This window comes from Protopterus annectens, chromosome 5.part0, assembly GCF_019279795.1.
Source record: "Protopterus annectens isolate FY-2018-M chromosome 5.part0, PAN1.0, whole genome shotgun sequence".
NCBI classification, from domain to species: Eukaryota; Metazoa; Chordata; order Ceratodontiformes; family Protopteridae; genus Protopterus; species Protopterus annectens.
The window spans coordinates 1,549,453,793-1,549,525,881 of NC_056735.1; positions in this window are offsets into that span (position 1 = coordinate 1,549,453,793).

Consider the following 72,089-nt stretch of genomic DNA (forward strand, 5'->3'; position numbering starts at 1 on the left):
TAAACGTGAGTACGCGTGTTTAAGCCGGAGTAAGCATGTATAAGGCAGTTTAAAGTGTTGTAAACATGTTTGCGCCGGTATGCGTGCTTTTTAACCTGAGTAAGCAAGTTGTAGTCCATGTAAGCATGCGTGCGCACGTGTGAGCTGCTGTGAGCGTGTTTGCACTTGTGTGTGCAGCGCTGCCCCCCCCCCCAAGGAAACTGAAAGGAAATAGGAAGCACGACAAATAGTAGGAAGCTAACAGGGAGTACTAGCAGAGCTAGCAGGTGTAAACAATCAGAATCAGGCAATTACACAGGCAGTACACTAGCCCAGCCCAGCCTAGCACTTAAAACTCTGCAAACAACAGTCCATAATGTTTCTCACAAGAGACACTGCAGTAAGCTAATAGAAGTGAAAACTGAAAAAGCTTTACTGAGACAAAGAAATGTTAGGGGCTGCCATTGCTGTTATAAGGCGACATATGCAACATGCTGAGGGTGGTGACAATGGAAATGCTGCTGGACAACCCACAGTGAGGAGACGGAGAAGAGTGTACAGGCCCAGGGTAACCTACCAGGGGCTACACGAGCTGGAGATAGTGAAGTGCTATAGAGTGGACAGAGACCTCCTGCAGCAAATTGTTGAGCTGTGCAGGCCACGCCTCACACACAGAACCAACAGAGGGGTACCCATCCCAGTGGAAACCAAGGTATGTGTTGGCCTCAGAATATTAGCAACAGGTACCTTCCAGAGACCAACTGGTGATATGATGGGGATATCACAGGCATCAGCATCCAGGGTACTGCACCAGTTCCTGGATGCCAAGTCAGCACATGTCGGTGATCATGTATATTTCCCCAATTCCCGTGAGATATTGGCCAGCAATATGCATCTCTTCCAACATATAGCGGAATACCCTGAGGTAGTGGGTGCAATAGACTGCACGCACATACACATCAAAGCACCAGCCGGTGAGTGGGGTCGGGTCTAATTCAACCGCAAGGGCTTCCCCTCCATCAACTGCCAGGTCGTGTGTGATGCCCAGGGCATAATACCGAATGTGTGTGCTGGCTGCCCTGGAAGCTACCATGATTCCCATATCTGGCATCTGACGCAGCTGTACCAGACATTTGCAAATGGGGACATCCCACATGGTCACCTAGTGGGGGATGCTGGCTATGCACTGGAGCCGTGGCTGATGACACCCATCAGAAGTGAACATACACCTGAACAGGAATGCCATAATGAGGCACACAGACAAACACGAAATGTAATTGAGCGTGTGTTTGGGCTGCTCAAGTCACGGTTCCGGTGCCTGGGCACATCTGGTGGAGCCTTGCAGTACTCACCAACTACATGTACCCAAATTGCGATGGTATGTGCTATGCTACATAATATGATCCTGCAAAAACAGATGCAGCAGGACCAGCATGGGGCATGGCCAAACAGCCCCCCACCATTGCCTAGGCCTGCACAGGCCCAGGGTGACTCGGAGGAGGAACAACCTGAGCCTGCCCCAGTAGACAGAAGGAGGCGTGCCCAGTATGCTTTGGCCTTGGCAAAGAGGCAATGCATAGCACATACACTGTCTCAGTAGGAACTCTGGAAATGATACCTCTCTCTGACTCACACATATAGTAAAAGGGATGTCTAAGTTGACACGACCTGCTTTCAAACATGTACAGGGAGTGTAGAATGTGCATCTGACATAGGCAGCCCTGCAGCACCACCTGAGGCATGATTGCCATGTGTTAAGCAATGTAAAGCAGTGCTAAACAGCATTTACCACCATGTAGTTTCTGCAAACAGAATCGCACACACCAACTAGTGCAACTGTGGTCAATGTTGAGTAATATTGGGCAACGTGCAGCAAAGTTGGTGAATATTCAGCAATGTTAGACAAGCCTGGTCTAAGTAGGGCATAGCTGAACAAAAGCCAACATGCTCATATTTGCTTAACTGGCCCTTAAGCAGTCTGGTCTGCTCAGTATGAAAATATAAAGCAGTGATGGGCCTTGAACCCAGGATACTGTGCACTATAGTTAAAGCACTGAACCACTAAACCATGACACTATTGCAGTGGTCAGCCAGTATAAAGGAATGTTGATAGGGCTATGCAAGGTATCTCATGGAAACCCTGCAGGCACAGCATAATACCTGTTGAGTTATGACACAAAGTTGAGTCCTGCAGTAAGAACAGAACTTGACTTCCAACACACGCACACACAGTATAAATGTTAATATTGGTCATGTTCACACACATCCACAAATGTAGTGGACCTCAGATCGCAACATACTGAAAGGTCACACTGGGCATGCTCACACACTTGAATAAATGAGACAAATGTCAGGCAACAAAACATGGAAAGCCTGAACTGGGCATGTTCACACACTTAGGCCATGTCTGAGTACAGCAGTGGGCCACACATATCTGGCAGTTGCATGTGTAAACCCAGGAACCTCTCACTATCCAGCAATCCACCCTGTGCACACAGTTACATGACAACAGACACATATATAATATAGTGGAACCCTGTCATAATCAAATATGTTCTGCAGATACCTAAGTTGTTCATAGAAACTGGGAAAGCAAAGTCAATAAAGACCTGTAAACAGTATCAGCAATAAATATTGTGCATTCCGAACAAAAGTATAGGTTCAGAGGTCGATACTAGGCTATCTGCCCTAGGGCATGTACAAGCCTAGCCAGAGTGTGTTTGGCTTTTGCAACCCTGTCAGATTACTACACTGTGCCAGTGAATAGTAGGTCACACAAGATAGCCCATGTACGTCTAGGCTAGTGTGCCTCTGTCTAGCAGGGACACACAAGCTATCCCAGGGGTAAACATACGATCACCCATACAGCCATCAAGATGGCCCCTGTAGGTGGTCAGTGGGTGGCTCTGCCTATGTGAAACTGTGATCACAATCTGGAGTGAGTGGAGGCCCTGGGATAAGCATCTGTCCCTCCAGCATGTCCAATTAGCATCTGTGCTGAGGTATATGTCCCTGGAGTGTGTAGCTCCAACGGAGTCAAATATCCTGAGGTGGAGCATGTCCAGTAATTCTGGGTTGGGTATTTCCATAAACAACAGGCACACATCATATCCGAGTAGGTGGTAAGCGACTGAGTATAGCTGGAGTTACTGCATCCGAACTGAGCAGGTCATCCGTGTGAGTCCCTACATCTGCCTGGTGAGGAACTTCTGTGGCCAATACAGTTGCTGCAGGTGTTGGGTAAGGTACACCCCAAACGTGGCACTGTAACCAAGCATGGTTGTGATGAGTATAGGGGCACAATGACCTCACTCGATCTACATGTGAAACCATATGGGATAAGGTGGCTTATATAGAAGGTCTGTCCAACCACTTTGGCAACGTGAATGTCAAAGGCGACAGTACAAACAAGTCATGTCCCCAATCACCTAACAACTCCTACCATATGTAATGGAGTACTACCAATGTGGTAATGTGTGGTCATGTTGCTATTCCCAAAGGGGGTGACTATGCAACCAATGGCATTTAGCTGTAGGCCATGGCTCAGGCACCAGTCATCCATCTCTGTGAGACCCTGTTTGAGTATGCATGTAGCAGCCGGAGTGTTAATTATGGCACCCAGTTTGCAGCCAAGTGCGAACAAGGTCAGCCATATTCCTCCTGTGGCAGTCTGTACGTCAGACAAATATATACTGAACAAGAGAGGTCCCAAGACTGAGCCGTGTGGAATGCCACGTGTAACTGGTGTATAGTCAGACATGGCACCTGCAATTCTGACCATGTGGGGGCTAACCCTGATCCAGGTAGCAATCCACCATGTGAGATATGTGTCCATATCGACGCTGGGGCTAACCCTGATCCAGGTAGCAATCCACCATGTGAGATATGTGTCCATATCGACGCTGGTGAGCCTATGCATAATGGCCCAGTGGGTTATTGTGTGGAAGGGGTTTGCAAGGTTCAGGTAGGCTGTGTGGACAACTGTCCCTATGTCGATGGACCTGTTAACCGTGTAAAGAATACAAACATGTTCAAGAGGCAAGATCTGCCCACAACAATGCTGAAATGTGTAGGACACAGTGTCTGTAGGTTCCCAATGTGTATATGTAAGAGACCCATGACAATATGCTCCATAGTGTTGCAGAACAGGCTAGTTAGGCTTATAGGACAATATTGTCTGTGGTCCATTGTGGCACCAACTCTGTGTAGTGGGACCATTGTCGCTGTATGCCATTCCGTGGGTACATATCCTGTAGTAACTTTGATATTGCACAGTGATGTAATGTGAGGGTTACGTCTGTCATGAAGCTCGTGTAAGATGCATGCCGGGACACCATCTGATCACATTGATGCTGTGATGTATGCTTTGGGGAGGGCAGCACTCACCTGTTACTGTGTGATGTCATGGAGGTTACACTCTGTTGGGATGGATAGTTGCTCACTAGGGGGGATAGGGGGAGACATCTGCACTGAACCTGTTTGCCAGGATGTTGGCAATGCCAGTGGGTTCAGGGTAAGTTTAGTCAGTATGCAGTAACAAACAGCATATCAGTAAGTGTCCACCCAGGTTCCTGACATAACTGAAGAAGGCCTTGTGACAGTCCTACGTGTCTGGTGCAATTGTCCATGAGATGCAGCCCTTAGATACGTTCATGAGTGATTGTAGCTGTCTGCTAGTACAGATCACAGATGCTTTCCCTGTCTGGGATTGTGCTCTATCATGTAGTAGCTTTCTCCTGATGATGAACAGCTTATTAATGGCTGGGGTCTACCAGACAGGCCCCCTGCCATTGGAGGAGTGAGTCCTGTTGTTATTTTGGATAGCACAATCCATGCAGTCCACTAGGTGTCCATAGAATGTGTATGTAAAGGATTCAGCAGTCGGAGCCGTAATTGCCACTGTCTCAGGGTCTCTAAAGGATACCACCTTGCTTTGGTGAAGTGAGATGTTGGCTCATGAGAAGTTCACCAAGAATACCCAGGATGGGTGTGTGGAGGGTTTATGTATGTCCAGTGAGATATATGTATGTTCTGACCTTATCAATGAGGGGTATATCGCTGGTGTGGAACATAGAGTCCCCATGTTGGTGATGATCAGGTCCAATATGTATTCCCCCTTGTGGCTGTGGTGACTAGTTGTGCGCACCTGTAAACCCGAGTAAGACAGTGTGCATGCGTGTAAGCGTGAGTATGCGCGTTTAAGCCGGAGTAAGCATGTATAAGGCAGTTTAAAGTGTTGTAAACACGTTTGCGCCGGTGTGCGCACTTTTTAACCTGAATAAGCAAGTTGTAGTCCGTGTAAGCATGTGTGGACACGTGTGAGCTGCTGTGAGCATTTTTGCACTTTTGTGTGCAGCGCTGCCCCCCCCCCCCCGAGGAAACCGAAAGGAAATAGGAAGCACAACAAATAGTAGGAAGCTAACAGGGAGTACTAGCAGAGCTAGCAGGTGTAGACAATCAGAATCAGGCAATTACACAGGCAGTACACTAGCCCAGCCCAGCCTAGCACTTAAAACTCTGCAAACAACAGTCCATAATGTTTCTCACAAGAGACACTGCAGTAAGCTAATAGAAGTGAAAACTGAAAAAGCTTTACTGAGACAAAGAAATGTTAGGGGCTGCCATTGCTGTTATAAGGTGACATATGCAACATGCTGAGGGTGGTGACAATCGAAATGCTGCTGGACAACCCACAGTGAGGAGACGGAGAAGAGTGTACAGGCCCAGGGTAACCTACCAGGGGCTACACGAGCTGGAGATAGTGAAGCGCTATAGAGTGGACAGAGACCTCCTGCAGCAAATTGTTGAGCTGTGCAGGCCACGCCTCACACACAGAACCAACAGAGGGGTACCCATCCCAGTGGAAACCAAGGTATGTGTTGGCCTAAGAATATTAGCAACAGGTACCTTCCAGAGACCAACTGGTGATATGATGGGGATATCACAGGCATCAGCATCCAGGGTACTGCACCAGTTCCTGGATGCCAAGTCAGCACATGTCGGTGATCATGTATATTTCCCCAATTCCTGTGAGATATTGGCCAGCAATATGCATCTCTTCCAGCATATAGTGGAATACCCTGAGGTAGTGGGTGCAATAGACTGCACGCACATACACATCAAAGCACCAGCCGGTGAGCGGGGTCGGGTCTAATTCAACCGCAAGGGCTTCCCCTCCATCAACTTCCAGGTCGGGTGTGATGTCCAGGGCATAATACTGAATGCGTGTGCTGGCTGCCCTAGAAGCTACCATGATTCCCATATCTAGCATCTGACGCAGCTGTACAAGACATTTGCCAATGGGGATATCCCACATGGTCACCTAGTGGGGGATGCTGGCTATGCACTGAAGCCGTGGCTGATGACACCCATCAGAAACACACATACAACTGAACAGGAACACCATAATGAGGCACACGCACAAACATGAAATGTAATTGAGCGTGTGGTTGGGCTGCTCAAGTCACGGTTCCGGTGCCTGGGCACATCTGGTGGAGCCTTGCAGTACTCACCAACTACATGTACCCAAATTGCCATGGTATGTGCTATGCTACATAATATGATCCTGCAAAAACAGCTGCAGCAAGATCAGCATGGGGCATGGTCAAACAGCCCCCCACCATTGCCTAGGCCTGCACAGGCCCAGGGTGACTCAGAGGAGGAACAACCTGCGCCTGCCCCAGTAAGCAGAAGGAGGTGTGCCCAGTATGCTTTGGCCTTGGCAAAGAGGCAACGCATAGCACATACACTGGCTCAGTAGGAACTCTGGAAATGATACCTCTCTCTGACTCACACATATAGTAAAAGGGATGTCTAAGTTGACACAACCTGCTTTCAAACATGTACAGGGAGAGTAGAATGTGCATCTGACATAGGAAGCCCTGCAGCACCACCTGAGGCATGATTGCCATGTGTTAAGCAATGTAAAGCAGTGCTAAACAGCATTTACCACCATGTAGTTTCTGCAAACAGAATCGCACACACCAACTAGTGCAACTGTGGTCAATGTTGAGTAATATTGGGCAACGTCCAGCAAAGTTGGTGAATATTCAGCAATGTTAGACAAGCCTGGTCTAAGTAGGGCATAGCTGAACAAAAGCCAACATGCTCATATTTGCTTAACTGGCCCTTAAGCAGTCTGGTCTGCTCAGTATGAACATATAAAGCAGTGATGGGCCTCAAACCCAGGATACTGTGCACTATAGTTAAAGCACTGAACCACTAAACCATGACACTATTGTAGTGGTCAGCCAGTATGAAGGAATGTTGATAGGGCTATGCAAGGTATCTCATGGAAACCCTGCAGGCACAGCATAATCCCTGTTGAGTTATGACACAAAGTTGAGTCCTGCAGTAAGAACAGAACTTGACTTCCAACACACGCACACACAGTATAAATGTTAATATTGGTCATGTTCACACACATCCACAAATGTAGTGGACCTCAGATCACAACATACTGAAAGGTCACAATGGGCATGCTCACACACTTGAATAAATGAGACAAATGTCAGGCAACAAAACATGGAAAGCCTGAACTGGGCATGTTCACACACTTAGGCCATGTCTGAGTACAGCAGTGGGCCACACATATCTGGCAGTTGCATGTGTAAACCCAGGAACCTCTCACTATCCAGCAATCCACCCTGTGCACACAGTTACATGACAACAGACACATATATAATATAGTGGAACCCTGTCATAATCAAATATGTTCTGCAGATACCCAAGTTATTCATAGAAACTGGGAAAGCAAAGTCGATAAAGACCTGTAAACAGTATCAGCAATAAATATTGTGCATTCCGAACAAAAGTATAGGTTCAGAGGTCGATACTAGGCTATCTGCCCTAGGGCATGTACAAGCCTAGCCAGAGTGTGTTTGGCTTTTGCAACCCTGTCAGATTACTACACTGTGCCAGTGAATAGTAGGTCACACAAGATAGCCCATGTATGTCTAGGCTAGTGTGCCTCTGTCTAGCAGGGACACACAAGATATCCCAGGGGTAAACATACGATCACCCATACAGCCATCAAGATGGCCCCTGTAGGTGGTCAGTGGGTGGCTCTGCCTATGTGAAACTGTGATCACAATCCGGAGTGAGTGGAGGCCCTGGGATAAGCATCTGTCCCTCCAGCATGTCCAATTAGCATCTTTGCTGAGGTATATGTCCCTGGAGTGTGTAGCTCCAAGGGAGTCAAATATCCTGAGGTGGAGCATGTCCAGTAATTCTTGGTTGGGTATTTCCATAAACAACAGGCACACATCATATCCGAGTAGGTGGTAAGCGACTGAGTATAGCTGGAGTTACTGCATCCGAACTGAGCAGGTCATCCGTGTGAGTCCCTACATCTGCCTGGTGAGGAACTTCTGTGGCCAGTACAGTTGCTGCAGGTGTTGGGTAAGGTACACCCCAAACGTGGCATTGTAACCAAGTGTGGTTGTGATGAGTATAGGGGCACAATGACCTCACTCGATCTACATGTGAAACCATATGGGATAAGGTGGCTTATATAGAAGGTCTGTCCAACCACTTTGGCAACATGATTGTCAAAGGCGACAGTACAAACAAGTCATGTCCCAATCACCTAACAACTCCTACCGTATGTAATGGAGTACTACCAATGTGGTAATGTGTGGTCATGTTGCTATACCCAAAGGGGGTGACTATGCAACCAATGGCATTTAGCTGTAGGCCATGGCTCAGGCACCAGTCATCCATCTCTGTGAGACCCTGTTTGAGTATGCATGTAGCAGCCGGAGAGTTAATTATGGCACCCAGTTTGCAGCCAAGTGCGAACAAGGTCAGCCATATTCCTCCTGTGTTAGCCTGTACGTCAGACAAATATATACTGAACAAGAGAGGTCCCAGGACCGAGCCGTGTGGAATGCCACATGTAACTGGTGTATAGTCAGACATGGCACCTGCAATTCTGACCATGTGGGTGCTAACCCTGATCCAGGTAGCAATCCACCATGTGAGATATGTGTCCATATCGACGCTGGTGAGCCTATGCATAATGGCCCAGTGGGTTATTGTGTGGAAGGGGTTTGCAAGGTTCAGGTAGGCTGTGGGGACAACTGTCCCTATGTCGATGGACCTGCTAATCGTGTAAAGAATGCAAACATGTTCAAGAGGCAAGATCTGCCCACAACAATGCTGAAATGTGTAGGACACAGTGTCTGTAGGTTCCCAGTGTGTATATGTAAGAGACCCATGACAATACACTCCATAGTGTTGCAGAACAGGCTAGTTAGGCTTATAGGGCAATATTGTCTGTGGTCCGTTGTGGGACCATTGTCGCTGTACACCATTCCGTGGGTACATATCCTGTAGTAACTTTGATATTGCACAGTGATGTAATGTGAGGGTTACGTCTGTCATGAAGCTCGTGTAAGATGCATGCCGGGACATCATCTGGTCACATTGATGCTGTGTTGTATGCTTTGGGGAGGGCAGCACTCACCTGTTACTGTGTGATGTCAGGAAGGTTACCCTCTTTTGGGATGGATAGTTGCTCCCTAGGGGGGATGGGGGGGAGACATCTGCACTGAACCTGTTTGCCAGGATGTTGGCAATGCCAGTGGGTTCAGGGTAAGTTTAGTCAGTATGCAGTAACAAACAGCATATCAGTGAGTGTCCACCCAGGTTCCTGACATAACTGAAGAAGGCCTTGTGACAGTCCTACGTGTCTGGTGCAATTGTCCATGAGAAGCAGCCCTTAGATAAGTTCATGAGTGATTGTAGCTGTCTGCTAGTACAGATCACAGATGCTTTCCCTGTCTGGGATTGTGCTCTATCATGTAGTAGCTTCCTCCTGATGATGAATAGCTTATTAATGGCTGTGGTCTACCAGACAGGCCCCTGCCATTGGAGGAGTGAGTCCTGTTGTTATTTTGGATAGCACAATCCATGCAGTCCACTAGGTGTCCATAGAATGTGTATGTAAAGGATTCAGCAGTTGGAGCCGTAATTGCCACTGTCTCAGGGTCTCTGAAGGATACCACCTTGCTTTGGTGAAGTGAGACATTGGCTCATGAGAAGTTCACCAAGAATACCCAGGATGGGTGTGTGGAGGGTATATGTATGTCCAGTGAGATATATGTATGTTCTGACCTTAGCAATGAGGGGTATATCGCTGGTGTGGAACATAGAGTCCCCATGTTGGTGATGATCAGGTCCAATATGTATTCCTCCTTGTAGCTCTGGTGACTGGTTGTGCCATAGCATATGAATTAACAAATTGTAGCGACTGTAAGGCGAGGGTGTTGGGGCTTGAGTAGTATCCCCAGTCAATATTAGTGTATTTGAAGTCACCCAATATAATGTTGTTTGTGGAGACCTCCATATTCCCCACTGTTCCCAGGAATGCTGAGTATCTTTCCTGAGTATGGGAGGGTGGTCAGTAGCAGGCAACAAACTGAAAGGCAGTTCTGCACAATGGTAGTTGTATATGTATGGTCTGTGATGCTTTGTGCAGTGCTACTAACCCGGAGGTGTGTGTATCTGTGATGTATATGGATACTCCCCCTAGTTGTGTTGTCCGTTCCAAGTCCTGTGGCCAGAAAGCATGGTATGAAACATAACCTGGTAGTGCTGGTGTGCATATGTGAGCCTGAACTAGGCATCTGTTAGTGCACAGATATCGCTATCCTCCATACTGAGGAGAGTCCTGAGTGGCCGCAATAGGAGAGTAACACATCTGGTGTTGAGCAGCATTACACTTAGTGTCATATAACCTGTAATGTCTATGGAGGTGGGTTTGTCTATATCGCCCTGCTCAACAAATGCACTATGGTGGTAGCAAGATCCTTAGCCAGCATTCGAAGGTCCAAGTGAGACAGGTGCAAGCTGTCCATACTGAAGCTATGTGGCATGTCGAGCATGTCACCACAGGCTGACAGACACTGTATCCCCTATGAATGACACCAATTTGTTAGCCAACTGTTAAACGTGATATGTTTGTCTGTATGCTTTGACATCATAATTGGTGGGTGTAAAATGCTAGACAAGGTCAGGGTAATACTGGCCTGGGCTACATGATCAGAGTGTTCCTCCATGTACCATGTCATGTGGTCCAGGGAGTAATGTCTGATGTTTTATGCACCAGCATGGACAATGATGGTGCCAGTCCTGTGCTTGTTTTGGAGTGACCTGACTGCATGTGTTATGTGTCCGATCCTGGCACCCAACAGACAGCCCAAAGTTACTATTCCCATGTTTGGGCTGGTGAGTGGTACGTCAGTGTGTCTGACAATAAGTGTCGCCTATTACAAGTGTACTAGGTGAGTTGTCTAGCCTGAAGGGCAGTGACTGTGTGGCACACTGACATTGTGAACTATGTGATATGTGGGTATTTTAGTGGGGTAGAAGTTGTGTGTGTGCCTGCTGTGGAGGTCTCTGCTGCTTAGGCAGAGTTAATTCACAGCATCCGAGTATGTCTATGTGTGATAATGTGGTTTGAGTGCTGTCGCCAGAAGATATGTGAGACTGATATGTGTTGTGTGTGGTTACCTTCACCACCTGATAGACTGTGCCAGTCATGGGTCGAGAGAGTTCAGCAGCCTGTATGTCTCTATAGGTGCATCTCACACATATAGCTGAGTTTGTCAGGAGGAGGAGAGGGTTGCCTGTGTACATGAGGCAGATGTGACATTGTGTCAACATCACACATCACAATATTCACCAGCTGGACTGGAGAGTACACATGAAACTGACCCCTGGACATGCCGGGATATTATGATGACATACACTGTAGCCAGATCACAAAGGATCAGCAGGGTGTCAAGTGTGTAAAAGAGTATAACAGGGATTAGTGCTCAGGTTCGTCGGTGTTCTGTAAAGAGTAGCTGAAAAGGAGTCCAGACTGAATCATGATACCTCCGAAAGCGATGTCATATATAGCAATGTACACCCATATATGTCCTGAGTCAGGGCCAACTGTACCTGACTGACAATGCCGACATCCTGACAGACAGGCCCATATATACAGACCCACCTCCCACTGACGATAGTCCATATCAACATACCAGGAGATATCACATGAAGAATGGATGAATAGCTACCCCAAATGCCAAAAGCATGGCAGCAAGTGGAATACATTGATTCACAATATGTGTCATGCATAAACTACAGAACAAACAGATCCTGCACCTGAACAGTCAGCTGAGCCTCCCCCCCCTACACAGGATGTGGAACCGTTGAATGTGGTACAGCAACATATGGCACTCCACACAAGTGTTGGTGCACAACACACCATGGTAAGTACAGTCCAGTATGCCTATGAAGTCTGATCTGCAAGGCCATGTAGTCCATCGTGGTTGAAGTCATAAACAGAGCTATTGGAAACTGACAAATACACAACCCCACTAACTGTGGTATGTTCATGTGCGGATCATGGTTCCCAAACATGCTAGGCTGTTTACAAGGCAGCCACCCAGGACATACATTACTGAACACAGCTACACATGTCTCACATAGACTTTGAATAGCCCATTATCAACATCCCAGACACATGTAGTACCCACAAAACCAACAAGCTGTGCATAAATATGTGTTGACATGAAGGAATGTCAATGTGTCCACAGATAGATCACACAAGGTAAGGATTATGAGTTCCTGTTCAAGCTGTTGACACCCGACGACCCACATGGACCATTCCTGGAATGGCATAAAACAAAGTGTACAAACATTGCCATGTCCAGTCTGATGATGTTACCATCCTATAAACACAGCAGAAGTGAAACCACCCAGTAGCGCAAATAGCGTGCCTTGTTAATGCATCTCTCTCTAGTATCATAACATAGTTAGGTAGGGTTTTGAATCTTGCAAATGCTGACGGTGCTTGTATGTGTGCGATTGTCTTCGAAAGGAGTGCCCTTTTTGGAGACTGGGAAAACACACTGAAAGAGGTACATTCCTCTTTGGAAAGACTGATGATGTCAAAATCCTATAAATACAACAGGAGAAGTGAAACCACCCAGTAAAGCAAAATAATGCATCTCTCTCTAGTATCATAACATAGTTAGGCAGGGGTTTGAATCCTGCAAATGCTGACTGTCTGTATGCGTGTGGGTGGGGTGTGAGTATGTGTGCAATTGTCGTTGAAAGGAGTGTCCTTTTTGGAGACTGGGAAAACACACTGAAAGAGGTACATTCCTCTTTGGAAAGATTGATGATGTCACCATCCTACAAATACAGCAGGAGAAGTAAAACCACCCAGTAAACCAAATCGCGTGCTGTGTTAATGTATCTCTTTCAACTGTCATTAGGTAGGGGTTTGAATCCTGCAAATGCTGACTGTATGTGGGTGGGTGTGGTGTGTGTATGCGTGTAATTGTCTTTGAAAGGAGTGTCATTTTTGGAGACTGGGAAAACACACTGAAAGAGGTACATTCCTCTTTGGAAAGACTGATGATGTCACCATCCTATAAATACAGCAGGAGAAGTGAAACCACCCAGTAAAGCAAATAGCGTGCCATGTTAATGCATCTCTCTCTAATATCATAACATAATTAGGTAGAGGTTTGAATCCTGCAATTGCTGATTGTGTGTGTGGGTGGGGTGGGTGTATGTGGGCAATTGTCTTTGAAAGGAGTGCCCTTTTTGGAGACTGGGAATACACACTAAAAGAAGTACATTCCTCTTTGGAAAGACTGATGATGTCACCATCCTATAACTACAGCAGGAGAAGTGAAACCACCCAGCAAAGCAAATAGTGCGCCGTGTTAATGCATCTCTCTCTAGTATCATAGCATAGTTAGGAGACTGGGAAAACACACTGAAACAGGTACATTCCTCTTTGGAAAGACTGATGGTGTCACCATCCTATAAATACAGCAGGAGAAGTAAAACCACCCACTAAAGCAAATAGCGCGCCATGTTAATGCATCTCTTTCTAGTATCATAACATAGTTAGGTAGGGATTTGAATCCTGTAAATGCTGACTGTGGGTGGGATGTGTGTATGTGTGCAATTGTCTTTGAAAGGAGTGCCATTTTTGGAGACTGGGAAAACACACTGAAAGAAGTGCATTCCACTTTGGAAAGACTGATGATGTCACCATCCTATAAATACAGCAGGAGAAGCAAAGCCACCCAGTAAAGCAAATAGCGTGCCGTGTTAATGCATCTCTCTCTTGTATCATAACATAGTTAAGTTGGGGTTTGAATCCTACAAATGGTGACTGTGTGTGTATGCGTGCAATTGTCTTTGAAAAGAGTGCCCTTTTTGGAGACTGGGAAAACACACTAAAAGAGGCACATTCCTCTTTGGAAAGATGGATGATGTCACCATCCTATAAATACAGCAGGAGAAATAAAACCACCCAGTAAAGCAAATAGCATGCTGTGTTAATGCATCTCTTTCTAGTATCATAACATAATTAGGTAGGGGTTTGAATCTTGCAAATGCTGCCTGTGGGTGGGTTGTGTGTATGTGGGCAATTGTCTTTAAACAGAGTGCCCTTTTTGGAGACTGGGAAAACACACTGAAACAGGTACATTCTTCTTTGGAAAGACTGATGATGTCACCATCCTGTAAATACAGCAGGAGGAGTGAAACCACCCAGTAAAGCAAATGGTGCACCATGTTAATGCATCTTTCTCTCTAGTATCATAACAGAGTTAGGGAGGGGTTTGAGTCCTCCAAACGCTGACTGTGTGTGTGTGTCACTGTGGGTCAATGCAGTGTGGGTTTTGCTTTTACTATGGTATGACATATTATGATTGCAACAGTAAGTGCATTGCACACATCAGGTATCTGAGGTGCAAAAATATATGTGCACATGTCCCCTCAATCAGTACATACATAGGTGTGAAGCCGGAATACTACATGAATACATTTGTTTCCATTGACAGGTTGCGCCGCTGCTTCTCAGATCGTAGGTCACATATGTATGTATGTGACAAGACCGTCCACTGTCATGATCTGTGGCCACGGTCATCTGTGCCACACACACCCATGACAGTTACCTAAGAGTAGTGTGAGTGAGGGTATATGTCAGACATGCTCATACACAACAACGACTGCCAATAATGGACAGTCTTTATAGGTGTACAACTGCCTTGTGGATATGCATTCAGGCCTCCAATGTCTTATGTGATACACCTTGGGACTCCACAATACCTATGGATATGTGGATACCAAGGGACACATGACATAACATGAGGCCGTATGTACACATTGGTACCCAACATACATGTTGAGGGCTACCACCTGTGTGGTACTGATGAGATAGTATGTATAGTACATGTGGATGACTATGCCATAGTCGGCTTACTGCTATACAGCATGTATCAGACAACAGGTATCTGTCTGTATTATACCCTTGTGTAGGATATGCGTCCCATCCAGGGAATGCATTGTAGGCCAATGCATGCATTTCCAGATATGGATGGACACATCCCTAGTGTGTTTGCATGCACCTAAGGGGGCTATATGCCAAAGAGGTGTGGTCACAGGAATGGGTGGTGGTCATTACCACTGGTCAGTGTTATAGTGTAGCACCGGAAGGATCCAACTGTTACTGAGTTCCCTATGACTGTGTGTCATTTGTCAGGACATCATCCAATGATTGCTTATAGTCATGCTTTTGAGGTTGTGTATACTACCAGACCGCAAATAATTGAAAGATATTAATGGTATCACACACAGCATGGTGTCAACCCATGTCATACACACATGTCTACCCATGTTGGTACATAACTGTAGTAGAATGCAAACTGTCCATTGAAAGATACTATGAGATGTTAACAATGTGTACAACAGGGTATGCCACATGTCCCATTTGTCCACTATGCACGTACATGCAGACAGTGCACACCTACCATGTTCACAGATGTACACTTGCTAATCTGTACAGCACACATCACACACGTACTGTCCACACACTAACACATGCTGGCAACACATTACACTTCAGCCAAGTGGCACATGGGTGGACAATACATACTCAGACCTAACAGTGGTGTAAACAATGCTACGCTGACAATCAGAGCTTTGATGCATAATGTCTGCTCAGATATACCTACAAGGATGTCATTACACTTTCCTGTTCACAACTTGCTAATATTGCTACACTGCTATAGTGTCACCCTGTGCATCAGCACCATGTTAGCCTGTTCCTCTGTCAATGTTACAGATGACAGGAGGCGACACAGGTATGATCATATGCACAGGGCGTTTTGTTGTTTGCCAGAACCTAACATTGACCCATCCAATCGACATGTCTGTGTGTGTGTGTGTGTGTGTGTGTGTGTGTGTGTGTGTGTGTGTGTGAGTGACAACAGTACAGCATGGGCCAATGTTGATGTAATGTATGTAATGTATGTGTGTATGTGTGAGCCCTAGTTGTTTGGTGAATGTGTGTGTGTCTGCATGCACACAGCTCCACCATGTGGCTGCCATATATGGTAGTTTGTGGGACAGCCACAGTCTGTACCTGCTAGGCTGTACAGATCACTGTCTCTGGCCACAAACACAGTACCTGTGCCTGGCAGGGGTGCTACGGACAGTATCGGGTACCGACCTTGACTGGGTACTGTCATCAGAGGCGGAGGTATGATGACTGGACCCATGTCCCTGCTGGGACTGACCAGAGCCACATGCACATGGTCTACTGGGACAGTCAATGGATAGGCCAGCCCCAGCATTGCTGGGGATGGTACTGCCACTACAGGAGCGGCCGTGAACTGTGGGCTGTCCGGGACCACTGCCAGCTGTTGCTGTTGCTGGCATGCGTCCGTGTCGACTTCGCAACTGTCCCACACAGTCCTGGCTCATGGAAGACATATTGTGGAGGGCATCTAATGTCTCCCCCCAACGTCTATCAGTGACATTGGTGTAAGTCCGGATGGCACTGGCAAGGTCACGGATGCTGTCATTGATAGCAGTGTAATGTGCCCTCTGCGCCCTAAGTCCCTGCCTGGTGTAGCATTCCATACATGCCTGAGCCTGCATTACAGCCCGGAACATACTGGATATCATACGACCTGTGAGGGCACGCCAGCCAGGGGCAATACGACCAGCGGTGCTCCCCCGAGAACCCCTGGACCTCTGCCTATGTGGTACCATTCAGGAATATGGCTATGGCTGCTGTGAGGGGATGCAAGTGCCATGGGTACCACACTCTCCAGGTCAATGCCAACTGCATGCTGTCCCTCGCCTATGGCCATTGGTGGTGAGGGATGTATTGACAGTATGAGTGTGCGCATAGATGGGGTTGAACGCTGTGTACTGTCGGCTGGCGCCCAATGACAGACCCTGTCAAACCTTCCTGTACCACTATTCGTGGCAGTGGCTTCAGGTTCCCTGCTGCTTGCAGCCAGCCCTAATTCAGCACCTGTGAGAGGAAGACAGGAAACACACTTTACGATCTGCACATGAACACATGCACACATGCACACATGCACACATGCACACATGCACACATGAACACATGCACACATGCACACATGAACACGTGCAAACATGCACACATGCACACATGAACACATGCACACATGAACACATGAACACATGCACACATGCACACATGAACACATGCACGCATGCACACATGAACACATGCACACATGCACACTTGAACCCATGCACACATGCACACATGAACACATGCACACATGCACACATAAACACATGCACACATGCACACATGAACACATGTACACATGAACACATGAACACATGCACACATGAACACATGCACACATGCACACATGCACACATGCACACATACACACATGTACACATGAACCCATGCACACATGCACACATGCACACATGAACACATGCACACATGCACACATGCACACATGAACACATGCACACATGCACACATAAACACATGCACACATGAACACGTGCACACAGGAACACGTGCACACATGAACACATGCACACATGAACACATGAACACTAATACACTCCTCACTACAGCACATACACACACACACACCAGCAATCCAAAACATACTCTATAGTGGGTGAAGGTGGGTGTCAGTATCACTAGGTAAACAGCCACCACTCACATGTCAGCATGCAGAATATGTGTTGCACAAGACCATGCAGTGCAAGTGTAGACGCCCCTATTTAATGGCGGTATACATGCCTTTGATGCAAGTGTGAGTTCTGTGATTGGCTACACCCTGGAACACAGTGTGTACATGGACACAACATTTCAATGCAGGTATTATCAGCTCTGCAATGCCTTGTGCACCATCACTCACAAGTATACATGCCATGGCTGCATGTGTTATCTGTGAGACACATAGATATCCATGTCTGAGTACAGTGTCTGTGTCCATAGCAGATAATAGTGGGCACGGGTGTAGCACATGCATGCTATGTACACACACGGGATGAGTGGTGCATGTTGACGTGAAGGAATCCCAATGCTCGACATGGCCAGTGTACAGTGGTTATGGTGAGTGTGGGACATATTGCAGATATGTTGGTGCCAGACATGGCATGGCATGCTACACGACTGCAGTTAAACAGTCCACCAGAACCAACAAAGGTTCAACCAAGAAAATAAAATGAAATTCAAACCACAGTGTGCACTGAATGAATACTCAAGATCTGAAGCACGAAGATTTATTCAACCAACAACAGACTAAGCATATGCTTTCACCAGCAACCTGGCTTCTTCAGAGTCTGACAGTAAAACACAAATGTAATATAAAATTGCAGTTCTGAATGTTAGACTTAACCCTATCTATAATAAAAAATAAAAATTGTGAATGAAAAACATTCAGTGTGATGTACAGAACAGGGTAGCAAGGTTAGAAATGGAATGGCAGCTTAGGCTCAATGCTACCAGGTGCCCTGGACTAAATGAATGTGTCACCATAAAGCCTCAGTTAAAATATTTAAGTAGTGTTATTTAGAGGAACTGCAATTTTATATTACATTTTTATATGTACACATATGTAGTGTATGACTATTATAAGTTTATTAAATGTTATGAATTGTGTTTTTTTAAATCAATACTTGGTTGTAAATGTACTCTTAAGAAATTGTCTGTTTGATTGATTTATTGATTAATTGGATGGGTGGGGAGAATGCATTCTTGCTTTAAATGTGGAGTGTTTTTTATATGGAGTGTTTTACTGTCAGACTCTGAAGAAGCCAGGTTGCTGGTGAAAGCATATGCTTAGTCTGTTGTTGGTTGAATAAATCTTCGTGTTTCAGATCTTGAGTATTCATTCAGTGCACACTGTGGTTCGAATTTCATTTTATTTTTATGCTACACGACTGCAACATCAAACACCACACATACCCAATGTGTGTCAGGTGACCTATACACCCACTAGCATTCCAGGACATATATGTGACACTTTGTTTGGATGGCGATTGCTGTGCATATTGTGTATACTACTGAGTAGTACTGTGGTCACTGTAACTGGATGGGATGTAGTACCCTGTGCCATCATCAACATGCATCTTGTGGTCCCTCACAGCTACTAATGTGTGCAAGACCACCGCCTAGCATGCTGTACCTGAACTGCAGTGCCGTGGCTACATTCACAATTACACAGCCACCTTGTACATGAGTGTGTGAGGTGCCCAATAAGGAGCATTGCCTAACATGTCTGTATTATGTGTTGCAGAGTGTTGCACAGCCCCATGATAGGCCTCCACCCCTGAGGTACATCATGTGTGTGTGCATGACATGTGGGATACTGAAGTGTGACCTTACAGTGGATGTGTGGTAATGCCAAATATAGCATGTTTTCGTGTACTGCATATGATAAACGTGTTCTGTTCTGTACAGCTGTAGCAACTATGCAGATCCAATGTGCAGTACAGTGTTGACACAATTGTGTCTGCTGCACTGTGCATTGCATGTGATTGAGTCAGCTACTGACTTTACTGAGATGACTGATGTCTCACAGCAAATATGCACAGCATGCATTATGCATAGGTGTGTTACGTGTACATGGCCTACACCTCACCTATGACATGCACATTTCATTACTATTATTAAAGTGTTAACACTCACCAGCATGAATCGTCTGCCCTGCTGTCACACCAGAGGGGCCTACAAGAATATGAAACAGTTTGTCAGTGGCCACAACTGTGGCATTGCTACTGTGAGTGTGCTAAACTATAGTGGAACAACAGTCAACAGTCACAGGTGTACAGATACTATTCCAGATATCAGTACTGCATATGATAGGCAGCACAACTGCTAAACACACAGTACACATCTCACATATGCATATGCTAACTATACAGGTAACATAAGTCTACAGCTAGGGCATATTACCTACACACTCCATGTCATCCTGCTGTGTGGCTCCAGCCTCCATGAAACATGTGTGATGTTGTTGCTGCTTGACGCCAGGAGCCACCACGCTTAGGAGCAGCTCCTCCACTCTGGTGATTGGGGGGGGTGTATGGCCGTCCCACCACCTGTGGCAAGCTGTTGCCTATGGATATCAGATGCACACCACCAGACATGTCTAATTAAATCACTGCAGTGATGGCGTACCAGCTCATATGTCCAGTTATACATGCCTATGTCATTTACCTGGCGAACAAGTTCTTGCCAGAATGCAGTACGCTCATGGTGGTGCTGGCTGGCCCTGGAAAAAAGCAGGTTATAGTGCCACACTAGGCTGTTCTGGATTTCCTGCTCCTCCGCAGCTGTGAACAATGGATTGCATTGATGAGCTATATCCCTGGAAGACAATTAAACGATATGTGTGAGCAAGTCATGTGGCACACTTAACATTATGAAGTACAGATATCACTTAACTGCCATATATAACATCTATCTGTCTATCAGAGGATACACACATTCAATACCACATATCAGTGTTCAGCCCACAACTGGCTGACAGTGCCTGCCACATTCCATTTCACAAACCAGTATACACCAGTAGTCGGCACACTGTTTGGGATACAATGCACGACCTCACCCCAGGGGTACATATCAAGCTAATGCATGAAGACATATGTCATCCAATGCAATGAATGCAATGCACATTTACAGTATTACCAGTAAACCACCCTAGTCTTTGATGCCATACCCCTACCTAACATATGTGCACGGTTGTTAATATAGCTGGCATACTGCTGTAACAGAGTATACATGTTGCTAGGTACACACACATACCCTGTAACACACATGTGATTGCGGGCATGGTACAGGCATCATTACACACATATCAGACATACATACAACACACAAATGTATGCCGACACAGATGAGCATTTCCTGTGTACCTTATAGTACTGTGTGCCCCTACTTACAGATACCTATGCCTGAGGTATGTAATCTGTGCAGACTACAGGAAACACACAGGACAGTGTTACCAGGGAATGTGAACATACACCATACTGTGCTATTTAGGCTTACAGCTTCAGGTAGTACAACAGTTCATATGTGAGCTGGATTCAGCAGCAGTACCACTTACTGAGCATACATGTATTGCTTCAGACTACAATGGGACACCACAGTCTTACACAAGGAACTATGTCACAACATATGCCATCCTATTATGTCTGCATCCCAATAACTGACACATCTTTCTCTGGCCTCACACCTAGGACACACACTCTACCATGACAGACACAACCTCACACTAAGCTAACACATCTTTACAAACCTTGCACACAGTCACTGTCACACTCATTCCACCTCACATAGCAGGTATTGCACTGAGTACATGCGTGTGTGCATTGTGTCATAGGTAGGTAATACGCTATTGGCTCTAGGGCCTAGAGCAGCCGAGCCATATGCTACCCTGCCCTTTGACACACATGTAATGTGATTTCACTTGCTCCTGTCAACCGGATACACGGAGGTGACTCCCAGGGCATATTACCAATCTCTAAATCAATCATCAGGGGTATGTATGACATCTGCTAATGAGGAGCCTTGTTTGTTAATGCTGGGTGGTTCAGTCCAGAGTATGGCAAATTTGTGGATAGGAGCATGTACCTCCAGCATGTGCTGTTTAGTGAGGTGACAAGGATTAGGGCCCTAGGTCATGTAACCCGGAGGGATTGTGAGGTGTTGTCATGGTGGTTGGCCGACTGCTATGGGTGTGACATACCTCTGTATGTCCGGCAGTGGTAACCTCTGGGTGGGCGGTATGCAATGCACTCTAGCTGTGGTTTTGTGAGTCAGTCTGCATAGGGCATGTGTTTGAGGGCAGTATTACTTTTTGTTAGGTATGTCTGTGGCCTTTCCACTTGCTGTAGTTGTCATGTGAGGTACATACCACATGGGGCATTGTGATGAGTAGAGGGGAACACCAACCTATATTTCCCTAGATGACACACCTTTTGTGATGAGACGTACCATGTAGACAGATCACAGGACTACTGTGGCACTGTGATTATCAAAGGGGAGCCTACTGTCCACCTGTGTCCCATGTTCCCTTCTGACACCTTCAGTGTTAGGCAGGCTACCACCTATGTGGTCATTACTGTGTAAGGTGCTTTGGAATGGGGTATGGCACTGCAGTTTCAACACTGGTGTTCAGTCCATGCCTTGGACAACAGGCACCTGTTGAAGTACATATGACCCCGTGCCCCCCCCCCCCATCTCTCTCTCTCTCTCTATATATATTTTAATATATATATATATATATATATATATATATATATATATATATACATATATATATATATATATATATATATATATATATATATATATATATATATATATATATATATATATATATATATATATATATATATATTTACACATACATACATATCTATCCATATCTATCCATATCTATACATATCTATACATATCCATACATATCCATACATATCCATGCATATCTATCTATATCTATTTATATCCATATATATCCATATATATCTATCTATCTATATATATATATATATATATATATATATGTATATATATATATATGTATATATGTATATTTCTATATATCTATACATACATCTATATATTTACAATTCTATATATCTATACTTCTATATATCTATATATGTATATATCTATATCTATATATGCATATATATCTATATATATATATATATATATATATATATATATATATATATATATATATATACACACACATATATATATATATATATATATATATATATATATATATATATATATATATATATATATATATATATATATGTACACACACATACATCTAAACATCCATTGCTGTACAAATAGCTGCACATATAGGCACATATACTGGCCACCTTTCATGGTGGGGATGTCAATTATGCAACAGTTGTGAGACATACAGTTATGTAATACTATTTCACTATGTTGTGCAGAATGCATTCTGCTCTCCTCAGGCCGTATAGCTGTAGCAGGCCTCACTGCCTATAGCTCAGTCCCACAGCATTTAATCACCACATGATATATACCAGCACTGCTTGCTGTCTGCAATGCCACACACTACCCCCTACTTACATATGTGCACATAGCAGCCTTCAACAACATACATATGTCCAGCCTTCACTAACAATTGCAGTATGTCACTTGCCATATGCAAATGTGCATGTACATATAGATACGGACTGCTGCCACATATGGATGATTCACAGTATGTAGAGTATCCTTCAGACACATAATGCGGATGTCAGCAAATACATATCTGTAGCATACCTTACCTTTGTATTCCCCACCTCCATCTGTTGTAGGTTTATTGTTTTTTTTTTGTTTTTGGTTTTGGTTTCCTCTGTGTGTGTTGGTCTTTCTTTTCAGTGTCTGTCTCCTTCTGCCTGTTTGTATCCGTCTTTCTGTTTGTCTCTGTCTGTCTCTCTTGCTTGCATTCTCTCTCTTTCTCTCCCAGTTGGTGCAATGATATTACTGCATGTGTGGACAGCAGATACAGGCTGCTTTTCTAGGTATCTGCACATGTGCATGTGATGGCCTCTGCACCAGTTGGTGCCCACCATTTAGTAATTGCATGCAGCCTGCTGTGTGGTAATTGCAGTTCTCACTGTGATTGCAGGGCACTGCTATAAAATGATAGGTTAGGTAGGCATAGCCCTTTCAGTTTTGCAAGGTGGGGACCATGCTTGTTTGCTGTGGACACTGTTGTCCCAGTCAGAAGGTTGGTATATGTCTCATATCTGCAGCTGGGTTGTAGCCATTGGAATGCATGTTGTACTGACACCTGACTGTTGCTTCTTCCAGTACACTCTTCTCAGTGTGTAGGTTTACTCACACCTCCTAATGCTATCACTGGAGACATGGGAGTATGTACTTTCTTTTCAAATTAGAGAATTAACTGGCATACACCAGTAATTATTGCAATGTATTCCTATGGCTTTCCTATTTTCCCTTTACATTCACTCATTGTAATGCATTAAAAGAAAAAACTTTGGACTCAGCACGACTAAAATGAGAAGAAATTTATTGGGTGAGCGCTTTCGCGTACCTTTCAGCACGCTTCTTCAGACCATAAAAAACTGTAGCAAAACTAGTTGCTCTTATATAATGACACAAACTCTGATAATTATTCTAGGCTGGTAAACAATTAATCAATTAAAGATGCTTAAAAGCCCTGATACAGGAAATCACAGATTTTAAAAAACACTCTAAAATAAATATGCAAACAAGATAAAAACAAAAAACATGAATCTAAACAATATGTAAACTTATACACCCAAGACTTAAAATGTCAATGTTAGTGACAAAATGTGATCATGATCTTCACTCATCACAAAACATTTATATGTATAAGTAACAAAAAAGCATACGTTGCAATAGCTAAATAAGCAGTTCAAAGCTGTTGTGTCAAAATCAAACAAACATGTTGGCAGATAATTAAAAACAATTCATAGAGCAGCATATATAATGCAAAAAGAGCGAACACATCAACAAAAAATATATATATATATGTGTCATAGAGGTAAATGTATGTATGAACCTAAATGAAATACACCTTACAAAACCCATAAAAATATGATGGTGTATAAGTGAGAATATGGAACCTAATTCATGAAACAACAATTATATGCATAAACAAAAGATGTGTAATAGGAAAAATGTATATGTAAGTCCTAAATAGAACTTAGAAAGACTGTTAAAAATATAGTAATATGTGTGTCATGAAAAAAAGGGGGGGGGGAGGAGAGGAAAAGGAGAGGGAGAGGGAAAGGAAACATAATGTACAAAATGGACTTGGGCACAATGTATGTAAGACCATAGACCTTAAAATAAAATTGAAGGTAGATACCTTCAATTTTAATTTTATTTTATTTTATTTTAAGGTCTATGGTCTTAAAATGGACTTGGGCACAATGTATGTAAGACCATAGACCTTAAAATAAAATTGAAGGTAGATACCTTCAATTTTAATTTTATTTTATTTTATTTTAAGGTCTATGGTCTTACATACATTGTGCCCAAGTCCATTTTGTACATTATGTTTCCTTTCCCTCTCCCTCTCCTTTTCCTCTCCTCCCCCCCCCCTTTTTTTCATGACACACATATTACTATATTTTTAACAGTCTTTCTAAGTTCTATTTAGGACTTACATATACATTTTTCCTATTACACATCTTTTGTTTATGCATTTTGTTTTTGCAATATAATTGTTGTTTCATGAATTAGGTTCCATATTCTCACTTATACACCATCATATTTTTATGGGTTTTGTAAGGTGTATTTCATTTAGGTTCATACATACATTTACCTCTATGACACATATATATATATATTTTTTGTTGATGTGTTCGCTCTTTTTGCATTATATACGCTGCTCTATGAAATGGTTTTAATTATCTGCCAACATGTTTGTTTGATTTTGACACAACAGCTTTGAACTGCTTATTTAGCTATTGCAACGTATGCTTTTTTGTTACTTATACATATAAATGTTTTGTGATGAGTGAAGATCATGATCACATTTTGTCACTAACATTGACATTTTAAGTATTGGGTGTATAAGTTTACATATTGTTTAGATTCATGTTTTTTGTTTTTATCTTGTTTGCATATTTATTTTAGATTGTTTTTTAAAATCTGTTATTTCCTGTATCAGGGCTTTTAAGCATCTTTAATTGATTAATTGTTTACCAGCCTAGAATAATTATCAGAGTTTGTGTCATTATATAAGAGCAACTAGTTTTGCTACAGTTTTTTATGGTCTGAAGAAGCGTGCTGAAAGGTACGCGAAAGCGCTCACCCAATAAATTTCTTCTCATTTTAGTCGTGCTGAGTCCGAAGTTTTTCTTTTTATTACATTATTCACTCCGTTTAACTAAGGACTCGATTTGTTGTGGAGGCTCTTTGCTTTTGTTTCATTGTAATGCATGTTATATTTCTTTCAGCACCAAGTTACTGTATATCTGCTGTGGCTTAGTGGTACGTCATGCAGAGTGGTGAGGCCAAGGTTTGGGGTTTGAGACTGACAAGGGTATTATATTTTGCTGCTGAGCAGTACAAGGGGCCTGTCATACAGAGTGAATAAGGCACTTTTAAGCAGTTGTAAGCTGGTTTGCGCGGGTTTGCACGAAACTTAGCGATGCTAAGCTAAGCTTACTGATGCTAAGCTAAGCTTAGTTTAGTTTATTTTCTTTTAGCTTTACTAAGCTAAGCTTGGCTTAGCTTATCATATCTTAGCAATGCTAAGCTAAGCGCACACATGCACACACTGGTGCAAACCCGCTTACTACTGTTTACAAGTGCTCACTCCGCTAACCCCTGCGCTCATTTCTTTGACAGAAAAGTAAATGGAGAGATAGGAATGTGGTGATAAAGGGTGCACAAAGAGGGGAAGAGTAGGGAAACCAGCTCGGGATGTACAGGATGGGTATGGAGAAAGTCCATAGCTGCCCATTTCTTTGCCAGCAACAGCTGTGCATATGCAATACATTAGGAGGGATATTTGAAAATGTCCACCCCTGAGAGAGGGGAGAGGACAACTAAGTATGTTGTACTACTAATTATGAATATCAGGCACATGCACTGTTTGTTAACTGCTATACTGTCATTAGTATGTTACACACATCTGAACAGTTTGTGGTTTGTTTGTGTTGACATTGGCACAGTCTGTTCAGGACAACTGGACATAATTCACTACTGTGTATGCCTACCTACACCCTTGTTTGTGCCTGAAAAGACGGGTATATAGTACCTTTGGGTAGGGGTGCAGAACTGCAAAGTGCATTATTTATTATCATGCGATGTTTATCTTGCTGAACATGCAGAGTTGCTGTTTACCTGTAAGTCTATAAAGGCTAGTAATCTGTCTGAGTAGCTCCCACCTGTGGACATATCCAGATGGTAGTCAGAGGTTAGCCTAGTATCCATTGACTGTGCACCACACCAGTCTTTTCAGCACATGAACAATGGCATTGTCACAGGTGGTTGCTAGCAGTACATGGCTACATCCTTTGATATTTCTGTGTTGTACTCCTACATAAGGGCATGCTTGTGAAATTCATTCTACAGCTATTCGCAGTGTGTAACAGCAGACAGGCTGATATGCCTGTGTGTTTCTGACTCTTCCAGGCCTCAGATACTCTCAGATATATATTTGAACAGCCTCAGGGAAAGGTACATATCAGTGGGATACACTTGTGATATATTTCAGATATTTTGCAGTTGTGACTTTGGGGGATTCTGAGCATATGTATTACTACACCTTTTCTGATGTGCAAGCAGTGTCTACTCTCACTTATTAACAGTTATCATTAAGTGGGATTCCCCACATTTCTGCCTACTGTTACTACATTTCACAGGGAGTATGATGGGCACAGCTAACATCTGTTTTCAAATCAGGGACATCCCTGTAAACCAGTCACAGTTGGGGGGTCTGGCCTCTGACCTATTCAAATATGCCAGTGTTTATCCTGCTCTGATACTGTGTGGGGTTTGTAAGGTGCTACTGTAACATTATTCCCTACTAGCATGGCTGGTTCTCTTTTCACAGTCATGTCATGCAATTCCACAACACTTGCTGGTTAAGGGCCACAGAACATGATTTGTGTTATGCCATTCCTATTCTCCCTTTACATTCACTCATTGTAATGCATGATATATTTCTTTCAGCACCAAGTTATTGTATATCTTCTGTGGTGTAGTGGTACTTCATGCATGCTGGTGAGACCAAGGTCTGGGGTTCGAGATTGACAGGTATATTTTATTTTGCTGCTGAGCAATACAAGGGCCCTGTCATACAGAGTGACTAAGGCAATTTTAAGCAGTTGTAAGCGGATTTGCATGGGTTTGCGCGATGCTTAGTTATGCTTAGCTAAGAGCACACATGCGCACACTCGCTTAATCCCGCTTACTACTGCTTAAGAGTGCTTACTCCCGCTAACCCCCACGCTAATTTATTTTAAAGAAAAGAAAATGGGGAGATAGGAAAGTGGTGAAAAGGGGGCACAGAGAGGGAAAGACAGTAGGGAAACAAGCTCGGGATGTGCAGGAAGGGTGAAGGGAAGGCCCATAGCTGCCCATTTCTTTAACAGCAACAGCTGTGCATATGTTGAAAATTTGGAGTGAGATTTGAAACCTTCCACCCCTGAGAGAGGGGTGAGGACAACATAGTTTGTTGCACTGCCAATTAGAATTATCGGTGTACATGTCCAATGGACATGTGTGTGAAATGGGAAGCTATGTCTGGGGTGTAATTTTTTTTCGGGTACAGATTGCCCTTTTTTTTTTTTTTTTTTTTATTTTCAGGTGAGAGTGGTAAGTGAGGTAGAGGAAGTAGGTATATGTGGGGAGGTAGGTTGGGGAGGTAAACAGACAAGACAAACAAGACGTATACAGGGGCGGGATTTGACACATGGGGTGGGTGAACACAATTGACGGGGAAGGTTGTATGGAAATTGCAAGCCCATGAGCCCACAGATGTTAACAGTGGAACTGAGATCCCCACCCTTGGGCAGTCACCACTGCACCTTCACAGCCCAGAGGGTGGCTGTGCTGGGGTCTGAGTAGGACAGGCAGGCTCACCCGAAAGACACGCCACTCTCGCCTCAAGCTGGCATAGGGGATCAGCGACTGAACGCTGGATCTTTCTACGCACCACAGCCCAGACCCTTTGAAAGATGACAGGTGGCCCTTCTCCACCCACGCTTGCACAGGGGGATGAGCCCCATCCCTGCAGTGCTTCCACCTGAAGGTGGCACAGGACCAACGGAGGAGGGGAGCTTAGGCTGGGCACCAGAGCTGCTGGTGCCAGGTGCACTCGCCTGCTGAGGAGGGACAGGTGGGTCCGCTAGGACCGGCCTTCCCACACGTTCTGTGATTAGGTGTGTTTAATTACAACATAAACAACAACATTCCAGATTAGTTGTAACAGCATGCAGTAATATTCCCATTAACTCAACACACCAAGGTTCCAACAGTTGAACAGCAAGCATAACACATAAATATATTGAACGACAGTGGATATTCTAACAGCATGCAGGGATGTTTGGTAGCAACAGGCCACCATGAACGTGGTGTTTGAACAGGGCACATGCATCAACATGAATGCAAATATTTATAAAACAATAGGACATATGTCCCAACAAATATTTAAGATTGCACATACCCTTTGAGGTGTGGAATTGCATGGTTTATGCACAAACAGTAGGGTGTAGAAAAAACCACCATTAACATCTTATAAACACTTTTACTCTACACTACATTCCTAGTGACTGCAGGTGTATATTCCCTACATGTATTATTACACTCGCCACCATACATTAGGTTGTGTAATGGGTTTGGCTAGTTCAATATATCTACTTGACCTATATCTGACATACTAACTGTCCAAGATGCAGATGTTACTGCTACATATTTCATGGTTGCATTTATATTTCTTTATCTACATATCTGGATGTTTTCACATGACATTTTCACTTCAATTTGTACAGAACCCTGCATTTATTGAAGCACACTCACTTTTCTGGGGAACATATTAGCATGCTACTAGTGTGCAAGATTTACTTATGCATGCCAGCCAGTAATTGACTGTTGAGGAGTGTATATATGTTTCACAGCTACTAGCACTTCCTTCACCCACTTTATATGGGACTGCACAACTCTGGGTTGCCAGTACCTTTTCAAACAGTACTGTTTGTATAATGCAAGGGTACAACAACATTTCAGACTCTGTGACACAGACACACTTTGGGTTTTAGACCTTTATTAATGACATTACACACTTTTCCACAGGCTCACTCCTTTATTTGTTTTAACGGTGTATATGGCAGACATGTTCAAGACATATTATACCTTTATTAATAGGTTAGCACACTCTTTTTTTAGGCTCACTCACTTATTTTATTTGACAGTGCCTGCAGTGATATTATTCCAGACATATGTTACCTTTCTTAAGGGGTTACTACACTCTTTTTCTGCCTCTCTGAAGTTTTTATCTGACAGTACATGCAGAGGACTTATTCAGGCAATTTTATGGCTGTATTATCGGACTACAACACTTTCTTTCATGCTCTCGCCCATATTTTATATAGCAATACATGCAAAATAATCACTAACCTGCCTGGTGGCGCAGCCTTAGCAGCCTATCAGCAAAGGCTTGCTGATTCGTAGCATGGCCACCTGCAGCTGTAAAGTAAAGGAAGGGATATTGAGACATACCTATCCATTATACATACTCCATTATCAATTCTTACATACTGCATTCCATGGCTGCATATTCAGTTGTGGGGCATCACGCATCCCATGGGCCTCCTGTATCCATTGGTTCAGGCGGTCCTGCTTTCATCTCTTCAGGTCTGCATGTGGTGACGGACCTGCTCACCAGTCCGAGGAACGCCTGTGGCACTGGTGAGGTCACGAGCTAACTGGTTCCAAGCCTCTGCCTTGTACTCTGTCCCTTGGAACTGGCCCTGCAGGAGTCTTGACTCATGATGGTGGACAAGGAGCCAAACCATGTATTTGGACTCCTCGATGCCCCAATGTTACGCTCGGAAGCATGTTCCCTCTCCGACACCAGACATTCTAACTGCAGATGTGAGCTACAATCAGTTATGCATGTATTCCCGCCTGTGGGGCTTAAATATGCCGCATTTCCAGCACTTTTTTGTGATTGGTCATTTTGTAAAATTCTCGGCTGACTGCAGACCTGCTTAGTAATCGTTAAACTATCATTCGTAAGTATATGAATGTTAACAGTGGATGTTTCCCTTATGCTGTCATGGCTTAGTGGTTCTGTACTTTGCTTCGGATGCACTGAGTCCTGGTTTCAAAACTTGTTATTCATTTTATTTTCATACTGTCCAGACAGGCTAGGGGGTGTGGCTGCATTTAAGCAACTTTGCTCTATGTTGCTCCTCGGTGCCCTACGGTGCCCTGGTTGTCGCGGCACGCACATCCATGCAAACACATTGCGCTAGATAAAGCGCTTTTAAACTTTGGGCAACTCTATTGCGCTGGGTAAAGTGCTATTAAACTATGGGCAACTCTGTTTAGCTGGGTAAAGCACTATTAAACTATGGGCACCTCTGCTTAGCTAGGTAAAGTGCTATTAAACTATGGGCACCTCTGTTAAGCTGGGTAAAGCGCTGCTTAACGGCAGGCTATTATATATCTGGATCCTTTAAAAATATATATTTTGTTCACTGATACATTGGCCATTTCACTGCTTTTAATAATATTTTAATGATATATGTCTGGTATTATTTCAAATACTGATTTAAAACATAAATAAGAAGGGGAGGGTGGGACTCCAACCGTGAATGCCTCCTCTTTGTGCATATGCTCGACCATTACGCTATTGCAATTTTGTGCGATTCCATGTCGGAATTGTTAACTATAGCTAAGCAATGGGCACACCCATGCACGCACGCGCAAATATGGGCAGCTATATCGTGGATTTACAGTGTCAGGGTGTGTGGTGTTGGGTGCAAGTACATTTGAGCGAAATCGCTCTTGTGTGTTGACATTTTGCTTTTACTAAACTTGCAGGGGCGTGGACATTTAGACTGCTCGGCAGTCGGACATGCCCCCTGCTTTCATACTCGGTCCGTGTAGGAGTTACGGTTGAGTCAGCGGTTGAGTCAGCGTGCCCTCATGAATATTCATGGCACGCTGACGTCATACCATTCAACTGCAGCCTCCGAGTAAGACTTATTAAGTCTCACATGAAGGATTCGTGAATCCGGGGGTAAGTCTTTCTGCTGGTGAATAAAATGCACCAGGTACTTGAGTGATCTCAGTGTGAAAGTGACTGAAGTGTAAATGCACTTGCTGAACCTGTGCATCACTCTAGACTCCCTTTTAGGTGGGTAGACAGTAGAACTCTGTTCAACTAGCTCTTTTTTAGTGGCAGCTGCCACCACCATAGTATCAAGTGGAGTACCTTTGGACCAAAAAGAACAGTATTTAGGGGTGGGGGTAAAAGAACTTTGTCAAGTCACTTAGGCACAGGTTCTATAGCATCTGCCTCCTACTAGGCCCAGTGGGCCACCAGGTCTACGAGGGCATCCACCGGGGAGGGTATCCCAAGATGTAGATGAGGCCATCCTGAAAGCTTCCAGAAATACAGACTCCTGAGAAGTAGGATCTTGGGACGAACAACCACCTCTTTGTTTGAAAGTTTTCAAAATGTCTGCAAATGAGATGTCATCTGGTGGTGATTTTGGAGATTGTTCTCCCTCATTGAAGTCTGTATCCTCACTGAGGGACTCCATGGGGGAGTCTAAGTGCCTTCTTTTGCATGTCCTCTTCAGAGGCACCACCTCTGTGGGATGTTCAGGGGAGGTATCATAAGAAACAGGGGCCACCTCAGGGGGAAGATCCTGGGAACTCTTCGAGATGCACTGATCCTGGACAGGAATGGAAGGCCAGTTCCCAGATCCAATGAACAGCAACAGGGTGGAACAGTAGCCAAAGAGATTGCATCTCTGTCTGCAGAGAAAGCTTTTTCTATGACCTGGAAAGCTGAGGGACCCTGATAACCCCTGCCCAACTGCATCAGGTCCAAAGCCCTTGTAGAAGAAATTAAAAGGGCCTCGGATCCATGAATCCCAGATAGAACTGGACCCATACTGTTGAGAGCTGAAGCACCAAGGGGAACAGATAGCGCCAATAAAATCTTTGATGAACCCTTACCCTCAGATATGACCTTGACATCTTGGATCTGAGACCCACTGTGATTCAAAGATCTTGGAGCAGAGGTGGTCAAGACAACTATCGGAGTAGAGGAAGTGAAGGTCCTTGAATCTGACAATGAGTATTTTAGTTGGCTAAGGTCCAGGAGCTCCAATTCCAAAAGCCATATTGGAGAAAGAGAATCTGCACTGGCTGGAATGCTCACTGATCCACAAGGGGATGGAGCTGACAAGACCCCCATCTGTATCTGTGCCCTGATGATCTTCCTTACCATTATGTCCACATCATATTAAGAAAGGTTTCTGGATGATCTAGATGAAGCTACTGATGAAGGGCAAGATGCCTTGGAGTCTGTAAAATCTTAGTGGGTACCTTGGGAGATGCTGATCAAATGGATGAACCCAGTGAACAACTCCTAGCTCTCAGAACTGAAGTCCTAGAATCCAAGTTTAGGAAGAGGATAGCGGAGACTGAGTCACCACCACATAACTCATGCACTCAAGTCACACTACAACAAGTACAAATATGACTCTGTCATTGTCCATGTTGGAGTGAATGACTTCAGACATACCTCCCTGGACTACATGAAAAGAGACATGGAAGCCATGTGGCCTAGGCAGGTATGACCTAGCCCTGAGTAGCATCCTGCCTTTCCCCAGAATGATACCACAATATAAGGACAAAATTATTGACTTCAACAATTGGCTAAGCTTCTGATGTCATTCAAAGGGGATCCAGTATCTGTCTGCCTGGGACGACATGATCGACAGACCATGATGCTTTGCCAGAGATGGTCTGCACCTGTCGCCCCTGGGATTCAGGTTACTGGCAAAGGCGCTTGCCACCCCTATAGTGCCTTTTTTAGGCAAAGTTCAATGGAAAAAAACACCACCGTAACAGGTACAAGCATATAAAATCTGAAGGTAATGCTACTCATTGCTAGAAGTCTAAACCTCAAAATGCACTCTCTCGAGTCACTCCTAAAAATGGAGAACATTGATATCTGTGCAGTAACTGAGACCTGGTTCAAGGCTCCAGAGAGCACCTCTGCAATTCCAGGCTACAACTCTTAGCACACTTTTCGGCCACCAAACCAGGATCGAAACACTAAAGGTGGAAAAGTGTCCATATTCACCAAGGATATTCACACGACCAAGTTAGTTGCCCAACACAATGTGTCTGAAATTCTCCAGGTGCAACTAACACTAGGTAAGACTGCAATCCAAATTGTAGCTTGCTAGAGATCCCCCACCATGCCCCAAGATTATGACACCTTTCTAAACATACTAGAAAATATTAATATACAACCAAACACCCTAATACTGGGTGATTTCAACTACCCTGCCATTAACTGGGAAAACTACTTGTGTACCAACACCTTTGCCCAACGGTTCATGGAATTCATAAATTCCAATGCCCTGGATTAACTAATCCATAGTCCCATCAGGGGCTCCAGTATCCTAGACCTGGTCATTACCAACATGGGAAATCGATGCTCCACACCTATGGTCACCCCCTCATTGGTCATATCAGACCATACGCTGATCACCCTTAACATCCTCATCCCACCCCTACCCCCCAGTAAGGAAACCTCCATAAAAAACCTCTCCAAAGCCAACTTCATGCTACTCAAGTCAGAAGTTACAAACTTCATGACACCTATGCAGATGGGAACTGAAAGTTTAACTGCTGATTCCTAAGGCACTGCACGAGCACATCCACTCATGCATGAATCGTGCCATCCCAAATAGAACCAAGATGCTCTCCTCCAAAAAAAGGAAGCCAATCTGGTGGTCCCCTGCCATAAACAAACTTTACAACAAAAGGAAGAAGCTGTTGCAGAAAAGAGGAAAATCCCAGGATGCAAAAAACTCCATTACCAGACTCAGTAAGAAGCTGAGATCCCTCATAAAATCCTCCAAAGCTAGTGATGAAAATAAAATTGCCAAAGATTCCAAAGACAACCACAAGGCATTCTATAACTATGTCAAGAATCTAAATGGCAATGCTTAGATTTGCTCTGAGCTACAAAAGAATGGCATTAAATATACTGATCCCAAGAATATTGCCAATATCCTGGCAGATCGTTTCAGTGCCAACTACACCCCCCCCTCTCACCCCATAAATGGCCCATCTCAATACCGGGAGATTGCAAAATTCCAGCAATAATGGCCACACAGGTAAAAAACACACTCTCCAAAGCTAAGAATACAGCATCCATGGGACCATATGACATCCCACGCTGTGTACCACATGAACTACAAAATGAACTGGCACCTCACCTAAGTGTCATGGTTAATCATACCCTCACCTCAGGCTTCATGCCCACTGAGTAGAGCACAGCTACAGTTATCCCACTCCACAAGGGGGGATTCACTTTGGATCCCGGGAACTACTGCCCCATCAGTCTGACGAGTCTGATCTGTAAGGCCATGGAATGGATTATCATGGAACTTATAAACAAAGACATTGAAAACCTTAAAACACTGGACTCCACCCAGTTTGGGTTCATGAAGGGCTGATCATGTCTCCTGAACCTGAATAACTTCTTCAAATCAGTCTCCAGAGCCATGGACGAGGGTAAGGCAGTCCACGCAACCTATCTGGACCTCGCCAAGGCCTTTGACACCATCCCCCACTCTGGAATCATAGATAAACTTACTAAGCTGGGCATTAATCCCTACATCACTCGATGGGTTGCCAACTGGCTTACTGACAGAACCCACACTGTAAAACTAGCTGACTCCAAATCCAGCTCAAGACAAGTGACAAATGGAGTACCTCAGGGTTCAGTCCTGGGACCTCTCTTGTTTGGTATTTACTTCTCTGAAGTACAGGCCAATACTAAGGGACTCTGGCTGACAAAGTTCGCAGATAACTGCAAACTGGGAGCCATGACTGAATCCCCAAATGATGTGGATACTCTACAAAAGGGCCTTACAGAAACAGATGCTTGGTGCCAGAGCCATGGGCTCAAGCTCAGTGCCAATAAATGTAGAGTTATCCACTTTGGGAAAAAACATGTACCTGTGAATTACCACATAAGTGGCAGTACACTAAACACTGAAAGTGTGATAAGAGACTTAGGGACACAGGTGGACAGTGGTCTCACCTTCAATAACCACATCGCCAGAACAGTCAGGAAATCCTTCTATGTGGCACACCTCATCACTAAGGGCTTTTCATCCAGAAAAAAGGAGGTCATTGTCCCACTGTACTCATCCCTCATTAGACCCATTATAGAATACAACACCCCATTTGGTATGTACCACTCAAGACATCTGCAACAACTGGAAAGGCCGTAGAAATACCTCACTAAAAGAATCACAGGCCTAAAGCAGATGCCCTATGCTGACCACCTTAAAAAACTCCAACTAAACTCTGTCACATACCGTCTACTCCGAGGCGATCTCTGCTTAACATACAAGGCCATGTCAAACCCAGAGCTGTTGGACATGCTACACTTAAAGAAATCCCAATCGCTCAGAGCCACACACTCCAGGGATCTAAACCTTGTCATCACAATAAACAAAACATGCTGGAAGGATAGGTTCCTGACCCAGAGACTCCCCAGACTCTGGAAAAGACTGCCCATGCATGTCAAGCAGAGCACCTCTTTAGCCCTCTTCAAAAGGAACCTTGATGATTGGATGGGAGAAAGGAAATTCACCCCGGGGATCACGTCAGTCACCCTGCTAGACAGGGGTCCAGGGAAGTAAATAGTGTGCGAAGAAATAGCCAGGGAATTGTTATGGCTAGGCTCCTATAGGCCCTAGGGCCGATAGCCTAGTACCAACCTATGAAGCTATGAACCTGATCCCACCGCCTCAGATCCAAGGGATGACTAGGATCCACGGAGGTCGCAATAGTCTTGGGTTGTGAAAAAGCTGGATCCGAGAAGGACTGAGGATCTGACACAGTAGATAAGGTTGCTGAGGTTGATGCAGATGGATCTGAGAGGGCTTTTGGATCCACTGGTGCAAAACCTGGTCTTGGAGCTCTAGATTTTGCAGGAGGCTCTGATGAAGCCCTGGGGTGCTTATGACGGCACTTCTTTGACTGTGTAGCAGAACCTGGCATAGTCTCATCTGGGGGTTGAGCCCCTGGAGAAGAATGAATGGATAGTGGCAGAATCCCTTTCAAGATTAATTTGTTGCACCAATCATCGATCACTCTGGGGTTGAACCCCTCACAAATGGCACACTTGGATTATAAGTGTGCTGCTCCTACAGCTCCTAAAAAGTAAACAGATTTGTCATGAGAATCAGAGTACAGAATTTTATGTCCATACACTGAATACCTTTTAAAACCTGTAGGCTTATCCATTTTTCTCTTTTTTTTTTTCCAGAAGCAACTGGCTAAATAACACTTACCTAACAGTGTAATAACCCAAAAATTGTAACAACAACATAAAATTGAAGGGAACAGTATCTAAGATTGCCCTAGCACTTGCAAAAAGCTAAGTGATGTGAGAGGAAGAGATAGAAAACACTATTTAAATGAAAAATTGGACTTATTTGAAGAAAAGGATTTTTAAATTTCTCACTGACTACTCGAACACTGGATAGCACATCTGACAAGAATGGTGGCAAACGAGAGCTAAGGAAACTGTGCTTGGTACAGAGGATTGTGGGTAGAGGGAGTAGCTTGAGCCTGGAAGCTGAAGTCTGTAGAAGGCAGCCACGTGAGAGCCAAGGATCGGATCCATGACTCATACATGATTCAAAATGAGAAGGATAATGTCACATGAAATTTGTTTACTTTCTTCTCACAGAGCAGGTTCTAATAGAATGTTTCTTTCCAGTGTGTGTGTGTGTGTGTGTGTGTGTGTGTGTGTGTGTGTGTGTGTGTGTGTGTGTGTAGGAAATATTGGATAAAATGTTTTATGCTTGACACAAATTAAGTGCAAAATAGTATGAAGATGTCAACTTCCACTCTTTGTTGCATTTACCTCAAAATTACTGTTTTAACACTTGTAAAATCTGTATTTCTCTCCTTAAGTTATATAATACATTTTATGGTACTGTGGCTCCATACACAATATAGGATTCCTCCTGCGATTGTGGTACATGATAGCTTCTTTTCCTCTTTATGCACCATATCTTCTGAGCTGTGCCATAGTTTCTCATATTTTAAATAGGATGTTATTAGGACAGATACACACACATACACACACACACACACACACACACACACACACACACACACACACACACACACACACACACACACTTACTTCACCAACAGCAGCTTATATTTTTGGCATTCATGAGTGGTCTGAACCTAAATACAATTACTTGCCTTGAAGTATCCATTAAGCTGTGGCAGGGAATTAAGTTCATCATGAGGGGCTGAATTATCACAGAAGATTGAGCTCACATAGTGTGCCAACTATAGGTATACTACCAAACTAATGACAGGAGCAGAGGTATGTTAAGACAATTTTATTAAAAAGCTGTAGAACATATCAACAAGTGTCGTACACCCTCCAGCAACTTAATCCAAAGTTTTATTTACAGGAATGTCTGCTGCAGGAATGTCTGTTTGTTTGTGTCTTTCGGCTTTTCTCGGTTAGGGGTTGCCACAGCGGAACTTCGGTCCACTAATGATTAGGAGTTGATTTTTACATACCGGCTTGCTAGGCCTGACGCACAACCTTCAACGAAGGTACGCCCATTCACGCATGTCTCCCCGCAGAAGACGCTCTAGCTGAGAATTGAACCGGACAGCGTCTTACTGTGAGGCGACAATGCTACCGCAGTACCACCACCGCAGGTCTGGAAAATAAATGTGTGCAGAATAAATCATGCACCAAATTGCTATTACCATTTGAACTGTCTAAAGTTACTTGATCAAGCCAGCTGAATGCAGTAATAAGAGATATTACTAGTTCTACTTCTAAGTGCAGAGGAATGTAGTATAACAAGCCACTGGTTTTGTAAAATACTCTTTTTCATTAACACAAAACAATGAGTGGAGTAAAAATGTTAATGCCATGAACAGTTGTGTAGATGTCATATGATTAAACTATGGCAGCTAAAAGTCACAGACTGGACAGAAATGTTAGATTTTGCAGGTAAGTGCATTTGCAGCTAATACAATTCTAAATTATTAATTTTGCTGTAAAAAAAAAACTTAAGTATGACAGCCTTTGTGTATTTTTCTGAGAAATGTACTTGTTCACCCTTTATTCCTTCCAGCTTTAGAAGTACCAGAAGTACATTCCACTTTTAGAAACTTGCCTAAGGGTCATATCCACAGAGTCATGCTTGACTATGCCCTATATCAGGATTCCAAACAAAACATGCCAGTGCAATCTACACTTGCATCATAACAGCTTTCCACACTGCTTATCAGGCATTCACTGTGCTGCTAGGATATGTTAAAATTGACTACAAACATTTTTTAAAGCACTCAGAAATGACATGTGAGGCCTGGGCTTTAGCCAAATGCAGTATACTAACAAACTAGATATCATCCAAGTGACAAGACTTTTGTTTTTACCCAAACTTCCAAAGGGCCTCATGTCTAGATCCTCTTAAGCTGTCATAGCCATGATTTGTTTTGACATTCTCACAGATGGAGTTACTATGCTCACAGTCATTTACTTTCCACTATATTATTCATTTAGGGTTCATTAAAAAATCTGCATTAGACTAAATTAAAATTAAATTTCAAAGCTGATTGTTTCATTCTAGATTCTATGGTTGATAGACTAAGAAACTGATAATAACATTAAATCAGAAAGAAAGAGGCATGAGATGCTACTGAACGATATACATGAACACGAATATAGGATTTAGAAGACGGACTGCAAAGCAATGATAGTGTTAAGCAGATTGTAATTACTGGTTTCCTTTGGTCACAAAAATAAGTATTCATTATATATTCAGTTATTCATCACTAGACATGGTAGCATACTTTCAAAAACACAGAAAATTATAGACATTTATACGTAAGTAAACAGAAAAATGCACTGTCTCAGTCATGCGCGCGCACACACACACACACACACACACACACACACACACACACACACACACACAAACACACACACACACAAATCACACATGCACAGCTGCTCACATGCAAAACTGTGACTACAGAAGTATTAAAAGTATTAACTTTCTATAGATTAAAGATACATTGCACAGACAACCTGCTTTGTACAAAATGAAGAAAGTTTCACTACTGGGGGAAAAGAAAGTTGTAAACAAAAGAAAAGGTTGGAGCCATACTAAATGTGATGAGAGGAAATGCTTTAGTTTTTAATTCTTCAAAGTAAACTGGAAAAGGACAAACTAGTCAAAAACATCAACATAGCACTGTCATTGACTAGTCCACTATTAATGATTGCAACCCAATGCCCACAACAAACATATACAAACACACACATATGTACACACAAATTAGTCTATATGACATGCAAAATTGAAACACACTAGCAAATCACCAACACCTATAACACACAAACACAAACTGCAGACATTTATTTCACCGAGTGCAAGTCTCCAGCCAATCCTTGGAGGAAGTCTCATCTCTCACATCTCTAAAGTTTATTTAGACAACTCTGACATTACGGTAACCTTGGTGTAATTGCCACTTGGGACGCAGACAGGCAAATGTATCCAGTCGCCTCAAAAAAAATACCTCTCACAGCTTTCACCTACTTCACAGCAAAAACACACTCTCACAGCATCATTCTCTGAATCTCCACATTCTTCATATCAAACATTAAACTCATAACCATATTTTCCTGACTAACTATACACTCTTACAATACTGTTTTACCAAACAAACCCCCACTGGCATACTCACAGTGTAGCAACTATTCAGTCCAACAAACACCCACTGGTATAGCTGCAGACTAACAACTATTCCGTTCAAAAAATAAACATTGTGATGAATGGTAAAAGACACTCCCTTTCAGTGCATCAACATTCAAGCATTACATCTTCTGTAATGCACCAAAATGCAAACCATATACACAACCAACCACTCAATCTCTCACCAATACACACACCACTTCAACAAACTGTATCATCCATGCACACATTAAAAAACATTTACTGATATATACCTACACACACTCATTCAGTGCACACTGAACCACTCATTCAACAAATATCACACACTCAAACACACACACACACACACACACACACACACACACACACACACACACACACACACACACAAAGCATATTTTTAATCACTCATTACAACAAACAATACCTGCACAACACTGTCAGCACACTTGAAAAACTCACCAGCAGAACACTACATACACAGATACATACTCACATACCACTTAGCAACAAAATACCTACTGCAAACACGGTCACTAACATGAACGCATGCAAGCCCTCACATACACACACACACACACACACACACACACACACACACACACACACACACACACACACACACACACACCACTGCAGTAAACCTGTTACTTCTCTTACATAGTAAAAAACATTTAGACAAGCAGACCTATCCCAGAGATAACTGATGTATGCATACTCTCAGTCAGTGTACATATATATTAACTCACATGTATATTTGACAAGAGTGTAAATTCAATGAGTGGGCATTGACAAACTGTTTATCAATTAGACTGCTAGTGATAATAAAGACGATGCCTGTAAGAAGCATCACCATATGGCTTCAATCCCATCTTTTGTGATCTACGCAAGTATAATCCAACGTTCACTCCTCTCAACTTTTGTGATTTAGACATTGGATTTACTGATCCTGTTTACATAGTTATTAAATAATAGGTCTATATTATATATTTAAAGATTCAAAATTTCAAACCTCATATGTTCAACAACATATGAGCAAAACTTGAATCTTCAAATATATAATAAAAATGTAAAAAAAAAAAAAAAGCTACCTTAACGCTCTGAGGCTCCCTGCCCCCCCCCCCCCCGTACTTATATATACCAACTCTGAGACCGCACTTCAGTGCAGAAAAGGGAAATGTTCACATTCTGCCTGAATGGAGCCATTGCCTTTCACCTTCGAACTTTTCAAAGTTCAATCATATGGTGTCGACCATATGACAGCAAACTTTAAAACATTGTATAATTTAATAGGGACCCTTAAATAACTACATTAAAACAAACAAAGATAAAGCAACTAAATTAAACCAAACAAAGATTTCTTATCGTGAACTGTATGTGGTTTAATTTCTGAAGATCTTCAGTTTTGTAAAATAATTATACATCCTTCTTTTAACAGTTTCTATGATTTTGTAAGACTGCAATTACATTATGACTCTATTTAGTAAAATCTAAGAGGTATAATAACATTCCCGAAATAACATGTTTTCTCTTCCATTATACAATTGATGTCATTTTCAGATAACCAAATAAAATTAGTCTTTTGCAAGATTCTTGGCAAAGTATATCAAAAATGGTAAAAGTTCTGCCATTTATTAATTGTATTTCAACTTTAAATTCAAATATGAGCATTTGTTTTCTGAGCAATATATATATATGTGTGTGTGTGTGTGTGCGCACGCGCGCGTGAGTGTGTGTCTGTGATGCATAAGCAAAGAATATTACAAATGTTCTTTTGAGTAGATGCAGCTTGAGAATGAACTACTGAGAAGACATAATTACTAAAAGCAAGAAAATAACCACATTTAAGCAAGACAAAAGCAATAAGCAAAGCAAAAACTAAAGAACTAAAACTAGGCTATGTACAATGAATGAAAATCTGTAAAATACAGTCTAAAAATGTTATTTCTAGCATAAGATATGACAGTTAATGGTTCAAAGAAATATTATCAGACTTATCAGGTCAATATGGCACCATGTTCAAGATGTAGCTGATTGTACGGCTCTGAAGAAAACTGGACATTAAATAACCACCAGCCACCTATCCTCACAAACTACAAAATGTCACAAACTTGGCTGATTAAAACACACTGTTGACCTGGATTTTCAGCAAATTCTTTTTTGAACTCTCATCTCTCAGCAAAAGCTGAAAAACATTTTATGTCTTGCTCCAAAATTCATTTTATACACCACATATACATTGTAGGCAGTGATTTAAAAAAAAAAGCATTTTGGCCTAGATTTGAAAAGTACTGCTATCATTTCTCCTTGGTTCTGACTTTATGTCTAGATTACTCATTTGCAGAAGGGAATGCGAGAATGTAGAAGGCAAGCAGAACTTTTGAGAATGATCTTTTAAACTGTAAGCATAAGGCCTACTGATGTTTATTGTTTTTTTTTTTCTGCTAATGTTATCATCAGTTTATCAAAATTAATTTAGAAAGGGTGAGGGATATTGGTATTCTTTTGAAGCAGGACACATTTGTTACAAAGACAAGAGAGTGATAAATTTGCCACGGTTATTGCCACTGTCAATGGACATTTTTATGACCAGTTGCATGTAACATATATTAACTCTTGCATTAATATGTTGCAGATACAGACAGAGATTGTCAAAGAGGACAGGGTTTTTTATGATTCAGAAAATAAGACACAGGTGGTATGATTCTAAGAAGAGAAAGAGCATTTTTTTTAGTCTGTAAGGGTAACCCAGATTGCTAACCTTACCTAACCACGTAGTGAATGACATTTACATAATCCTAAGAACAGATTGAAGAAGTAGGAATTATACTCAATGACTGGTTGAACAAGTGAGAAGAATACTGTAACACAGACTTCTTTGCTGTGATTAGCGATTCCCTGTAATGTCATACAAGTCACACTGAAAGTCTTTCTTACCATTCTAGCAACATTCTTGTCAAAGATGTAATTCCCATCTACTAATTTTTCTAGGATGTTAACAATGGGATCTAGCCTAAGTGGTTTTCCTTCAGAACAAAAGGTAGCAGAAACCAGGAGCTTTCCAAAGGTTACTGTGTTATATTTAATGGCATGGAAGATCAGCAAATTATTTTTCCATGAGACCCTTTTCACTATAACTGTTACTATAACTTGAAAGAATGAGAGAGGTGTTACACATTTATCAGTTATTAGCAAACTAAGTGAGACAGAGATTATTATCAGCTTGTTCACCTGAAAAAAAGACACAAAAGTGAAGTGACCAACAACCTCTTGTGGCAACCCACAGGTGAATTCAATTAGGGAGGAAGGCTGACTTCTTACTTTTACCACTGTCATTGCAGAAGACTGTGTCCACGTTGACAGTGAGTACATCAAGTTTGTTTATAATTCTGAAAAATAATTTTAAAGCCTTATGCTAGAACAGTGTATGCAGTGATGTCAATTAACCATTCATCTAGAATGCCTTTAATGTCCTTAAAAGATATAATCAGGATTAATAGGCCTAATCACACCATAATAAATATCATCTCCTATCTTGAAGCAGGAAATTTTTTATGTCCTTTTAAATAAGTTTCATAACTATCCTCTCTGTCATGTTCATAGGCAGTGCTGAAACTGATAGGCGTGTGTTTCTTAGGATCAATTCCATTTATTTATTTATTGATATTTATTTACTGGAAAGTCTAATTGAGCAGTGCCCCTTTTCAGCTGAAGCTCTGGGAGAAAAGTTGTAGATCCCCTCTTCAAGAAAAAGAACATCATGTTTTGCTACCATAGGTTCATAGGTAGCTACCTAATATGCAATCAGTTGAGGTGACCATTGAGGAGCCTAGCTCAATTTTCTGCCTTCCCCAGAGCATTGTCTTTTTAAGTCACTTGCCCAGATTCACCCACAGGCAATTAGAGTCTGTTGGAATTAAACCTTGGACAACAGGGAGCAGCCCATTAAGAGCAAGTAGTCTTAATTGTCTGCTTTAACTGCCAAAGGTGGAAAGGTTTGTTAAAATGATTTTGTTTAATAAAACAAGAAAGAAGAATTACTAAATTATATTTTTAGGCTTGAGTAGACTTCCTGATTACCCTCTCTCTCTTTTGGCTTTTCCCGGTTAGGGGTCACCACAGCGATTACCTGTTTGCTCATGATTGGCAGTGGAGTTTTACCGTGTTGAGTTGCCAGCCCGGCACCCAACCTTCCACAGAAGGCAGACACATGCACACACTCACACCTAGGGAACCCTCATACCTTACTTTTGGAAGGCACTGTGTAATGTATCTGTTACATTTTCCCTATCACTAATATTTATACCTTCATACCTTACTTTTGGAAGGCATTGTACAATGTATCTGTTGCATTTTCCCTAACACTGATATTTATGTTTATTGTTAGGTTTCCAAATCTGGTGTTACCAGTTCATTTTAGACACAGATTATCAGAGAGAACCAGATGATAAACTGCTGTGTAGAAAGGTTGACACTTCTTAATGACTTATAAGAAACAGAATATCACAACAGCTCCTTATACATTTCCGAATAGTGCAAATTTTCTGACCCTTTGATTTTTCTAGTAAGAAACATTTGTATATTTTCAAGTTCTTTCAGGGGGCTTGCTCAAAAAAATCTTTGTACTTATTGAACCATTAAGGAATAAAGGGGTACAACAATCAAATTTAATTAGAATTAGAAAGACTAATCAAAATACTTTTCTGACACTGGCAGGCCCATACTGGACAATGATCAATTGTTGGTTTACCAATGTCACTGAAACAGGCACAACTATCTCTCTCTCTCTATCTACTTATTTGTCTGTCTCTGTGTATATGTGTGCATGTATGTGTGCGTGTATGTGTGCGTGTGTGTATGTGTGTGTGTGTGTGTTTGTGTGTGTGTGTGTGTGTGTGTGTGTGTGTGTGTGTATATATATATATATATATATATATATATATATACATATATATATATATATATATATATATATATATATATATATATATATATATATATATATATATATATATATATATATATATATATTTTTTTTTTTTTTACTGATTTTGCCATTTATTTTGTAATCATAATTTGGATCCTTATTTCTGAGACCCACTATTCCATACTTACTGACATTAAAGGTGTGGTTATTACTACTATATTAGTTGTGTAGTTTTGTAAACTATCTTAAAGAATATACACACAGGACTCAACTGCCCAATAGATGCAACATCCATCTCCATTCTCACCCTAAATGACTGCTTACAGTTCCTCAATATGAACCTTAGAAGCATATGGAACAAAACACTATATATATATATATATATATATATATATATATATATATATATATATATATACATTTGTCAAACACTTTTGTCAACATCTGCTTAGTCAACACAGTTTGATTGACTAAATAGATGGTTGATATCTATCGGCAAAAGTAGCAGCTTGGATGATTCTTGGGTTGGGGATTTGTACTTTCCCTGAGATCTATGCAATCTCAGAGTTATAATATATAATTAGCAGGAGGTGTGGGAGGTGCAGAGGGGCTTACCCCTGTGCAAAAATGATGTTTGCTTTTTATTTTAGTTTAAATATGTTTAATGCAGTGAGATTAATGCTCAGCACATATCATCAATCATTTGGTGTTGACATCATTCATGTCAATAAATGTGCCATTTAATAAAGGTAAGTAAATACCCATGTATGTATGTGTGTATAAATATATATATATATATATATATATATATATATATATATATATATATATATATATATACATATACATATACTTACATGCACACACACACACACACACACACACACACACACACACACACACACATGAAAATATTGTCCTATATTCCCAAGATATATTACTCACTACTGAAACTTGACTAAGAAATTATATAAAAGGCAAAGAATCTACAACATTTTAAGAATGGATAGAAAAATCAAAAAGGTTGATGTGGTATCATTTCTTATAGATATATTCTTGAAATGATTCCCCATCCCAGTCCTTTTCCCCTATCTAAGAATACAGAAATTCTCATCTCCCAGCTAAAGCTAAACAGTAATAAGGCCATTTTTTATAATACCCATATGCATATCCCCTGGTCACAATATTAACACTGCTGAAGAAATCATCAGTACACCAAAACAATATTTTTCAGCTTTGCACAACAGCATATCCATTGAATATACTGCTGTCGTACACATCAGTTCCCTATTCATGAAGTATGGCAAGTTCCATGGCACACTTCACTGCTATCTAGATAAAATATGGCAGGCACATTGGCACATATCAATGCTCTGTTCTTGAAGTATGGAAAGCATCATGATACATATTACTGCTCTGTACATAATGGATGGTAAGCCCCATGGCACACACCATTGCTATGTAAAGTATTGCAAGCACCATGCCACACATCAGTGCTCTGTTCTTGAAGTATGACAAGCACTATGGTACATATCCCTGATCTGTACATAATGAATGGCAAGCCCCAATACATGCATCATTGCTTTGTAATTAAAGTATCACAACCACCATACAACAGATCTGTGCTCTGTACATAAAAGTGGAAACACTATGGGACACATCAGTAGTCTGATCATAAAGTATAGAAAGCGCCACAACAAAAATAAGTGGCCTGTTTATAATGTATGGAAAGCATCACGGCACACATTAGTGTCCTGGTCAACACATCAGCGACCTGTTCATGAAATATGGAAAGTGTCTCAGCACACATCAGTTGCCTGTTCATAAAGTATGGTAAGCATCATGGCACACATCAGCGACCTGTTCATGAAGTATGGAAAGTGTCACGGCACACATCAGTGGCCTGTACATAAAGTATGGAAAGCATCATAGCACACATCAGTGGCCTGTTCGTGAAGTATGGAACGCATCACGGCACACATCAGTGGCCTGTTCATGAAGTATGGAACGCATCACGGCACACATCAGTGGCCTGTTCATGAAGTATGGCAGCAGCATAACAGACATCAGTACTCTGTACATGAAGTAATGGAAATGCCACTAAAGGAGCAGAAAGGGAAAATAAAGAATGAAGAAAAGAAGAAGTTCAAAAATAGTTAGAAGAACATCATAACCTGAGAAGCATGGGTTGTCATATGATGAAATCCACTAAAACATGCATAAACTGTGGGACACATGCCCCAAAACAGTTATAAAAGTAATGTCTGACTAATGTGCTCACAGTGTGCAAGTAGAAATGGAATTTTCTGAAACTGCATGCCTTATTTTAAACTTCAGCTGTCAGGTCATGTATTTATAATCATGTCATGCAGAAACATTTTCTGCACTGGATGAAAATACATTTTGCAGCTTTTACCAGTCTGTATCTAGATAAAGGCTTGGCATGATATTACTAAATATATGCGGTTTTGGCAAACTATATTTGGAACAAGACTGTACAAGCTGTCAAGAATTGCATATTCAGAGTTCAAGGGAGACTGACTTTGCTTTACAGTTCAGACTATAATCTTCATTATCAATGGTTGTCAAACACTGTTATATATGGACCATAAACTGATGTGCCATTTATCTGGCACATTTTCATAATCACTTTTATGTTGAAAAGATGTTTTGATAAAAGTTAGGTAAACACTGGGTGTGCTGACATTGTGCTGGAAACAGCAGTCAAAGCTTAAGATTGTCAGATATAAATTTAGCCTTATTAGGAATATTTAGAAATAGATAGATATAAATTTAGCCTTATTAAAAATATTTAGAAATGTTGCACGTGTCATAAGATAAATCATTTTTTGCAGTAAACAAGTCTGAAGATGTAAAAAAGAACCTCGGAGGGTCCGCAATAAAGCTTAAGGACAGCTGTGTCTTCCAGTTATTTATTGAAAGTTTTCACTCCACAGTGTAAAACAGTACAGCACATAAGCACATTAAGTGTTAATGTGCTTATGTGCTGTACTGTTTTACACTGTGGAATGAAAACTTTCAATAAATAACTGGAAGAAACAGCTGTCCTTAAGCTTTATTGTGGACCCTCCAAGGTTCTTTTTTATTTTTTATTGGTATCAGTGTTTTGCGGACCTTTTTGGCTTACTTGTGGATTTATCAAGTCTGAAGATGTCACAATGAGATTCACCAGCACAGCTGTTAAAAGTAACTGCAATTTGTATAATAATACATCCATCACTTTAAAAAATATCCCTAGAGTCACAAACATTAATCTTACTAGATATAAGAAGTGTAATTCAAAGAATAGTGTGGTCTCACTGTTCTTATGTTACCATACACAGCGCAATCTGCCAGAAGATTAAAAAACTGCTTAGAAGAGTGTATTAAACAATGTGACAACTGACATGTTTCTTATTATGTTCTCAGAGTGGTATTACATTGTTTTTATTAGCAGGGGAATGGTACAAGCAAATGTATTACTTTTTTTTTTTTGTTAAAGTTTACTGGAAGGTGCTGGGTACAGAATTAACCTAGTCTGCACTCATCACACTATTTCATACCTTTAATATTATTAATGCAGAGTCATCTAACAAAAATATATTTAACATCCTGCAGCACATGAGCCGTATCAATGGTAGGTTGAGAGGGCTGATTGTCCCAGGAATACAGACCCACATATGCAGAGGTACTCACTAGAAGCCTACCAAAAGATTAGAGTCCACCACAAATGTAAACCACTTGCACATACTGCCATGCAAATAGAAACCACTACACATAATAATACATACACCAGTGTCTCAGCAAATAAGCCACTAAGGCAAAACAACTCAAAGCTTAATGGCTTGGTCATAGGCGACTCCACAGTGAGACACACAGATGTCCCCCTCACCAGGCTGGACAGGGTGGAGATCATGGTCCACTGTCTGTCTGGTTGTAGGATCCATCAGATCACACACGTACTCAAGTCACTCAACAACAAGTACCGTTATGACTCTGTCATAGTCCATGTTGGGGTGATTGACTTGAGACCTACCTTTCTAAACTATACGAAGAGAGACATGACTGAATTCTCAGATTATGTGTCCCAGGCAGGTATGACCCTAGTGCTAAGCAGATTTCTACCTTCACTCAGGACAGTGCCACATGCCATATTATAAACAAAAGTGATTGACTTTAACAATTGGCTTAGATTGTGGTGTCAATCCAGGGGGATCCAGTACCTGTTAGTCTGGGAAGACATGGTCGACAGGCCACGCTGCTTTGCCAGAGATAGTTTGCATGTCCAATTAACTATATGAAAATCTACCTACCACATTATTGCTAGCTATAGTTCCCCCACCATGAACCAAGAACAGCACACCATCTACCTGGACTTACTGGAGTCACTTGCCATACAGCCCAACACCTTAGTCATTAGAGGTTTCAACTATCCTTCCATCGACTGGGTGACATACAGGAGCACAAAAATGCTTGCCCAGAAGTTCCTGGACTTTGTCAGTTCAAATGCTTTGGAACAGATAGTCTGCACCCCACAAGGGGCTCAAATATCCTAGACATAATACTCACCAACATGGGGGAGTCACTGCACTCCCCTCTGTGCAATGCCCTCCATGGTAAGGTCGGACCATAAATCAGTCTTGTTCAAAGTAACTATTCAACACCACAGGAGCAAAAAAAATTAAAAACTTTTCCAAAGCAAACTACAGCCTACTAAGCAATGATATGAAATGTTGTACACCCCCTGCAATCACAGATAATGACTCCCATGCAGAGGTGTATTCAAATGCCCTATATAAACACTTAAGCAACTGGTCCTCCCAAAAAAAAACAAGCACTCTAGTGGACCTCAAGTACAAACAGATTATATCACAAAAGGAAGAAACTGTTGTCTAAGAACAAAAGGAAACTGAATCAACAGAGAAATAATTTCCTCCACAGCTTGAACAAGCAAATCAGAAGCCTTGTAAAGTCCTCTAAAGCTGATTATGAAGGTAAAATAGCATCCCTAGTTAAGGATAATCATAAGGCATTCTTTAACTAAGTCTGAAATCTGAAAGGGAATGCCCAGTTATGTGCCAAACTGGTAGTATATTGTACCACTCATACCATATCGGAGGAAATTGCCAACGTGCTAACTGACAGATTTGGCACAAACTTCACCAACCCCGTCCCCACCAGCCATACCTTAAAGTACACCTGATACCAGTCCTCTGCCTAGCATCTCTAGAAATCAGGTCATATCTGCACTCTCCAAGGCAAAAAACACGGCCTCAGTGGGACCAGATAACATCCCAGTTGTTTATTAAGAAATGTAAAACAGTACCTAGTGGACCCACTTGTCATTCTCTTTAACCATAGCCTGAGAACTGGCTTTATTCCAGCTAACTGTAGAACAGCAATAGTAATCCCCTTGCACAAAGGAGGGCCCTCAACCTTCCTGTGAACTATAGACATATAAATCTAACTAGCCTCATCTGTAAGGGCATGGAGAGAATCATCTAATCTGCACAAGTAACTGATTTGTCTGCAGTTAAAAGCATTCTGTATCTTTACAAATCATTATCTGTTTGTGGCTTTCTCTAGTGCTACTGGCTATAGGCTATTGTCCCCACCCTCCCGCCCAGTTGGTGTCTTGCTCTTATACTTGGTGGCTTTGCAGTTGCCCGCCCCTTCTGCAAATCTGATCTGTAACACTCCTCCCAGTCTAGTGTCATTAGCTCATTCTACCTAGTACAGAGAAAACATTTGATAAGGCCTTCTGTTTCTCCTTTTTCTCTTTCAAAAAAAAAAAAAATTATTTTTTTTTTTGCCTGAACCTCCTTGTGTTCTGACTGTGCTTCTCAAACATTTTGGAAATATAGAGTATATTTCAGAGCATTTATTATAACTGTAATTGCCTTAATATTGCTACAACTCAAGTGCTCTAGGTTGCACTGCATCTGACGTGTTTGTGTGTTTTAGCTGCTTTTCTGTATATATAGACTTCTCTGTTTCTTTAACTAAATAAGGTCTGCAAAGTTGTTTTATTGCATTCCTGCCTGTATTTCTGAGTTTTTATGCACTTTTAAACTTTGTTTTTGCTTAGTTTAACTGGTAGGCTACACACTCAAGTGCGCTAGCCGAATTAAATCATTTACTGTGTTTCTGTACCTAATTTCTGCTACTTTGTAAAAAAAAAAATATATCCTTGTTTCCCGCCTTTACTGAACTAGAATAGTCTAGTCTTCAGGTATTGCTGATCTCTGGGCTGTGTCATAGTTCCTGTGTTGCCCATATCCTTATTTGGATAGGAGGAAGCTTCTTTGTTCACCAGTGAGAGTGGGGAGCTCTGAGCAGCCTATCTGTCCCTTGAGGAGTGGTTCCAGCCCAGTGATCTGTAGCTTATTGGCTGTTTTGGGCCATTTCCTATCTCTTTCTAACCCCCTGCTTTAAAGCCAGCTTTAGCGCACTTTTGTGCTTGTAATTTAAAGTTTGTCCTGTTTGTTGCATTTACCTGTTGAGGCTACACACTCAAGTGTGCTAGCCTGTGTTACACATTTATTACATTTTTCTGCTGTTTGTTGCAAAAAAGAAAAAAAAAAAAAAAAAAAATGATCCTTGTTTCCCATCTTTCCTGACCTAGAGTAGTCCAAATACAGGCTTTGCTGTATTCTGGACTTTTGGAAAGTTCCTGTGTTGCCCATTTCCTTTCTTGGATAAAGGGAGGCTTCTTTGTTCACCAGTGGCAGTGGGGAGCTTAGAGCAGCCTATCTATCCCTGGAGGAGTGTTCCCAGCACAAGAAACTGGTAGTCTATTGGCCGTTTTGGGCCAATTTCTAGCTATTTCAAGTCCCCCTGTATAAAACCCACTTTGACGCGGTTTGTGCGTTTGTTACTACACAGCCAAGCTCCTCGTGGTCCTGCAGAGTGGTGCTAGCAGCAGAGAGGCTAAAAGAGTGACTGCTAACCTGATAAAAGTGTTTTTTTCCCTGCTACTACCTGGGCGACTGTCCGATCTAGCTAAACTGCAAGTATTTCTGCTTCTTGAACTGTTTTAAACTGTTTAAAGTTGTTTTTGCACCTACACTTTTAAAGTTTGTCCTATTTGTTGCATTCACCTGTTGAGGCTACACACTCAAGTGCGCTAGCCTGTGTTACATATTTATTGCATTTTCCTGCTGTTTGTTGCAAAAAAGAAAAACAATTTTCCTTGTTTCCTGTCTTTCCTGACCTAGAGTAGTCCAAATACAGGCTTTGCTGTATTCTGGACTTTTGGAAAGTTCCTGTTTTGCCCATTTCCTTTCTTGGATAAAGGGAGGCTTTTTTGTTCACCAGTGGCAGTGGGGAGCTTAGAGCAGGCTATCTATCCCTGGAGGAGTGTTCCAGCACAAGAATCTGGTAGTCTATTGGCTGTTCAGGGCCAATTTTTAGCTCTTTCAAGTCCCCCTGTATAAAACCTGCTTTAGCGCAGCTTTGCGTGATTTTGCACATAGCACAGCATCGGGCAGCGCCGCTTAACTGGGTTTAAACCATTCTCGGCTCCACAAAGTCTGCTCTTCACTTTTTCCCTTAGAAATCATCTAGTTCTCATAATAAACACCCTATTCCCACTCTAAAGCCCAGCACTTGCTCACTAAAGCAATTATATAAGTCAGCACTAAAAAATTAAAAGTACTACACCCTCACAAACTCCCCTTGAGTACTTTGTTCCCCATTGGCCCTTTTTTTCAATTATAAAGGAATTTCCAATACTATTATAGCATGTCCAAAGGTCAGTTGTCAATCTCCTCTCCGGTCTAGCTGGTGAATCTGGGAATCTTGAGGCAATGTTACAACTGCCTCAAGTACACTGACAACCCTCTCCTCCTCCCAACAAATTCCAACACATGTAAGAGATGCAACCATATAGCCAAACTGGAGGCTAAGCTCTCTCAACTCAGTACTGGCATAACCAGTCAGGAGGAGAAGGAAACCACACTCACTACAATTCCAGTCTCACATAGACCTACCACGATAGCAAACCAAACACATAAACACACAAAAACATACTCGGAGGATCTAAATAAAAATCTGCCTAAGCAGCAGAGACCTCCAAAGCAGACACCCAAGCAACCGCTACCCCAAAACAAAACATGTGCAACACATAGCTCACAAAGCCAGTGTGCTGAACAGTCACAGCCCTTAAGGCTAAACAACACACCTGATACACTTGTAATAGGTGATTCTATCGTCAGGCACACTGACGTCCCACTCACCAGGCTGAACAAGGAGAAGGTCACGGTGAGCTGCCTGTCGGGCGCTAGGATCCACCACATAACACAAGCACTCAGGACACTCCAAGGCAAGTACAAATATGACTCGGTCATTGTCCATGCTGGTGTGAATGACCTGAGCCGTACCTCCCTGGACTGCATGAAAAAAGACATAGACAAGCTCTCTGAGCATGTAGCCCAGGCCGGTATGACCCTGACCTTGAGTAGCATATTACCCTCACCAAGAATGATGCCACAATATGAAGACAAGATGATCAATTTCAACAATTGGCTTAAGTATTGGTGTCATTCAAAGGGGATCCAATGCCTGTCTGCCTGGGATGACATGCTCGACAAGCCACGATGTTTCGCTAGGGACGGCTTGCACCTGTCACCCCTGGGATTTCGGATAGTGGCAAAGGCTCTTGCCACCCCCATAGTGCCTTTTTTAGGCAAGGCTCAAAAGACAAACCCACCTCCATAGGTATCACAAGGGATAAGAAACTAAGAGTAATGCTACTCAATGCCAGAAGTCTAAACCTCAAGATGCACGCACTCGAAACTCTCCTTAGCATGGAGAACATCGATATCTGTGCAGTAACAGAAACCTGGTTCAAGGCTCCCAAGAACACCCCAGCACTACCAGGTTATACCTCATACCATGTTTTTTGGCCCCAAAACTTGGACTGAACCACAAAAGGAGGGGGAGTATCAATATTCATCAAAGATACCCACACCTCCAGGTTGGTGGCACAGCATGAAGCATCAGAGACTATCCATGTGCAACTAACAGTGGGTAAAACTGCCTTCCAGTTTATAGCCTGCTACAGACCACCCTCCCAAACCCAGGAACCCCACTCGGCCTTCCTGAGAACACTGGAAAATATGAAGGTCTCTCCAAACACCATTATATTGGGCGACTTCAACTACCCTAACATAGACTAGGAGCATTACTCTAGCTCCAACACCCTAGCCCGAAGGTTCCTAGAATTTATAAACTCAAATGCTATGGAACAACTTGTTGCCACTCCCACAAGAGGGGAAAACATACTGGACCTGATCATCATCAACATGGGGACTCTATGCTCCAGACCAGAAATGTATTCCTCACTGGTAAGATCAGACCATAAACTAATCTCAGTAGATATTCACATCCCGACCCCAGCCCCTGCCCAGAAAACCACAGTGAAAAACTTCTCTAAAGCAAATTTCACACTCCTCAAAACCGAGGTGGAATCCTTCAAAGCCCCCGGCCCTGTGGAAAATACGGCCCAGACCGCAGAATCCTTTATAAACGCATTCTATGAACACCTTCAGGAATGCATGGATCATGCAATCCCAAATAAAACCAAGACCCAATCCTCCAAAGTTAGGCGTCCTGTCTGGTGGACCCCAGCCATAAACAAACTATACAATAGAAGGAGGAAGCTACTACATGATAGAGCAAAATCCCAAAAAGGGAAGGCATCTCTGATCAGTATTAGCAAAAAACTACGGGCACTCATAAAATCGTCTAAGGCCAGCTTCGAGAGAAAAATTGCACAGGACACTAAGGATAATCACAAGGCTTTCTTTAGTTATGTTAGGAAACTGGGTGGGAATTCCCAGATATGCTCAGAATTAGTCCAAAATGACAAAAAATACACCAAACCCACAGACATTGCCAACATCTTAGCTGACAGGTTCAGCGCAAACTTCTCCCCGCCTTCCCCACCAAAAGGGCAAATATCTATCCCAGCAGAGTGCTGCCCCCCTGACATCTCAGATGCTCAGGTAAGATCCACCCTCTCCAAAGCAAAAAACACAGCATCAATGGGACCAGGCGGTGTCCTGGGCTGCGTCCTACATGAACTCCAAGAAGAAGTAAACCCAAACATAAAACTACTGTTCAATCTCAGCCTTACTACAGGATATGTACCCAAACAGTGGCATACAGCAACAGTGGTCCCTCTCCACAAAGGTGGTGCCTCAACGGATCCTGGAAACTATCGCCCCATAAGCCTGACTAGCTTGGTCTGCAAAGCTATGGAAAGGATCATCATGGACCTCATAAATAAAGATATTGGGGACCTACAGACACTGGATCCTACCCAGTTCGGCTTTGTTAAGGGCAAATCCTGCCTCTTAAACCTGGTTGATTTCTTTGAAACAGTCACCAAGGCCATTGACAAGGGGAAGGTGGTCCACACAGCCTACCTGGACCTTGCAAAAGCATTCGATACAATACCCCACTCGGGCATTATAGATAAGCTCACCAGCTTAAATATAAACCCCTATGTCACTAGATGGGTTGCAAACTGGCTCAAGGACAGAACCCACATGGTTAGAATTGCTGGAGCCATGTCAGACTCCAAACCAGTTACAAGTGGTATCCCAAAAGGCTCAGTCCTGGGACCTCTCTTGTTCGGTATATATTTCTCGGAGGTACAGGCTAACACGGAAGGACTGTGGCTGACCAAGTTCGCAGATGACTGCAAACTGGGTGCCATAATCGACTCTCCAGCCGACACAAGTATCCTACAAAAGGGCTTCATAGAAACAGACAACTGGTGCCAGAGCCATGGCCTCAAGCTAAATGCCAAAAAGTGTATAGTCACCCCCTTTGGCTAAAACAAAGTGCCCACAAATTACCACATAGGTGGTAATTCATTAAGTACGGAAGAAGTAATTAGGGACCTGGGACCCAAGTTGATAGCAATCTCTCATTTGACAACCATGTGGCCAAAGTGGTTAGAAAAACATTTTATATAGCCCACCTAATCATGAAGAGATTCACATCTACATCAGGGGAGGTCATCGTGTCTCTTTACTCATCCCTCATCAGGCCCATAATTGAGTACAATGCCCCTTTTGGGATGTACCTTACCAGACACCTGCAGCAACTGGAAAGACCCCAAAAATACCTCACCAAGAGGATCAAAGGGCTCAAACAGATGCCATATGCTGCCTGGTTAAAGAAACTCCAGCTCTACTCAGTGGCATACCGCCTGCTCAGAGGCGATTTGTGTCTGATGTATAAAGCCATGTCCAACCTGGAATTAATGGACATGCTGCACCTCAGAAAATCCTAATCCCATCGAGCTACGCGCTCGAGAGACTTGAACCTCAGCACTGAAATAAACAGGACATGCTGGAGGGACAGATTCATAACCCAGAGGCTCCCTTCACTCTGGAATAAAATCCCAGTCCAGGTTAGGCAGAGTCCCTCATTGACTCTCTCCAAGAGGAATCTTAATGAGTGGATGGGAGATAGTAGGTTTACCCCGGGTATCACTTCTGTGTCACTGTTAGACAGAGGCACAGTATACTAACCTCGAAAAAGGGCATAGCAAAATTAATTTAAAATGGGTGACGAAAGCCAAACACACTCTGGCTAGGCTTATAAATGCCCTAGGGCAGATAGCCTAGTATGAACCTATGAGCCTATGAACCTAATCATGGAACTTATCAACAAAGACATGGCCGACCTTCAAACTCTAGACTCAACCCAGTTTGACTTTGTTAAGGGAGATCATGCTTATTAAATCTAGTCGACTTCTTTGAGAAAGTCACTAAAGACCTGGATGAAGGTAAGACAGTGCATACTGCCTATCTTGACTTATCCAAGGATTTTGGCACAATCTCCCACTCAGGAATCATTGAGAAACTCTCCTAGTTGAAAATGGTCCTTTATGTCACTAGATGGGTAGCCAACTGGCTCACCAGCAGAACACATACTGTCAAAGCTGATGACTCCACCTCTACCAATAGACCCATCACCAGTGGCATACCACAAGGATCTATGCTGGGCCTTTTAATGTTTGGAATGTATTTCTTGGACATCCAGGCTAAAGTAGATGGCCTCTGGCTTACCAAGTTTGCTGATGATTGCAAATTGGGTGCAATCTTTGAGTCCCCCAATGATGTCTCATGCCAAAGCAATGGTCTAAAACTACACACAAAAAAGTGCATTATTGTCCCTTTTGGAAAAGTGTAATTCCCTTCTAATTACAATACTGACAGAACCTCCCCCCCTAAGTTCAAATCCAGTCATGCAAGATCTAGGAACACAGGTAGATGGCAATCTGGACTTCGACCAGGAAGTTTCCACAATGGCAAGGAAAGTCTTCTACATTGCACATTTCATAAGTAAGAGCATTGCATCCAGGTCTAAGGATGTCATAACTCCACTGTACTCGACCCTCCTCTGACCATTAATAGAGTACACTGCTCCTTTCTACATGTACCTCATCAGACACCTGCAGCACCTAGAGAGACCACAGAGGTCTCTTATCAAGAAAATACAGTGCCTCCAAACCATGACTTACATGGATAGACTGAAAGCCATGCCACTGTACTCTGTATCATATAGGCTGCTTACAGGTGATTTGTGCCTGGCCTACAGGCAGTCTCTGACCCTGCCCTGATGGATATGCTGCACATCTACAAGTCAAATGACACAAGAGTTACTCACTCTAGGGATCATAACTTAGCCTGTGCTAAGACAGATATATCTCCCAGAGATTGCCACTACTGTGGAATAAACTTCCAGTTCTCATGAAGCAGAGCTCCTCACTGACCCTATTCAAGTGCAACCTTGACAAATGGATGGGAGACAAAAAATTCACCCTGGGGGTGGCACCCATGTCCCTCATGGACAAGAGTAATCAGTGTTTATCATAAACTCACTCTGAGAATTACGTCCTTCTAACCAAAAACAAATGAAGCAACTCAGAATTAACATGGCTAGGCTTATAAGGGCTCTAGTGCCACTAGCCAAGTTACCTCTTATGAATCTAGAAAACTATGAGAAGTAGTTAGAGGATATAACCAGTAGTTTTAGTGTTGGCATGGATTGGCTGATCTGTCCTAACAGTAATCCTGCATGTAGCAGTAAAAACATTTAAGCAGTTACATGCCCACTAAAATGACAAGGACAGTCAGTGTATTTTATAAACTACAGCAGGGGAAGAAGCTCCTTGGTATAGATTTCCTAGGCACAATTTCTTGCAGCAGTTCATAGTAAAAAAGAAGAAAATCATTTTTTTTGTTTGGTCCTCAACTTTGAAGATTTTCTTTAATCTGATTCTGGATTGGACACCAAATGGAGATTGCCTAGGGTACCTGGCAGCCTAGAACTTAATGACGGGGTTTGTTGTGGACTTCTTTGGTAAGGTCAACCATTAGCACCTAAACAATTAAGAAGCTCTTCAAATGACATGAATTTAGACATGCTACTGTTTACTACTGAGAGGCAGGATTTTATTGTGCTTGGTGGAACCACATGAGATTAAATGCTTATCACTTTTTATCATAACTGTTGTTTGTTGATGAGTTCTAGCACTGCTGTTTCTGATAAAGAGTTCAAGTTGTTCTTTGGTTTTCTAGAGCAAATGGCTATGTAGCTCATGAAACTATCTGCTGAATGAACACAGACACTGGGACTCATTAAAGTACCATGATGCATACGCCTCCATGTACATGTTACAGTACACTTTTCTGAGGGTCTATATTAGATCAGCAAACACTTAAACAAGCAAATGCTGATTGATCAACCTTATTTTAGCAAAAGTTAAAAATATCGAAGTAACAGAAACTCGAATCTTTTCCTAGGGAAAGAATTTGGTTGTCCGTTTCTGCTGCTTCGGTATTTTCAGTGCTGTGGTGGAAAGTTACGGGTCGGATTCAGGTAAGTGTATGATTGTGTGGATGTGAGTGCTAGAGTGGGTTAGGTGAGTTAGGGTTAGGGCTCAGGATAGGTATGTGTGCGATTGTGTGTACGTGAGGGTTAGGGTGGATTTAGGTGAGTTAGGGTTAGGGAGCGGGTGAGGTGATTGTGTGATAGTGACGGACCTTAGGGTTAGGATTTAGGTTAAGATAAGTGGATAGTTAGTGGTGTGTGCATAGTTTAGTGTAGGGTTAGGTCTCAGATTTTAGGTGTATGTGTGTGGATTTCTGTTTGTTTGGTGTGCTTGTGTTGTGTGTATGTGTTTTGGATCAGCGATTTTTTTCCCTAGGAAAAAAATCGTTGATCTGACAGTTCGAGATTGTAAGCTTTCGCTTACATAAGGTCGATCAATCAGCATTCGCTTTTTTAAGCATTCACTGATCTAATATAGACCCCTTTTCTGATTCATTAATGGCCCCATGGCGCCATGAGTGGGGGGAGTGACTTGGGGAAGTGATAATCAACAACTGGAATATTTTAAGAGATAATCAGGATATTTGGAATACGATTGATAAAAAACTTATATTTGTTTTTAAAAAGAACACTTCTTTAAGATTTTTATTAGAAAAAAAGCTAATTCTAGGATAGAAAGACCTAGCCAGAAAAAGTAAGGATGCATTTAAGTATGGAGAGTGTTATATGTGCCATTATATTTATGAAGGCCCTCTTTTAGTTTTAAATAATTATAATGAGGTCCTATATGACAAAAGTCATTATACATGTAAATCCAAAGGTCTAAAAGTATGTTAGAACATGTTAAGATAAAAAAATGACAAAAGTGTTCTTCATAAACATTTTTCTACTTGTGAGGGTTTGAGAAAGTTTTTGTATTATGCATTGGACCACAAAGATGGAGATATATGGGAAGGTGATCCTTTTAATGGGTTAGAACAGACAGAAACTAAGTGGCAGGTTAAATTGCAGGCAGATACATCACCAGGTTAAAATGCTAGCATAAATATTAAATTTTTTTTCAATACTGGAGGATTAAATTAATGACTGTCAAATGATTTTAGAATGTAATTTTAAATAAGTTTAAAATATTAATATTTATTTTCTCCGATGTTTGATCTATTTATTTACTTTGAAACTTTCATAACCCAGTGGAGGTGATTTTGCTGCCCTGGGACCAATAAATAAAACAAAGGAAGGAAAAGCTAATTAATTAAACTGGTAGAACCTGTCAAATTCTTGATCAGTGTGCAGTGGAATTCTTGTAACCTATCTCTTTTCAAAAAGATTCTGTCTAAAAGATTAAAATAAAAACGGGACAATTTGATTTCTCCTTAATGTTACTAAGTTTATTGAGTTTCTTTATGAGCACTTATGTCTAGTAGATTTCATCAGATAGGTCAGTGCAGGAATCATTGGCACACACCCAGTTGCACACTGCTGAAATCCATACTATCTGACATGCGATACATCATGTAGAATCATGTCATTGGATTGACAACTACAGGGGCACAGTGACCTTGTATAACTACCAACATCATTGGCCTGCTGGATGTAATTTCTCAGATATGGTGTTGTCACCGTGTATCCTCAGGAGATTGCCGCTATGTCCCCAAAGGATACTGATTATTGTTTCATTCTCCTGGGCTGTGAAGTTTTCATGCAATACAAGAGGCAAACTCATCTAAACAAAACATGAATGATTATATGCCACGACTGTCAGCTCCATCTGTGCTACTCGTAATCTATGCAAAAATGTATGGAAAAGTTACATACACATGCACAAGATGTATTAAGTCAGTGACTGCCAACATACCTGGAGGGTGTATATGCATGAACGAAATTCATACCTTTTATTTATGTTATGGCACAGTGAAGAAAACATGATATGACTAATAAGCAACATATAAATAACTGCACACAGGTAAATATATAAAATAGCATGTTAAAGCAACCATCAGTTAATTTGAATTTGTGAGATTCAAACCCCAAAATGTGACAACTTTTTCCTTAGGAAGGCAGACAATTATAGTACACTGTGTTTTTTTGGAAAATGTATACAGACCCTTTCCCTGCAACACTAAGCTCTGAACAGTAATCTTAAGTATGTTTTGTGCACAACATAATTAATGAGGTCCATTTACACAGAATATTTCTGAATCACATCAGCATGCAGCAATGGTACAGATAGCTATCAATGTAACTGAGGTTGTACGGGACATTTCTAGATCTGTCCGATTCCTTTGTACCAAATTTAAAATGTGACATAGCTCAAAAAGAAATTTAATTTAGAGGCAATACTTAAGTTCCAGTTAAATAACTCAGTTAATAACAGTTTGTAAAAGTTAAATTAATATTTTGTCATAATGATTCCCACAGACTTAATTCTTCTTACTCTGAAAAGTTTATTAATCTAGAGAAAATATCCAAATAAGCATAAGATGGGTGCTTTCTCCAAGATTATACAGGCTTCTATAGATTTTCAGAATCTTTCTGAGCTGTGCATTTTCTAGGCTCTTTATATATTGTTCTATCAAAGTGGCAATGCAAAAGTAGGATATGTCAGAGCCTGTACATGGGTGGTTTCCAAGGGAAGATGATAACAGAGTACAGCTGGTGTGGGATAAACATTTGAATTTTCATTGTAATTGTGACCATACCTCTTAACCTCTTACAGAAAAAATATCTAGTCAAAGCCATAATGAATAGGGGGACAAATGTCCAGAAATAAGGACAATTTTTAAATATTGCTCTTACAAACTTAGAAAGTCGATGCATTAACAGGTTGTGCATTAGCATGAAATTTATAAATGATATGAAGTCATTGTTTCTCACTTCAGTCCTTAGTGATTTGCCAGAAAACCATAATTTTTGTTAAAACAAACCAAAAATGTAAGGCAAAAATCTGAGCATTCTGCGAAAATCTGGATAGTTGAGAGGTATGATTGTGACTCCACCAGAAAGGAAAATGTTACATAATCATGTTGTTCTGCAAACTATTTTTTCATTACTTGCACTAATATTTGAAAATGCTGAGCATAGATTGTATTATTTCTTGCCGTAAATCAAGCTAAAAAGTAAAAAGAAACTGCAGATCGTACTGTTTTTCTTCCTTAGCTAAACATTATTGCCAACAAATATTTGAGATTATAAGAGATTAGTAAACAAAATTCTACTGTCAGTATACATTCCAGAACCATGGTATTGTATGTGGATGTTTTTTTTTTGTTTGTTTTGCTGGTAATCAAAAAGTGAAAGAAAATCCATACACTTGAAAAATGATGAATACAAATGATAAGAAAAATAATAGACAGACATAATAAAATAAGCAGATTTTGTATAAGTTAATTAGCAACAGAAAGAGGCTCTGATGAATTGCATAGCACAGAGTACCCCAATGCATCAGATCTTTAAGCATGACGACTCTATAAACTTCTTAAAGGCAAATAGTTTTTGTTAGGTGATGATACGTGGAATTTAGAATACCATTTTATTTATTTATTTTATTTATTTATTTTATTTTACATTTGTTGACCAGGATAGTTCGACTGGATACTTGTCCATTTTCAGCAGAGGCCTGGGGAGAAAAACTCCATACATACATACATACAGAAAAACTGTTACATTAAACAAGTTAAAGCACTATTACAGATACAATGCATAGGATATTCTGTCATATATAAATCTGATTTGTTATTGAGTAACAATTGGGAAGCAATGCAGGGGTGGCTAATAGACCTCTTTAGCACATGTTTATATTGCCAGAGTTAGTCAGGATTAGAGCAAGGACATAGCCATTGGCTTTTAAAGTACCATTTTAGATTTTTTTAATTGGATTAGAAAGGGTTTTGATGTAAACTCAGCGGGAAGTGAGTTCGATATTTTGCCAACAGAGTTGGCATATAGAGAGTCTCCAGATAAGTTGCTGCTTTTGATTGTTCAGACTAGTAATTTGTTGGATGAGCAAAGTGTCTTGAGGTTGCTGTAAGGGGTGATAATTTTTGTAAGTAAGGGTGTGTTTTCAGGTCTGCAGAGAATTTTATGTGCTACTATTCGTTGAGTGTATGAAGTTGGATAGGCAATTCTTGCCCCCCCTAGATTCTTTAGGTTCAGACAGTGGTGTGTTCTGTATGGTGTTTCAGTGGCAAATCTAGCAATATGATTAAAGCAGCTAGAGAGTTTATTAAGGTCAGACTTACTCAAGTTTGTGAAGAGAGGGGATGCATAAAGGAGGGTGGAAAGTAGATGTGTACGGGCAATTACTGTCCTAGCTAGTGGAGTGAGTAAAGGTTTGATCTTGTATGGTGAGTCAAGTTTTTTATTAACTTTTTTAATAGCTTGATTAATATGCATATAAAACTTGAGGTTATTATCAACTGTTACACATAAGAGTTTAGTACAGGGATCTGAGATAATGATAGTGCCATTGTTAGATTTTATAGTAAAGGTTGGAGTGGAGGCTTTATGAGTGGGGGAGAAAAGCAGTAGCTTTGTTTTTCTTTTAGAATTTAATAGGAGACATTGATTACAGAGCCAATTTTCGACAGTATTTAAAAATTTTGGGATAGAGTCTGCAGACTTAAAGAGGAGGTGGCAGAGCAAATCAAAGAATTTTGGTGCATTATATGTTTTTTGCCTTTAAAGATTAACAGTTAGAATTGTAGAAAGTAATAAATCTAGAGTATAGCAATTAAATCAGTAAAGTGTCATGGGATAGTTGCTCTGGGTAAGAGAAATTATGTTTTTTATAGATTCAAACATAAAAACTAAGAAGTAAATTTAGATAAAATGAAGCACTTGGCACATGAATGGTCTTCCCCCCTCTAAGAAAGTATAAAGTAATTTCAGCAGAACTATAATTAACCACCAGGAAAGTCATATTTTAAATTTAAACTAGCAGACATTTAAACAACCCAGGTTAAGAACGCTGAGTAGGATTTGTATTTATTTTGCTGAGACTGATATGGCAGAGGTAAATATGATGCTGTGTAACACCTGCACTATTATACTGGACAGAGCGACTTGAACGTTATGCATGTGTTATGGATATAGGCCAGATATGCTGCTCACAGTTGTGATGATGTTTATTAATCAATGCTATGCTGCAGACAGTCACATCATACCTCTCAACTGTACAGATTATGTCCAGATTTTTGTCTCATATTTTTTTATCATTTTTTTTTTAAATTGTGGTATTCTAGCAAATTACTGGCAAATCATTAAAGACTGAAGTTAAAAAATAGTGGCAAACATGTGAGTTTCAGACTTCATACCATTCAGAAAAGTCATGCTAATAAAAACCTGTTATTCTTCTAACTTTATAAGTTTGTAAGAGCAATATTTAAAAATTGCCTCTATTTTTGGGACTTTGTCCCACTTTTATTCATGGCTTTGTCCAGATTTCTTGCTCTAGGAGGTTGAGAGATGTGAGTCACATGTATATCTGTGCTATGATTGGTGTTTAGTATTGCTGCAGTATCTGCAGTAAAGACTGCACATATCTTCAAATACAATTAGTATAGTCATGCAGAGAGTACATGACTTGTATGTCATATCCTAGATTTAATAAAGTTTGATTATTCCACAAACTCTGCCTCATAAATATCTTAAATATCTACATGCTGCTATAAGGGTATTCCTCACATGCACACACAGACACACACACACACACACACACACACACACACACACACACACACACACACACACACACACACACACATATATATATATATATATATATATATATATATATATATATATAGATATATATATATATATATATATGGGACTAGGATATATGGCTGAAAATCCATTTGGCCGAAACTTTCTCACATAGCGTCCATATCGCCGAAAATCCATTTGGCTGAAAACACTAATGACAGTGTAGATGTCCTGTTCCCCACTGTAGTGCGATCTTGGAGTGAGAATAATAAAGTTGGGGGTGTGGGGTGCAAAGCCACCACAAGGGGTGTGGGGGATCAAAGCCCCCCACCTACTTAGGTTTAGAACTACTTCCTGATAGTATGAATAGCAACTAGAGAATATTAAATAATGGCAGATATTACTAAACTGAACTGGGTAGGGGGGTTACGCCCCCCACCCCCCTTGTGGGGGGCTCTGTCCCCCACACCACCCCACTTTATTATTCTCACTCTGAGATTGCACTACAGTGGGGAACAGGGTATCTACACTGTCATTAGTGTTTTCGATCAAATGGATTTTTGGCCAATTGGATTTTCAGCCAAATGGATTTTCGGCAATTTGTACCCTATGTAAAAAAAATTTCAGCCAAATGGATTTTCGGCCATATATCCTAGACCTATATATATATATATATATATATATATATATATATATATATATATATATTCCCTTCACAATCTCGAAGTTTCAAAACTTCAAACTGCAATTCGTCGAGACCATAAGATCGAAGTTTTGAAATGCTGAATGATTTGAATGGAGACTGCCATACAGCATAGAACAGGAAATGTACTGTTTTCCTCACTGTTGTGTTTTCTCAGAGTTGGTATATTTATTTAGCAGGGAGTGTGAGGGGTGCTGGGGGGCCTGCCCCCCTACAAAAATGTAAAATAAAAAATGTTTGTTATTACAATTTTGAAGTAGTGATTATATATATATATATATATATATATATATATATATATATATATATATATATATATATATATATATGGGTCTACTTGAGATGATCGAAGTTTTAAAACATCGAACATCATATGGTGGAAGACCTGATGACTGAAGTTTTAAAACATTGAACGTTCTGAATGGAGAGTGACGTACAGCACAGAATGGGAAATTTACTGTTTTTCACTCTGTAGTGTGATCCCAGAACTGGTATAATTAAGTAGCAGAGAGTGTAGGGGTGCAGGGGTGCTTGGCCCCCTGCACAAATGTGAAAGAAGACTTTCTGTTGATAGATTTTTTTTTTTATTTGATGTTTGATGTTTTAAAACTTCGATCATTTACTCTTCAACCATATGATGTTCGATGTTTTAAAACTTCGATCATCTGAAGTAGACCCCACACATACATACATACACACACACACACACACACACACACACACACACACACACACACACACACACATATATATATATATATATATATATATATATATATATATAAATATATATATATATATATAATATATATAAATATATATATATATATATATATATATATATATATATATATATATATGTGTGTGTGTGTGTGTGTGTGTGTGTGTGTGTGTGTGTGTGTGTGTGTGTGTGTGTGTGTGTGTGTGTGCACGTGCGTTTGTGTGTGTGTTTATATGTGTGGAGCAATGTCAGTGTTCACGATATTGTACTGTCATAGAATTACCTGATCTTAGTCATATATTAAGACATAAGTGTGTATGATTCTGCTTGCCTGACAAAGTGTATGCAATTGTTCTGTGTGGGTATTTGACATGAGCCATGACACATTTATTTGCATCTGTGTTCTGCATTCAGATTGTGTCCATATATATGTGTCCATTTGTGATCCACATAATTCTTGTGTTTGTTTCTTATGCATTTTGTTTGTGGGAAATCATTGCAAGTTCTGCTCAGCAAATCTTGGTAATCAGTTGGGATTCTTACATCGTATCCTTCATGATATGTATGGTATTTGCTGATTCGATACTATGCTCATAAGGGTTCTGTGGCAAGATACAACTATTGCTACAAAATATTGGTCTTGAGCTGCCGTTCTTATTATGCTGTTTTGAGATGTGTCACCACATGGGTTTTATGGACATAGTAATGTAAGCCTGTGATTAAGAGATCAGAGGACACACCTATAGTAGAAGCTAGAATTGCACATTGATAAGGTTAATGCACAGACTTATCCATTTTTTTCATTACATATTATTGAGGACCCCCAGTGTGTCAGCCCTGTAAACTCAGTCTGAAGAGGAGGGAGCAGACTCATTGAATTAGGCAGTACCTTGTCTTATTTGGTTGTTCCAGTGGAACACCATTACTGTACCATACCGCGTGGTCCTGGATGTCTTTCCCAACCAAAGGAAGATGATGACAGACCAATTTTTCATTGATATAGACCTTCTCAGTTGGAGAAATGCTCATGGATGACCTCTATTGCATACTCCTGGAAGAACTCACCCATTCTCCATGTCTTATTCTCCATATTCCTGTCTTCATCTACTAACATAATATATGGCTGATATCAGCTCTCAGTTATTTCTGTCTACTTCTACTGAAAGTAGTTAGTCATACCCCTATATATGCCATAATTCCTTACTGTTTCTAACGTCCAGTCTGTTAGATTCCTATAAAAGCCACAAGCAGACCATTTTTTCCAATGATTTGACCTTTTCTGTCACATTCATGCGATTTATCTTCTTAAATTCCGCTAGCTGTATTTCCCTGCCTAATATTATTCTTTACTTTTCTGTCAGTTTTTCAGGCTCATCTCTTCATTTGTATGTCTGCTATACACTATCTCCTTTTCCAAATTCTATTTTTCTTTTTCATTTCCCCTCATTCTGTTCTAATCTCCTTTAACTGCTTTTGTAAGAAATTGAAAAAGTATACATGGTGAGTTACCTTTTTCCCTTAAACAACTGTGACTTTTCTTTCTCCTTTAAAGTTAAACACCATCTCAGCCAAGTCTTGTCAAAAATGTTCAACTCTATTTGATCATCCCACAGCAGAAGATACTCTGCATTGATCTTTCCTACATCTATCTTGAAAATTCTCCTTATAAGCAACATTTTGGTTTCCACTACAACCTTTCTCATGAGAAATTCAATTTACCTATGGAATTATCTACTAATAGGTACATTAGAACCATGAAGGCAGACAAGGTGGTGGCTTAGTGTTGATGAATGCCATAAATTACTCTGCTAAGATATACAATATCGTGAATAATGATGGAAAATATCTCAGAGTTTCAAGCAATTAGGTAAATAGAGCAGATCACAAACTTGATTTGATGTTAAAAGATCTAATAGATCAAAGTGTGATAGATTAAACACTTTTTAAAAGGAGATCATCCATTAATTCCCACATCTTTGGTATACCAAAGTTTCACAAGGACATTTTAAATCCTCCTATATGTCCTGTTGTGGCTGTTTCAGGGTCTAAAACACATCCTGTACCATTATATGTGGATTGAAAGTTAAAGGTTTTTGCCAAGAGATATCCCTACACCCTTAAGGAGTCCTGGGACTTTTTAGCAAGCATTACCCCAGAACGTTTTGGAGATGAATATTTATTGGTTACAGTGGACATTATTTATCTGTTTTCTTGTAATCCACATGATATTGGAGTAGCTTGGTTTAGGGAAGCTAGCTCAAGCTGTGAGTTTCTGGCACATAAGGAATGTACAATTTGTGTGGGATTTTACTGAAATCATACTGGACAACAATTATATTTTTTGAAGGGGAGTACTTCAAGTAAATACAAGGTATAGCAATGGAAGCTGCTTGTGCTCTCATTTCTGCAAACGTAATGCTATTGGACTGGGAACATAATGTAGTGTTTAAATTTGAATACATGGAACATACTGTAATTTTTAGGAAAATTTTGGATAATATATTTATTATCAGGAAGGGGAGTGAAGTATGACTTAAAGAATATCTGGAATTCTTAAACAACAGTCAGAATTCCTAAGATTTGCTCCCTCTTATATGTGTAATCAGTTGAATTTTTTAGATGTTACAATAATTAAGGATATAACTCAATGTAGGTATAGCTCTAAGGTATACAGGAAACCTATGTACTCAAATAAATGTTTACATTTCACTAGTCATCATTCCCTGTTTCAAAAGACAGGTCTGGTAAAGGGACAAATGATACATGCCTCAAGACAAACTTCCAATGATAATCTACTAATAGGTACATTAGAACCATGAAGGCAGACAAGGTGGTGCCTTCTTCTGTTGGTTTCTTGCTGTTATTTGCATTTACATGCATGCATACCACAGTATATTTAACTATTTAATGTGACCAGCTAGTCTTATTAGTGTATTGTACTAAATACAATAAATACACTGAGACAAACTGCTTCAGTTAATATGCATTTACTATTACAATTTCCTTTGGGATCTACAAGCATGCAACACAGATGTTGTAAGCTCTCTATGGCAAATTCCCAAAGCTTGTTTATACACACTCATATTTATACCAAAAAGTCTGATATTTTTTTTCAGTCTGATGTATTACAATCTTCCTTTGTATAACACTTTTCTTTGTTCTTCTAATTTATGATTCAAGTCTGGTGGCCCAAGGAAACTCAGTTATCTGAAACGTGGTGTTCCAGCACTATCTGAAACTTGATGTCACATCTCTTTACATCATTGATGTCCTTCCAGCTGCCATCTGCGCAGTTATTTTTACAGATGTTGTTTCTCAATAACATACTCCTTTACATGGATGCCAATATCTAATTAAGCTATGTCAGCACACTTGCAACTTCCTATTTTTCAGCATTTTATACTATTCCTAAATGAACCCTTTATATTTCATATCACTTTTGCAGCTTTTTATTCAATCTAATAATCATGCTAGCAACAGTTTTGAAAAGACAGTAAATACTATTATTATTTCAGTTTCCCCTTATTTTATTTTTTGAGGAACGGCTAAACTTCAGTTGAAGAAAATACTGCATTTGTTTCGTTAGCCTCGCTATTTACAGCATTTACCATTTTGTTCATGTTTACAATTATGATCTGCTGAGTTATTGCAACTCTTTGTAAATTGCAGCATATAAAACAATTCTAAGCTATCACTATTATTATGACCCCTAAAACTATCAACACAGGATGTATTAACCAATTTAACAATTTGGTCCCAGAGGATGACCATTCTCTGAATATGTCCCACCAATTATGGACAGTTTCAGCTTCTGTTTTTGTTTTTTACTATTAACACTGGGTTATTTGAAACCACACATACAAACTGTGGTGCCACTTTAAGAAACATTTTGTAATTTGAAGGCAATATTGTCCATTTACACAACTTATTCTTTAATTTACAAATTTAGATACATCAGTACTAAATTGTAATCTGTATATCAAAGATACTTGTAATGACTTACTTCTGTTGTGCTTATAAATGAACACTCTGAGATATTTTGTTTTACTAGTCTTCATATCAAGCTCTTTTCAATCTGCATTTGGTATCTTTAAAACTTGGAAACATAATATTGAAGTGTAATAGTGTTTTTTGGTATTGTAGTCCTATCATAGTAGAATTGGATGGTATTTTTACCATTTGATCTGTATGAAGTAAAGTCATGTTACCCAAAATGATAAGTATTTTAACCCATGGTCCTTTTTTGTATTACTGTGTTGTTTATACAAATAAACAGAGTATTGGTAGAAATCATACCCTTTCTTCCCCTGTTGAGTTTATTCTTATTTTTGTGTTATTTTCTACACACTGTGACATTTTTTGCATGATGTCTTTCTTTGTCAGAACTGTTACATTTTTTTTTTTAAACATGTTTATTGTTTTAACATATAAGAGAAATATTATAACAATTTTATACAAATAATTAAAAATAGGTATTATTATAATATTCAACAAAACAACTAAAGTATTTACAAAGACATCCACTACAATCAGATCAATTAATTAAACTAAAATACTGTGCTATTGAAATTAGAATTTTTTTAACACATTTTGTAAATTATCCCATACAATAAAATGTGATGTTTTTCTAGTTGTTCTCATTCTAATTGTGCTTATTTCCATATGACACATTATATTCATAACATTTTTAAATTCATTGAATGAAGGAGGTGTATCTGAAATCCAATTTCTAGTTATTATTTTCCTAGCCACTGCTAGGATAGACCATAACAAGGGAAGCTTAATCTTTTAACACATTGAGGTACAGGTGTGTTGAATAATATAAGAGACTTAGAAATAATGAAATTATCTGTAAAAGAGCCTGCAAAAATTCATTAATTGACTTACAGTATTCTTTCAACTTCATACAGTCATAAAACATATGAGCCCAGTCAGCATTAATTTCTATATTACATCTCTTACATAGATTATCTTTATTATTAATTTTATTCATCATCAAAGGTGTATAAAAAGATCTATGTAAAAATTTCCATGTATAAAGTCTCCAGACAATGGAAGATGTAGTTCTATAAGCAGATTCCAATATATATTGTTTATCTTGTTGAGTTGGTGGGTCCCCATTAATAGAGGTGAAATAATTCCAGTATGAATCTACATTGTAAAAGTTTCTTGTCTGATAATTTTATGTATATATGAAAGTTTACCTTTATCAGAAACTTTATGCTGTAAATTTATTATCAAGTAATCAATCAGTTTTGGAATAGATTCTTTAACTGTTATAGACATTAGATCTATTCTATCAATGAGATGTTGTCTAAAGATCTGAACCTCTAACCAGCAAGTTT